We start from the raw sequence: 65,114 nt of genomic DNA, 5'->3' as shown, positions 1-65,114 counted from the left end.
CATGCTGCCAATACTCATGGACCATATCCTGTTTGTAACAAGTGGGAATGGAAATAGAGGAGAAAGGAGTAACAGGAGATACAGTGGAGGAGAAACCATACCAATGAGGAGGCTGAGAAGGGCGAGTAGACCGGCGAAGAGCGGGGGAAGCTGGAGCAGGAGGAGGATCAGGCGCCAGGACAAGATTGGGAGGGGGCACAGAGGAAGTAGAACCAAGCTCATGGCCCTCCTCCGATTGCCTTTTCACGCATTTTCCCGCGAGACAAAGAGGATGAACACATTGCCTTTGTGTTTGAGTGAGACCCTGTCTTTGAGCATTGTGAGTTTTGCACCAGTGGAACCAAACATGTTTCTGTCTGCTGCATCATCTTCATTACACCAGTCCTCTGCAAGTCAGCTTGCTACTGCAGCCTCCTCATTTGCTCTATCAGGTCATTGCAACATGGTATGTTGCACTTTGATTTTGTGCAAGCCTGTGCATGCAGTTGCAGGAGATATCACATCTTCCTGCAGAGAACACGACCCCTAGAAACACAGGTTCTGCAGTGGGTACCATGACAGAATAGCCCTTAAACTTGACAAAAATTTTAGGTACTGCAATACAGGAAACGACATTGAGTAGCATGTACCAATCTAAACTCTGAGAAGCCCATAGTAGCGAGAACTTAGGCAGTCAATCTTTCCGGTTAGAAAGAAAATCATAACTCTTTAACAAAGTCTCCTGGATTGGATGACAGGACTCATTGGTGGAGTAATGAGATTACCATTAAATCAATACAGGAAAAAAAAAAAAAACTAACGGTGAAATCTGGGAAAGAGAAAACCAACATAAAACACTAGAAATTGAATAGGAAAAAATTAAAACTAAGCTAACACGAAGAGACAAAATCAAAGAACAAAGAAAACATCTTCCCTATGGTTGACAAAGTCAACTCACAAACCCTGCTCCGATAGCATATTGAATTTCTAGAGAAAGAAAAGAAATTCATTGACTTTTTTTAAACTGAGTATTATGGTCTTATAAACACTTAGAATCAAAGTATAATTAAACTACCCATGTCCTAGTAACACCAAAGTCTAACTTCTAAAGATAAGTCCTAGAATAATTAAACAACTATAAGATAGTCAGAAGACTAATAACATTAAAAGACCTTTTAAGTGAGACTCCTTCCTATGAGACTCCTGTAGGACTCCACTATGTTGATTCTGTCTCTGTGAGAGTCATATAAGACCCTTCCTAAATGCTCTTCAAAAAATACAAGTCACAAAATTTATCAAGCGTTAAAATTTGGAACATGAAAATACCTCCTATTAAGAATTCCAAAAGAGTGGGACAATACAACATGCCTATGGATGGGGGAAGAGTAAAACATTTTTCTTGTGTACCTTATCATGATATGTTTGCATCATGAAAATAAGATAGACTTGAACGGGGATTTGTGTACTTTTGACTAAATTTCCAATTGCCTCACTAGGTCTTCAAGGTTGTTAATTATTGTGTTTTTTTTATTGATTTTGAGGACTTATTGCAAAACTTTAAGACATTACTAGGACCAAATCACTATATTGTCAGCCTACGTTCACAGTGCAAATCAACCAAAATACAAGAATTCATCTGCATTACAAGAACACCTCATTTAGTATCACCATATGCAATCAAAAAAGTATTACCATAAGGAACGTTATACTCCTCCCATTTTATGCTTTTAAATAATGTCCATGAAGGAATCCTGCGTTTAGTGACTGAGAGACATTTATCAATTTCCAAAGCCTGAGGTTCCAGGGACAGCAATGGTTTTGCTCGTTTGCCATAGTAGGTCACGCACCAACCCACTGGCCTACTCGCACTGCACACATGAATCATGGCTTCCCTGCTTGCAGGATATAGGATATATTCTAACTCATCCTGTAGTGGTATTAAAAACAGCAACCAACTGCCTCTCGCTATCATTGTGTATGGCTATAAACTCGGCAGGCAGAGCAGAATTATGTCGATTCAGACGAACGGTAGCACGTCAAGCCATTACACACGACTAGAAGAAGGACGAAGAATATCTCCAATTCCACAGTCCACACGACTGTGGAGCACACATGCAACAGCCTAACATCCCAGAATTGCGCCCGGTTTCTTCACAGAAGCAAAAGAGCGAACAAATGGTACGCAAGTGAGGAAGGAAGGACAAAGAAAGGAGTCTAAAGGAAGGTACCTGCAAAGTCGAAAGTAGTAGGATCCTGTCCAGTTACGAAAGGGAAGAGCGGGGAGATCGAGAGGACTTCCATCGTATTGAATGGGATTGGGCAAACGTAACAGTGGCTAAGGGAATAGTCCAACTGAAACTCCACAACAGAGATGTCTTATCCTCTTGCAGCTCCCACTGAGCGAGCATCACGTTGAATCAAGGCCTCCCGTTGCTGATATATGACAGATACGCGGGACCCACACGGGAAAGCAAGGATGGTGGAGAGAGGAAACCTCACGATACATCATCATGAATGAGTTTGCGAGGGGTGTGCTGTACGGACGAACAACACAGGTGGTAGGACTTTCTCTCGGGCCACTCGTTCTCCACTTGGTTTTTCGGTGACTCGAATCATTTTCATTGCAATATATCAAAGTTGGTCGCTGTAATCCTGTCTCGACAAGTGATTCAATTGACTTTCGACGGGTGTGAATGAATTTCGATGTCTGTGCACGCAGACATTCCAATGAGGACCGAATCAGGCGAATCCCAAAACCCAACTCTAACTGCAATTAATTGGGCTTCGAACCCGGAACCCAATGGCTCCTTCCAGAACATCTAAAAGTAAAAGAATGAATCTCCATTCTCCGCCACATGCCGAAGTTCATTTCGGATTCTCGAGTGGCTGAGAAGTAAGAAACGACGCTCGCGAGTTCCCACAATTTGTGAACAGTTTAATTTAAATCTGCAGCATAGAACGTACTTGGCCTCTGTTTTCGTTCCATTTCTGGTGCATTCATGGCACTCCAATGCAATTCTTTCCTCTATTGCAGCCAAATCACCTCTAAGACTAGAACCAATATTTCCTCCCCATTTCCTTCACTGCCGTCGAACCTCCCGACCCGTTTTTTTCCGAGAAAAGTCAAGTCGCTCCATCATCGCAGGTATCTGTTTTCCTTTTCCTTCTCTCGTCAAAGTTTGTTAGCATGAAGTTCTATGATCATTAATCAATTTTGTTTTTCTGCTGGATAGCTTTTGTCAGGGTCCTCCGATCTCTGCCCTTGTCTCTGAAACGAACGGGATTAGTTTAGAAGCATCTGCTCCTGCCCCTATGGCTTTAACTTACTTAGAGGTGTGCGCTATAGCTTCTCATCTAAATGTAATTTTGTTTTGAGTGTGTTAACCAGGTATCTGTGTCATAGGGAAATAGTTGGTTGTGGGATGTAGGTGGGATGAAGATTTTGGTCGACCCAATCTTGGTGGGCAATCTAGACTTCGGAATTCCTTGGCTTTATGATGCAGCTAAGAAGGTCTTGAAGGATTTCCAGGTATTCTTCCAACTGCTGCCATTCCCAATTGTTCCCCTTAGCTTTGATGCATTGTTTTTCTTATTATTGATTTCTCTGTCAGCTTAATGTTCTTCCTGAACTTGATTGTCTATTAATTACCCAAAGCCTCGATGATCACTGTCATGTGAGAACTTTGAAGCCGCTCTCTCGGAAATTCCCAGGATTGCGAGTGATCTCAACTCCCAATGCAGAGCCTATCTTGCGCACACTTTTTGACAGTGTAAGTTTCAAACTTCACCTTATCACATCTAAGTGAAACTGAGATGGATGGTAATAACTTGTACTAATGCCCAGTACGAAACTTACTGCACTTTATGAAAAGTCACTTTTTTCCCATTCCCTATTTTAATCCTTATATAATGTCCTCTTTGAGTTTTGATTTTGTGAATATTTATCTCCTCAACAAGAATATCATTGACTATTTATTGATCCAGCTCTGCAAAATTCAAGGAATGTATGAGTGTCCTTACCAAATTAAACAAGAGTTTCTCTTTCTTTTTCCTTCTATCAAAATTTTTTCTCACTTTCTTTGTTCATGTCAGCTTTCATCTCTTTTCTCATTTGGTTTCAGTCTCATCCTTATTATGGCTTCTCAATTTGGCAACACATGATCGGCTGGAACCAACTTGATCTGCAGCAAGTTTAATACTCTGTTTAACAGCCTCATTGGGGCTGGTGGATAAGTCTGTTGAGTTTCTCTAATTTCCTGATCTGAACTAAGTTATCTGTATTTCCAGGTCTCATATTTGGAACCTGGTCAAAGTTTTGAACTAGAGAAGGACAGTTCAAAGGTCACAATTACTGCTACTGCAGGACCAGTGCTTGGTCCTCCCTGGCAGCGCCCTGAGAATGGGTTGAGTTCTATTGTCTATGCTTTCTTGGTTCTTCATCTTCTCTCTCATTATTTATTTAATCTATTAAACCAATGTAAAATGTTTTATAGGTATCTCGTCAAGTGTCAGCTAAGTCAATTGACTCTTTACTATGAACCACACTGTGTGTACAACCAAACTTTTTTGGAGAAGGAGAGGGCTGATGTTGTAATCACACCGGTCATTAAGCAATTGTTGCCATCTTTTACTTTGGTTTCTGGACAGGAAGATGCTGTTAGGCTCGCAAAGCTATTGCAAGCAAAGTATAGTACTTAAACTGGAATTTGTTTCTATGAGATAATTTTATTCCAAGTGTTCCTGAATTTCAGAAATCTTTCTGCTTTCTTGTCAGGTTTGTTGTACCAATGAAAAATGGAGATCTTGATAGCAAAGGGCTTCTCTCCCGTATTATTTTGTCTGAGGGAACAGTGGAATCATTTAAGGTGAGATTGAATCACTAATATGGAACCATTTTATATTGTTTAAACACATGATTAAATGGATAACATGGATACCAAGTTGTTTCTTTCAATAGGAAACGGGATGATTAATATAAACGAGGGAAGTAATTATAAGAAGAACCACCGACACTGGTAGCTCTAGATCATGTAGACTGTTTTATGTAGACATTAGATAATATACCATCATACAATTTGTTTATATTTCAAAAAGTGTGCATTAGGGAATATTTGAGCCGAGCTTTAACCTGTTTGCATATTTTTCCTTCCTGCACAATCTGTATGTCCTCTTTTTAAACAAATGAGGACCAGAAAAGTATGACTGATTGCTTTGCCAGAGACTGAATACTTGTGTCTTTAGACGTGGCTAATGACTTAGTTCCCTTTTCTCTAGTTAGATTATATTTGGAGGTTCCATTCTTGATTTGCTGTGTTACTGGAGATGTAATGGACTTAAAAGGGCCTAATATGGGATGATTTATAAGCCGAGACATGGATTTTCAGAAACTTGACACCAGTTTGGTGAGCCTTTATTTAATCTGTGCTCTAATAGGAGTATTCCTAGCCATGAAAAATGTCTCATTCACTTATGTGTGCTGGGTGTTGTACGATGGGTCGAGTTTCAGCTCAAATCTTTGTATGTATCTTTAATTGTTGTTGGTCCTGTATCAAGCTGCCTTTTGCTTTCGCTATCTATGATGATATTGTGGCAATTGAACCTTTATGCTAAAGAGGAGACAGTTTATTTTGAATTGCTTGAGGAAATGAGTGATACTTGCTTAATGGACAGGTGCTTTTGTCCAGAGAACTTCCAGATGTGCAGGTTTTGGAACCACTGCCTGGCATACCGCTGGAAATACCATTATCTCCATGACTCGCATGGTTGTACAAACTACGAAGTATACCACTTTATCTCTTCTATTTTGTGTTGTTATTGTGGGAGTGGAAAATTTGCAAAGCTGACAGTTAACACAACTTCAATTAAATAGTCAGTCTGCCATTCTGAGGCAATTTTACTGCATAAGAAGGTTTACGATCTGCTCCAACACTGATGCAATTAGTGTTACAAAGGGTTTCATTGGTTGCATCTCAGCATGAGACAGAATCAGTATTATCCATTCATGTGGATCTCACATGAATGAATAACTTAATCAATCTATTGTTAAGAGACAGGTCAAGAAATCACTGGAGGCCAAGTTTGATTCTATCTATTGTTTAGATGAACTGAAGTCTATACTCCTTTTGCCCCTAATGCTCAAGTAACTCATCTACAAATTGAAAATAACACGAGTTGAAAAGCCAATCGGTTTCAGTTTTATCATTTCTTTCTAGGTATTAATGTCTGCTGAATGTATTGTTGGCCACTTAAGTGGGATATGATATTTGAATGAGATAGAGAACTAGTTCTTAATCTATCCATCAGTCTCTCTTTTCTCTCTCTCATTCAACTCAAATAAAATCACAATGATGAGCTTCAAATATTCTCTTCAATATTAATCTCTCTCTCTTTAAAAGATAGATCCACCCAAAGAGAGAAGTGCAAACATGGAAAACCTAAAAATGAAGGTTCGAGGAAGAGAAAAGTGGAAAGAAAGAGGGAGGAAGAAAAAAAGAAGGAAAAAGGGGTTTGGAGGTAAATACTTCTATATTGAGCTTTTTTTGTAAGCTATCTATTGACTCTTTTTATTTTTATTTTTTATTGGAGCTTGTATTGATATCTCTAATATGGAGAAATTGTTCTTTGCTCTCCCTGTACAATTGATTTACTTCACATATTTCCTTTTTAATTTCTCGTATATAGCATAACACTTATCATAATTGTGGCTATATGTGAACTTGGGTGGGTGTAATTCGTTAACAATTGGTATTAGAGCAGTGAGTTGTACTTAACTTTTTCGTGAAATTGTTTGTGTGAGAGACACATTTGTAGTGATTTGCATAAATATTGTAATTGATGAATGATGTTGAGTAATTTGATATAAAAAAATGAATTTTAGAATGTGAAAAAGTAGGGTGAAGTATATTTTTTAATTAAAAAATATTATAAAAATATTTTATTTTTCAAAAGTCTTATTTGTTGGTATATGTTTATTAATTGGTATTTATAATAAAAATATATTAAATTAGTATGATAATTAATTAAAAATATTAATTTTATATTTTATTATTGTAAATAGAAGGTAATAAAACGTGTATTGACAAATACGATATTTGAAAAAAAGATATAATATATTTTATAAATTATAAAATACCTTAAATTGATAATGAAAGGTATTAAATAGGTAAAAATATGATTTTTTAATTAATTAATATACAAATTTTATATTTTGTTATTATAAAAAGAAGGTAACAAAACATGTACCAATAATTTTTTTTCAAACCAAATATTTTTTTTAAATATTGTATTAAATTAAATATCTTAAATCGATAATATAAGGTATTAATTACATTAGATTTTTTAAAATAATTAATAAAATAATTTTATATTTTTATATAAAATAGAATGTAATGAAATATGTAAGATTTTTAAAATAAAAAATTGATGTTTTTAAAATATTTTTAAATTACAAAAGAACTTAAGGAAAATTGAAGAAAAAAGATATGATGACATGTCTATAATGACATGGTGATGTGAGGATGTGTCAAGTGACATGGCAATGTGATGACATGTTAAGTGACGTGCATTAATTTATTCATTTGTTAATATTTTTATATTAAGTTTAAAAATGAGATATTTTTTAATATTTATTTTTAAAAGGGTAATTTAGTAAAATTTCCTTATGAATTTGGTATAAGAGAACGCGAGAACAAATTATGGAAGGACAGAAGAGACAAATGGACAAGATGGCTACTTTGACAATATTATGATGCACTTCACTTTTGAATTGTAATTGGTAAACAGAGGCATGGGAGAATGGAGAAACAGGCTTCTCTACTTCCGTTGTTACGACCCATTACTTGAAATAGGCGAGCAACGCCATCAAAACCACTGAGCAGACTGCTGCAACCCATACGATTTCTGAACTACAGCCTCTGCTATTTCGTTTCTGAGTCCTCACCAACGGGGGTGCTTCCTTGTATCCGTGTTTGAACCCAATATTTTACTGCCAGATTTTACTTAGATCGCCTTCCAGAGGTAAAGCAGGCTTTCCATGCTATTTTGTTCGATGCAATGACGCCATTAATATTTCTGAGATTTACCTGAAAGCTTCTGAAACTTTACTCAGTAACTGTAAGGGGTGAAACCCCAAAAGTAGAGGGGCACTGTCATCCTGACAAAAGTTGGAGGAAGTATTAGTGGAAGTGGCAGTGGAGCTTCCATAGTCCAAACAATGCGTCCCCTACTCCCAGAAACGTAAATGCAGAAGGGAGAGAGTAGAGAGTACATGAAGGAGAGAAACGGACAGAGGGTGTCTGTACGAGTGAACGTAACCAATGCGTGCAGGTGACAACAGTATGTAGTCTCAGTCGACTCTCAGATTCTCCTGAAAACTTCCACCCCTTTGAATATCATATGATTCATATCTACCACCTAATCGAGTCCACTTTTCTCTCTCTCTCTCACAGAGTCACAGTCATAAAAATCTAAAGTGGTTCTTCGATCAGCTACTTGGAAGTCATTAAGTCGTTTACATTACTAAATCATATCAACAGTAATACAGGGAAGAGACGCATCCCCCGTTTCCTTGATGAGTGTAAACTTCATCGTCGTCATCCTCCTCCTCTTCGTCATCGCAGGATTCCACGCCGTGAGGAGCATGACCGACGCCGAACGCCCGGACGTGATCTTTGAGAGACCTCTTGTGCTTGAAGTCAGACCCGCAAATGCAGAACCAGAGTTTCCCGCAGTTCTTCTCATGGGTCCGCCAGTCCCCACGAACCGCAAATGCCTTCCCGCATTTCTTGCAGCTGAAGGGCTTTGCTCCATGCTTCCGCTTGTAGTGCGTCTGAAGAGTCCGAAAATCCTTCAATGGCTTCGACCGCGGGTGGTCGATGTTGTTCTTGCAGCCTTGGGCGCAGCAGTAACATGGTAACCGCAGGATGGCAGAAGACGGCTTTGCTCCCCGCAGGGACTCCGGTCCTTTCCTATATTGGGATCCATGCCCCCACAAATGCATCTGTACACACCAAAGGCGACAATCAATCAATCATCCCATGAATTTCTTTAGGAAATTAGGAACAGAAAAAGTGGGTTGCTCGTTTTCCGTTTACATGTCATGGACTCGTGAGAAGGAGGAGAATGTTCTGTTACCTGCAGATTATTATACCGATTGAAGGTCTTGTTACAGACGATGCATGAAAACTGCGCAGGGCCGACCATGATCTGGGCGGGAGAGGGAATCCAATACTTTCCCTCCGCTACACCGGCGCTCGAATTGGCAGAAGCGCTGCCGGGAGGGCCTATGTGAAGAGCCACTGTGACATTACTTTCGTCATCCAAAGACGTTCCGACTGTTTGGCGAGAATGAGAGTCTCGTTGTGACCCGATACGACAGGAGCGTGGAGAAGAAGACTGCCTCTGGCCAGGAGGGCGGAGAGAGAGTAAAACGGAGTCTTCATCAATAGAAGAAGAGAACATAGTGTCGGCAGGAATTTGGAGAAGGAGACAACCACTGTTGAAGAGAGAAAGAGACGAACAGGAAGGTTGGTATCTTGATGTGAGGCGCAAACTGTAGCAAAGATGGTAGCGACGAGTGGGTGCTTAGATGTATATTGCAGAGAGACAAAGTGAGATAACAAAAAAAAAAAAAAAAAAAAAAAAAGAGCCTGTTTCTTTTGGAGGGGATAGAAGACCTGTTCGGATAGAAAAGAGCCTTGAGACAAAAAGGGTTGAAGAGTGACGGATTTTAAATAGAAGGATTGGTTGGTCGGTTAGATTGTGTTTGGCAATCTGATTATCTTAAAGAAAAGGAAAGGAAAGAAAAGAAGAAGAGTTGCACGTGCAGCGAAGGAAATTGAACCGTGTTTTGGCGTTTATGGAAGAAGAGTAGACAAGGTAGCGGCAAAAGAGGGGAGGCTCATGCCATGCATGGGGGAATTCAGAGCGAAAGTTTTCCCTTTTAACCCTGAACCCTCTCTCTCTCTCTCTCTCCTGGGCTCGACACTCGAGGAGTTTCCCTTCACATTTGCTCATTGCTTCCCTCTGGATTTAGCCATGAGCTATGGCACTCCGATTTCGTTCTGAAAAAACTCCATTCCACTGCCTCCTCTCTTCCTGTCTCCCCTTCACTGATCTCTATGCGTTTCACATTTATTCGAAGCTTTGTCTTTTTATCCTGTGCCTGTATGATTTGTAAGTAACAACAAGTTTACGTTGGGATGCGGAGGAAACGGAATGCATTTTCCTGCTTAAACTTCACGAATTGAATAACCCATTCTCTACTATAATACCGAGGAACTCGTGTTTGCTCGAATTCATAACCTCGTGTTTCATCGGAGTTTCACATTCTTCAGGTCACTCATCTCTACCGTTAGATCATCCTTGGTTCTTCTTCAAACAAGGAATTTCAATTCTTTATTTACCTCTTCCACACGTTCGCTATGAATCACATTTGAACAAAGCCTCCCAATCTACCGGAAGAACAGAAAACCAAAACGTTCGAAGAACCAAGAGGGACTGGACCTTCTGTTCGATTTCTTTTTTCTTTGGCTTGAAGTGAATCGTGTACGTATGTGGGTGCAAAAACAACAAAAAAACAAAAATGAAAGTGAAAATTGACATTTAAAAAAAAAAAAGAATCGAAAGATCGGAGTAAATCTAACACAGAGGATGAACTCTTCTTAAGTTCTTACGCGAAGCTCGACAGTACAGATCAAAGTCTTCTGCCAGTTCGACCTTATTAACCTGCATTTTGACAAATGGGTCCTCACGATCCAATCAGGAGATGACGTGATGGGACCCCATCAAATGATAGTCGACTGCAGCCCTCTGATGTGACTGTATTGAATTGGTCTAATATCCCAGCAAAGAACTTAAGATACCATTGAACATATTAAATCTTTCTTCTTTTCAAAATGAAGTAATAATACTGGACTACTGCATCTCTTTGAAGGAAAAAAAAGTGACTTTGTGGCTTTCTGTAATCTGCATTTTGTATCGTAGTTTTAAAGAATGGGTTATGCCCGTTAGTCAAATGAGACAGCTCCTTACGAAGGACGGAGCAGACAGTCCTGGCTCCTGCAGGAAATGGAGCCTCCCATCTTCCCATCCTGGTAAAGGCGGGACCCCGAGAAAACTAGACGTGACTGCTTCCAGTAGTCCTGCCGGGCTCTACCCCTTTCTTCTACTATACCCATTAATTCATTTTGACACAGATAAAGTAGCTTCGACTCTTACTTCGTGTAGAAACGCTAATAATACAGCGTTCTTTTTGGTAGGTAAATGACAGAGGAGATAAGGAGGTACAGTGATGATAAGAACAAAAATACACGATAAATCCTCTCGGTTCAGACAGAAAGAGACAATCTATCTAGGCTCTGAACACATCTCGAACTTCTCATACAATAGATTGTATCTGCAGAACAACTACCCAATGTCTTTTGATAGTTAACGATAGGAAACGGGGTGTTCATTGATAATTGATATATAAAGGCAGCTCCCGTGCTTGCAAATATTTTTTATTTTTTAATCTTCTCACGTTACTGCGATCTCAATTGTTTTTTCCTCCATTATTATTGTCCACACGATTTTGGCGAGTCTGACCAGCTATATGACCTTAAGGTATTGTCGTTATGTGAAGAGCAGGAAGAGACTGTGAAAAGGTGATGATCTAGGAATGGGTTTTACGACCCAGCAGAAGCAGAAATTGCTGACCTCTTTCTCTTTTCTGTGTCTGTTCTCTTTTCTGGAGTCACAGGGAGACACCCCTGACATGATTTCTCGTGTCTAGCATTGCATGCTTCCTCCCGTGCGTGCGAGTGATTCTTATGACCATACTCTGTCTCCCTCCCTTGAAACGTTGGAAAGGCGACCCCCTTTTACCATTTTCTTTACAGCTACCGATGCCTCCTCTTATCGATATACCTTCTCTTCCACTCATAGGGATCGCAGATGTTCACTCCTTTCTCCGCGTGCTCATCTAAATTCTTTATGGATTCCCACGTCCTTGCTTGTTCAATGTGACGACTATACTCGACCATGGATGGGATTACTTAAATAAATTACAAAGTAATCCATCTCACTTCTCATCGTCAATTGGATACGAATAATTGAACGGTGGCTCCATATTCTCATTGGTTATTTATATGCTAATAAGGTTGATGTCGTTTCATTTTTGGTTTGCCATCTATCTCTTTCGAATTGTTTCTAGGAATGTCACATTTGAGCATTATAAACACTTTAGTTATTTGGATCCATTGTTACTTTAAATTTTTTCTTTTTTTTGCAGCAATCTTTGTTTCCACCAACAAATATCATACAAACCCCACATAAGATCACACCGTATAAGGTATACACACTCGAACTCGGTAAAAGAAAACTTCACACACTCAAACTCCTACACACCAAATACAAGAGACCTCATTTATTATATACATGAAACCACCTATAGCATTGTACATTATCTATAATAATTTTTCTTTTTGTGGAGATAACAACAAGCATCATGATCTTGTTTGAGTATTACTTGTCAGTTTATAAAATACCAGATTTTTTTTGCCTAAATTGTCACAAAACTTGCAACAAGAAGTCACTTTGCCACAATTTTGTCATCCTCCCAACACCTCAAATCTCAAGTTCGCCTGAATCTTTGTTGGATTTTTGCATGTTGAAGAAGTAATAATAGCATATCATATAATTAAGTGTTTTAATTTCTTTTTTCTTATTATCATGTATTAGGATTTCTATGGATCAATATAAATAAGAAGTGTTGGGAGGGTATGCTCATAGACCCGAGCTCGTCTGTATGAAACCCCAATCGTCTCTCTCTTCTCATACTCGTGCTCTCCTTCTCTAAGGTTCTTCTCTCCTTCTTTTCTTGTTCTCTTTCCTCCTCTTCTATTCTAAACCTTTTTAGGCATGAAGCCCTAGAATCTAATATGGTATCAGAGCATGGATTCTAGGATTTTATTAAGTTGCCCTAAACTTCAGCAAAGAATTATGGGAGGAGGCACCTACAATCAGCCATTGAAGGAAGCAAGTGCTGAAAAAAATTCTAGGAAGACTCTTGATTAGTTCTGGTTTTTAAGCCTCCTTGTTGGTTCTTCAATTTTAGTTTTGTTTCAACTCGTAAGAATTCGTTTTGGTGCATATATAAGGGCTGAAAGGTAGCAGTTTTGGTTGCATGCCTATTTGCTCTCAAAAATAAAGTTGTGGCAGTCATAAATCCCCCATTATGTTTTCAAATTTTTTTGTTGGTTGTTGGTCTCAAGTTAATGGTGTTTAGGGTTTTTTTTACTCAAAGTTCTTAAAACCCTAAGTTAGGGTTCGAAATTGTTAAAATGTCACCCATGTATAGGGATGTTATGACTAGTAAATAAGGAGAACTTACATAGAGATGATATATAATTGTAACTATACAAGTTGGTGTACATCATCTTATGTGTTTTTCATTTTAAATCATGTTACCCAAAGGCTCATTCTAAACACCTTCCCAAAATTATTAATACAACATTCAAACCTCTTTCTCTTGGCTCAAATTCTTTCCTTGCTTCTTTCTCTCCTTCAAATTTTTCTCCTGCTCTTTGCATGAGTTTGGGCTCTCTCTTTCCTTTGCTCTTCTCTTCTTCCCTCTTCCCTCTTCCCTCTTCTCTTAGACCTTTGTAATTACGTGAAGAGGGTCCTATAAATCAACATGGCATCAAAGCTAATAATCTAAAGCCTTATTTGAAAGTTGTTCACAATCATTCCTTTGGAGGAGATTGAACTTATTGAAGGAAAAACCATGGCTAATCAACCATGGCTGGTGTCTTCCTCCTAAAGATAAGTTCTTCTTCCATATGAACTTTGAATTTGTAGAATTTAGGACACAATGCTTGAAACCTCGAACAAGATAAGAGAGGGAGAAGAGAGGGGAGAGAGAAGAGAAGAAAAAAGCAAAGAGAGGGAGAGAGAGAGCTCAGGTAGAGAGGAGAGAAGAGAAAAGGGAGAAGAGAGACCTTAGGCTATGAGAGAGATTCTTCCACGAATTTGAGAAAAGGAGAGCTTGATTGAAGTCTTCAAACCAAGACCCCTATTTATATTATTTCCATTACATATTTAGAGAAACTTCTCAATCAATTAGGATTCAAAATTACATCAATCATGATTAACTAAATTACATCAATCAAAATAAGATCAATTAATTACATTAATCAAGGAAGATTGCCAAATCTTCCAACTCATTTGTTGAGGATTCCACCTCATGTGATGACTCATCATGTCACCTCATGTGGTGATTCATCCTGCCACCTCATGTGGGCATGGTGGGTTTGGTCCCACCTTCTAGCACTCCCCCTCAAGCTTGGAGTGTGAAAACATTGTAGATGCCCAACTTGCTGCAGATGGTGGACAAGATTTTATGAGTGACTGGTTTAGTGAGAATATTTGCAACTTGCCCTTATGAGGAGATATGTTTGAGAGATAATATGTTGACTTGGAATTTCTCTCGTATAAAGTAGGAGTCCACCTCAATGTGCTTTGTTCTCTCGTGGAAGACCGGATTTGAGGTAATATGAATCGTCGTTTGATTATCGTAATGCAGATCCATAGGAGCATCTTTATAGAATCCCAGTTCAGTGAGAAGGGCTCTGATCCATAGAAGCTCACTAACTGTGTGTGCCATGACCCTGTATTCTGCTTCTGCACTTGACCTTATAACTACATTTTGCTTGTTGCTTCTCCATATAACCAAGTTCCCTCTAACTATTGAACAATATCTTGAAGTAAATTTTCTGTCATCCAAGGATCCGGCCCAGTTTGCATTTGAGAACCCTTCTATGTTTAAGTGACCATGGTTGTTAAAGAGAAGCCCTCTTCTTGGAGCTCCTTTTTAACTATCACAATATTCTTTCTAGTGTTTGCCAATGATTATGTTGTGGTTTGTGCTTGCATTGACTCACCACACTTACTTTATATGATATATCCGACCTTGTTACACGGAGATAAATGAGTTTTCCCAGGAGTCTTTGATATTTTTCGATATCCACATCTTCTCCAGTGCATGTAGATAATTTTGTATTTGAATCCATAGGGGTTTCTACTAGTCTACACCCTATCATTTTTGAGTCCTCTAGTAGATCAAGCTTCATTTGAGATAATATAATCCCATGTTTGGACCGTAGGACTTCAATACCTAGACAATATTTAAGTAGTTCAAAGTCGCTTCCAAAAGGAAAAAAGGAACAACTCACAAAAAATGGGTTTTAATTTGTGAAATTTCCCTAAAAGAGTACAAGGAACTCAAAAGGAAATACCTTAATTCAAGAAGGAATTCTAGCCATAAAAAAAGAGACAAGTTTCCAAAAGGAAAAATTGAACTCCCCACAATTTGAGGGACTTTTTAGGGGCTGAAAAAATAATTTCATAATTGACAAAAGTGGTTGAGATAAAAGACTCAACAAAAGGAGGTTTACCCATCTAAATGCTGGAAGATATGATGTAATTAGGGTGGCATTGATGTAATTAATTTATGATTTATGTCTCTTATTCACTCTTACTAGGGTGAAAGGTATTCTTATAATATTAGTATTATATATATATAAATACAAGTTAAGGGGAAGGGTTTGGACTAAGTCCATAGCCCTATTATTCATCCTCTTTTCTCAAAATTCATCATTTTTCCTCTTCTCCTGCTAAAAAATTCTATCCACAACTCTTCTTCTCCTCATCACTCCTTAATCCTCTTATACTGTGATTATACATCATGGAATCCTAATTTTCAACATGGTATTAGAGTGGGGAAAGATCTGAGATAGAAAAGGAGAAGAAGATAGAGAATAAGGGGAGGAGGAAGAAGAAGAAGAAGAAGAGAGAAAAAAGAAAAAAGAAAAAGAAAAAGAAAAAATAAAATAAGAGAGGAGTTTCTCGTTTTTCCTTAAGTATTTCTTTCCCCATTCTTGTTTTTATTAGATGTTTTACTCTCTTAACACATGTTCCATATTGAAAATTATATACCGTTGGAAATATATTTGAATTTAGTTTCAAACTCCAAAACAATCTTTGAAATCAGATTTTTCTAGAATAAAAAATCAACATATGAAGCAACAAAGGTCAAACAACAGAAAAGTTTCTTACAACAGCAGAAAGCTTCAAATTTTGAGTTATTTTATGCCTTCAAGAACGAGACTTCATATGTAGAATTATATATTAAAATAATTTTTTAAGTCTATTTTATTGACTATACAACCAATTCTCAATCTAAGGTCTTCAGATGGAGATAATGATCTCGGAAGAGTCAATTTTCATGCTGACCAAAGAAGAAAGAGTATTCAGTTCGGATAGATTATAGAGTCTGAAGTCTATCAGATTATTTATCTCAAAATAAGTATATTTTCCCTTATCTTACTTTGTATCTACTCACCGCCTCTCACCATCTTGTTGTCAATATCTTGCTTCTATTTCCTCTACTTCTATTCCTTAGTCTTATTAGAAGGCCCTCCAGAATATAAGATGGAAAACGTTTATGGATGAAGAAATGACAGCTCTTTATGTAAAACACACCCAACAACTGGTTCCACTTCCCTCTAATAAACAACTGGTGGGTTTTAAGTGAACTTTTACTGTGAAGTATCATTCAGATGGTTCTATGGGGCACCTTAAAGCCTCACTAGTGGCTAAAGGCTACACTCAATGCTACAAGATTGACTATGAGGAGATGTTTACACCTGTCGCCAAGCTTAATTCAGTACAACTTTACTCTCTCTTGTCGAGAACTCTTGGTGGTCAGTTTTTCAGCTCGATGTAAAAAATTCCTTCCTCAATGGTGATATTATTAAGGAAATATATATGAAGCAACCACCTAGTTATGTGCTTTAGGAGTTGGTATGCCGTTTATAGAAATCTTTATATGACCTAAAGCAATCTCCACGAGTTTGGTTTGACAAGTTTAGTCAAGTTATGCTCCATTGTGGGTTCACGTGGTACTCTTTAGATCACTTTGTCTTTGTTAAGCATACTAACATCAGTGTGGGGTCTACTTGTAATATATGTTGATGATTTTAACTTGACAGGTAAGGATATGAACAACATTAATCAAATTAAGCACAAAATTTGCAGTGAATTCAAGACAAAAGACTTGAGATTCCTAAAATACTTTCTTGGCATTGAAGTTCTTTAATCAAGATATGACATTATTCTAACACAAATGAAATATGTACTTGACTTACTCAGAGACACATGAATGTTGGGATGTAGTCCTACAAACACCCCCATGGATACAAATACAAAATTATGTGTTGGTTCTAGAAAAGATGTTTCAGTGGGCAAGTATGAAAGGTTAGTTGGGAGGCTAATTTATTTTACTATTGTCTAATTCCAAACTAATGAGAGCAATAATAATGTAGAAGAAGAAAAAACAAACACGAATGTACAACAAGATTTATACGTCTTGTATTTCACCGCTACAGTAATCCCCTATAAAGATGAAATAGTTACAAGAGAAATTACATACACTTATAGGTGCTTTTCTCTAATCTATCTCGAGCCGCAACTCAAGTTGCTTCGTCAAATGATAAACCCTAATAGCAGTGCCCCAAATATAAAGAGAAAAACTAGGGCAACCGCAATACAAGAGTGAAATCCTCAAACTGATTTTAATAAAACAATAATCAATATATCGTGGACCTTTCAAAGCTCCGCCCCCCTTCCAACCCCCACGACGACCTTACCGCGAAGGTCGATCTGCGTACCGACTCAGCGTAAGGTGTTGATTAGGCTCCACAACTTAACAACTATGACTATGTCAGATATTTCCTTTGGGGTTAGTGTAGTTAGTCAACACATGCACAGATCCTAGATGTCTCATTGGTAAGCATTAGAAAAGATTCTTAGATATTTAAAAAAGTCTCCACGACAAGGACTTCTATACAAGTGCCATGGACACGTCAAAATTGAAGGCTTCACTGATGTAGTTTGGGTTGGATCTTCGGATGACAGAAAGTCCACTTTAGGAAATTGTACTCTAGTTGGAGGCAGCTTGGTGAACTGGAGGAGTAAAAAATAAAATGTAATTACAAGATCCAGTGTTGAAGCTTAATATAGAGCTATGAAACATGCAGTAAGTGAACTATTATGGGTTAAATCCCCCTTAGGAAAGTTGGATTTCAACAACGAAGGAGAGATGGAACTCCACTCTGATAGTCAAGTTGCTATCCACATTGCTTCCAACCCGATATTTTATGAGAGAACTAAACATATTGAGGTGGATTGTCACTTCATCAGAGAAAATGTAGGCAAGAATTATATCTCTTACACATGTGTCTTCTCTCAATCAACTTGCTAATATACTCACAAAATCAGTCAACTCAAAAGTTCTTTGGGCATATATGATGTCTTCTCACCACCAGTTTTGAAGGGGATTATTACAAGATATGGTCAAACTTCAATGACATTAATATTCTCTTATTGTTACTTTAAAGATAAGTATATTATATATAATAAGAGCTATGTTAGTAGTTTGTTAATATTCATGAAAGTGGGGCTATTTTAATATGCTAACGACAGTGTTATCAGACCCTGTGTGATTCAATCGTAATTGGTCTCTTTCCGGGACTGAAAGAAGTAAAGCTCGGATCACAGTGATGTACAGGCTGATCCAGCAAGCTTAAGTGGTTAAACCGCTGAGCCAGCCCCCTTCTTTCGAAAGGGCTCCATCTTCTCTAGTTATCAGCCCTTCTTGACTTGCTTTCTTCTACTATCTTCTTCCATTCCATGCCAACGAAGCCATTTTTTCGAAGTCCAAATCCTTGCACAGAACTACTGAAAATGACCACAGAATCAGTTCCCCAAAAGCCATTGTTTGCTGCTATCGTTGTGCTCCACGGACTTAAAAATAATTCTTTCTATTTCGTTAATCCCAACTCCACGGACTTGATCTGGGATCATCTTCAAAATCAGCCGCCAGCAAATACGATTAGTAATATCTTAAATTCTTCTCCTTTCTACATGTTTTCAAAATTAGCTGCATGCAAATACGAATACGATTAGCGATACCTTAAATTCTTCTCCTCTTAACATGTTTTTCAGCGGAAATCCCTAGGATTGTGCTGTATGTACTCCTTGTTATTACTCTGTACGCACTCAGGGGACAGGTCCCGGCTCTTCCCCGCGGAAGAACGAGTTGTGAGGAAGGGCTTCCGCTCTCCTTCCTGGCCAAAGGTAACGAAGTTGCATGGTAACCGATTCAACAGAGTATTAACCCTCGTGAAGCTGGGTTCGATCGGACTCGTCACTTGTTTGAGTTGTTTAGTCGCCAACAGAAACAGGACCGCAGCTGGGTCGGGTTTTAAAACTTTGATTTTACACTAATATGGTTCTAATGACTCTATTTAGGTTTTATTAGATTTTACCAAAACGGGAGGGAAGGAAAATAATTGAGAAAAAGGGAGTCGACAATCATGCGCTTTGGCTTCAACGAACAATTATAGTTCAGGAAGGAGGACACAATGCGATGTGACCTCATGCCTCGGATCTGATTACTTTCTTCTCCGCGCGGCATTTTCACCTCCTCGGACTCGGATCTCTGTGTTCGTTTCCTTCCTTAACTTGGCTCGTCAAAAATCCTCTCCAGATACCTTATCTATCTTTCTTGACGTTTCGGATCCGATGCTTTCTTTGGCCTCTCTTCCTACTCGACATTGGATTCTCTTCTGGTACTATTAAAGGTCATAGTATCGAGTTTCTCTTCTGTGGAATTAATCCTTTAGTCAATCTTTCTTCTTGTGCTCTGATTCCTTGTTAAATCTTCGGATCTCCTGTTTTTACTTCTCTCCAGGTCGGATCGTTTGAAGTACTTAACTTTATTATACTCTGGGTTTCTTTCAATTCTAGTATTTTGCTAATTTGGTTGTTTGTGAGAGATCTCTCTTCGTAGAGCTGAGCATGGCACAGATTCTGCTACACGGAACTCTTCATGTCACGATCTTCGAGGCCCAGTCGCTTGAACATGGCCAAGGTGGCGGACCCAAGTTCTTTCGGAAGGTAAGGTGGACAGATAGGGAATGCGGAAATTCAAGTGACCTTCGATCACCATTTCGGATGTCATTTTTATTTTCTATGTTGTACCTATTTGTTAAAATGCGTCGTAATCTACTTTTATCTTTAACGTAATAGAGTTTCACTGTAAGTGGGTGATTGCTTATTTGAGGAAATTGGACTGGAAGAAGGATTTTTAAATGGAAATGTCTTATTCTGCGTCGTTTTGGACCTGATACTTTCGTTTAGACTCATTTTCTCGGTTTTTTAAATAGCGCATTTACTTTTAGGATGAAGCGTCAAGAGTCTATTATTTTGCTCTTAAACTATTTATTTTTTTGGGAGAAAGGTTCCATATTTTTCTTATTTTTAAAATGAATTATTTTTACTTATTTCATCTCTAATGGAAGATTTCGATTGGATTCAGCAAGCTGGTGTTCTTTTCTTTACTACCTTTGACTTAAGCTTTTTCAATTTCAAACAAATCCAAGATCTTAAGTTCAAAACTTGCACATTCGAGTAGAACCTGGTTTCAATCAGCTCAATTTGGCTGAGCTCCAAGCTTCATGCTTTAACTCCAGATATTACTCTTTGTAATACACTTAGAAAGTGTCTGGAATCTGGAGCTGACGATTGACTTTTCTTGTTCTTCTGGAAATTAATTTGGTAATTCTCTTGACATTTATGGTTGTTTTTGGGATATTGAAGACTGAGATGAGAGCCAATTTGTTTTAAGTTTCTTGTCGTAACTGTGATGGAAAATTGTTTCACTGACATTTCACCATCCGACAGTTATGTCCTTCACTTGGTGTTATTTTACGTAATTCTATCACACTTGTGGCTACGTATATTTTGCTTGTGTGGGTAGTTAAAGATATTGGATAGACATAAGGGTGCATTTTATTATGGCTGATTTTTATTTCTTCAACATTTAAGCAGATTATAGTGGGGAAGAGAAGAGTAGACATATATCATCAAACTTTTATATGTTAATCTAAAGTAAAAGTATAGTAGACACTTTTGGAAAGGAAATTCACTCTGTTTATTATCACTTGAGTAGATCATATATCACTCTAATTTTCTAGTGGAATTTTTGCAAGCCAGAAAGCCTTTGACCGAAAGTCTACTGTTTTATGTAATTTTGTTTTGTTGGAATTTTTCTGTCTTAAGGAATAAAAGATGTTTCTTTTCTGTTCTCTTTAATTTTACTGGAAACTTATGGACCTGGGTCCCTTTTTTCTGTATATCTCCAATGACCCTCTACAACATCTGATTTTCCGACTGAGTTATTAGCATTCAAATACCTTCCACCTACTTTCAATGAGGGAATGCATGTATCACGTTATATTATAAATAAAATTTACCAAGCAACCATTGAGAGTTTTCATAGTTCTCATACACCTGTCTGTTTTTCCTTTTCTTCCTTGCTCAAGTTTCTTGTAAGGAAACCTTTTGGAATTTCTTTTGATGCTTTTATCTCAGATGCTCTTTGTTTGCCGTGTGATCATGATTGAACTGATGTCAACCACCACTACACTTTATTAGTTGGAATTTATCTCATGAAACCTGTTTACCTGTTTCCTTTTGTTAACCCTTTTTCTATTCAAACTTTAATTATTCATTTTTTATTATTTTTTTGTAAATTTTATTGAAGTTTCCTCTTGTTTGGCATGTTGGTTCTGCCAGTTATAAATTCCTGACTTGTGTTTTGGATAATTAGAACTTTTTTGCATTACCATGTAGCATAATTAATTTTCCCGTTTTCCTTCAAAATATATTTCTAAAAATGTAAACAGATTATGTAACACAAGCATTGAACCAACTTCAATATAGTGGGACAAGGCTCTGATGATGATGATGATGAGCCTCGAACATGAATCAAATTGTTCATTTGCTGTTATGTTCAACCTGTTTTACTCTGTTTCTTTATTTTGTTTCTCAATTGAAATTTGGACAACCAAACGGTACCAAAGGGATGGTTTAAGAGAGGATTTTACAGAACCAAGAGGGTCGTATGTTGCCAACCAAAGGTTTCTTAATCTTGATTATTACAGATTTCCTTTCTTACTAGTTAATGTTCTCTTTCTCACATTCTCTTATCTCTCTATTCTATATTTTCGTTCTGAAATTCTTTATCCACAGCTCATGGAGAACATCGAAGAGACTGTGGGTATTGGCAAGGGAACTAGCAGAGTGTATGCGACCATTGACCTAGAAAAAGCTCGTGTTGGTCGGACCCGCATCATTGAAAATGAACCTCTCAATCCCCGTTGGTATGAATCTTTTCACATTTATTGTGCACACATGGCTGCTGATGCTATATTTACAGTTAAAGATGATAACCCAATTGGAGCAACACTAATTGGAAGAGCCTACATACCGATACGAGAAATTTTGAATGGGGAGGAAGTGGACCGATGGTTGGATATCTGTGATGAGGATCGTCGGCCTGTGGATACTGGTGCTAAGATTCATGTGAAACTGCAGTACTTTGATATTTCACAGGATCGAAACTGGAACCGTGGCCTCAGGAGTCCCAAGTTCCCTGGTGTTCCATACACTTTTTTCTCCCAAAGACAAGGATGCAAGGTGTCGCTTTACCAAGATGCCCATCTGCCCGACAATTTCATCCCAAAAATCCCTCTTGCAGATGGGAAGTACTATGAACCTCACAGATGCTGGGAGGATGTTTTTGATGCAATTACAAATGCAAAGCACTTGATCTACATAACCGGATGGTCTGTTTATACAGAGATATCCTTGATAAGGGATTCACGGAGGCAGAAACCAGGAGGAGATGTGACTCTAGGCGAACTCCTCAAGAGGAAAGCCAGTGAGGGTGTTAGAGTTCTCATGCTTGTGTGGGATGATAGGACTTCCGTGGGGTTATTGAAGAAGGATGGACTGATGGCTACCCATGATGAAGAAACTGCTATCTACTTTCAAGGAACAGATGTGCAGTGTGTCCTATGCCCACGAAATCCTGATGATGGAGGAAGCATAGTTCAAGATTTGCAGATTTCTACCATGTTCACCCACCATCAGAAGATTATAGTGGTGGACCATGAGATGCCTGGTAGGGGATCCCAGCAGAGAAGAATTGTCAGTTTTGTTGGGGGTATTGATCTTTGTGATGGGAGATATGATACCCAGTTCCACTCTCTTTTCAGAACCTTAGACACTGTTCATCATGATGATTTCCATCAGCCCAACTTTGGGGGTGCCTCAATTACCAAAGGTGGGCCCCGGGAGCCTTGGCATGATATTCATTGTCGGTTAGAAGGACCGATTGCTTGGGACGTTCTATTCAACTTTGAGCAGAGATGGAAAAAGCAGGGAGGAAAAGATGTTCTTGTTCAGCTCAGGGATCTGTCTGATGTTCTCATCCCTCCTTCCCCTGTTACCTTCCCAGATGATAGAGAAACGTGGCATGTCCAGTTATTTCGGTCTATTGATGGAGGAGCCGTTTTTGGCTTTCCTGAGACACCCGAAGATGCTGCTAGAGCTGGACTTGTTAGTGGCAAAGACAATATCATAGATAGGAGCATTCAAGATGCTTATATCAATGCTATTCGTCGAGCTAAAGATTTTATCTACATTGAAAACCAGTACTTCCTAGGAAGTTCATTTGGGTGGAAAGCTGATGGAATCAAAGTTGAGGAGATTGGTGCCTTGCATGTTGTTCCAAAGGAACTATCTTTGAAGATTGTCAGTAAGATTGAAGCAGGAGAAAGGTTTACTGTTTATGTTGTTGTGCCAATGTGGCCTGAGGGTGTTCCAGAATCTGGGTCTGTCCAAGCAATATTGGATTGGCAGAGGAGGACAATGGATATGATGTACACTGACATTATTCAGGCTCTTCATGCAAAGGGGATCGAGGCAGATCCCAAGGAGTATTTGACATTTTTCTGCCTTGGAAATCGGGAGGTAAAGAAGAGTGGGGAATACGAGCCTCAGGAAAAACCAGAACCTGACTCTGATTACATAAGAGCTCAGCAGGCGAGGCGGTTCATGATTTATGTTCATTCAAAAATGATGATAGGTAAGCTAAAAATTTTGGCTGTAACTTTTGAACTTAAAAACTTTAGAATGGCTAATGAATTATATGGATAAGACCGCACATTTATGTCCTTATTTCTTTATTTCTTTTTCATGTATGCAGTTGACGATGAATATATAATTATTGGATCTGCCAACATCAATCAGAGGTCAATGGATGGGGCTAGGGATTCTGAGATAGCCATGGGTGCCTACCAACCTTATCAACTAGCAACAAGACAGCCACCTCAGGGACAGATTCATGGCTTCCGCATGGCCTTGTGGTATGAGCACCTTGGCATGCTTGATAACACTTTTGTCCAACCTTCTAGTGTTGAATGCGTCCGAAAGGTAAACAAAATTGCTCAGAAGTACTGGGACCTTTATGCAAGTGAAACATTAGAGCGAGATCTTCCTGGCCACCTTCTGAGTTACCCTGTTGGAGTGACAAGTGAAGGAGAGGTGGTGCAGCTTCCAGGAGTGGAGTTTTTCCCTGATACAAAGGCGCGTGTACTGGGAACCAAATCGGATTACATGCCTCCAATCCTCACCACATAGAGGAGTTCTTGGTATTAACTATATAATCGTTACTTCCTCTCTTGTTCCTTTGTCTGCTTTTTGCTATTAGCAGTAGAACTGATAATTGTAGAGAATAAAAGCATGTCTGTTGACGTTTCTGTTCCATGAGCTTTCCCTAATTTGAAGCGAGCATGTACCAGATAGACGTCGATTGAACTGTGAAACTGGTGTTACAGAAGTAACCTGATGTTTATAGTTTTTACAGACACTATCCTTTCAAATTCTGTCTGGATTGTTCTGGACTAGTGGATGCTACACCATTTATCTTGATCAGATGGTAATTATGTGGAGGGTTTCGATGAATGTAAAACATTGAAGAACATGTAGACATTGAGCAGGGCAGGGTGTCAGTTGTTAATGGATGAAGGCAATTCCGAAGGTATTTGTCAGGTCTGATTTGTTAGTACATATCTGTTAGTATTGAATTAGTTCTCTCTGATCACATGCAGATGACAAATGAGTCTCATTTTGTCATATAAATAGGTTTAATTATCCTTGATTTGTAGCGAGTAACCGTCTTACTAGTACACATTCTAGTAAATCTAATTTCGTATGTCTATTCTAGAGAGGAGAGAATGGGTGTACGTAGGTAAGTGTTAGTTCAGTCCAAAAGGTGAGAATAATTAGCGTTGTATTAGAAGAAGGAGAGTTGCTAGTTTGAGTAAGATCCTAGACAGGAGATTCATGAATTAGTAGGATTCGACTTATATTAGATTTCTTAGAGTTGCAATCAGTATTAAAGAGAATGAATCGATGAGTAAGAACTTTTGAAACCCCAAAACCCATTTTTATGTCTTGTATCTCCTCTCCAAGCTCCAAACCACTTCTGCTCTTTTTTTTTTTTTTTTTTTTTCTTTCTTATTCGACTTGGAACGATTGTAATTAGTGATACCAAAACTGATTTTCCTCGGATCTCTCACCATTAGGAAGATGTCGTTTTATATCGATAAATATACCTTAAATAAAAACTCTTCAAGTCTAATTTCAAATATAAAAATCCTCTTATCAAATCGATATTACTATAGGGAGTAACTATCTTTGGACTCAATAAAGGACTAGTTGCACAAAGAAAGAAATCTCTTACCTTGGAAAGATCAAATACTACCATATCTAATATTGCAAATATACTTCCAAAGAAAGTCTTGGTGTCTAATTTCTAGAACAATAATTTGCTTGTGCATTTGAGTGTTCTTCAAAGAGATATCAGAGACTAAAAGAGAAAAGATCAATTATGATAAGAAACTACCATACAGAGAAGAAGGCTAATGTGATATTTTTTAGTTAGATTTTTTGGAAGATATGAATAAGTTGGAGTATCATTGATGTAATTAGTTTATGTTTTTTATCTCTTTTTTACTCTTACTAGGGTGAAGGGTATAATTATAATATTGGTACTTTTAGCATCTATAAATAAAACTTAAGGGAGAGGGTTTGGACTATGTTCATTACCCTATTATTTCTCCTCTTTTCTCTCCAACGTGTGTACTCTTTTCTCTTCTTCTTCCTTTTCTTCTTTACTCGATATGTAATCTACAGACTACAGAAAATCAACATGGTATTAAAGCAATGATTGATTTTCAGGACTCGAAGCTATGATTTCTTAGGATCCCATTTACCGTGCTCAACATTGTTTGGACGTCTTCTTTACCAAACCAAGCCTTCGTCTAAGATTGCCAAGCAATTGTGTTCTGCTACTGGACAAAAACAAAGACTCCAGAGTTTTTAGTTACTGCTTGTTTAATGAGTATTGTTGGGCACAAGGAAACTTGGATCATGTATGAAGAAACAACAAACTACCGAGGTTCTATAAGTATTTGATTCTCCTTTAATCTTGCAAGATTCATTGATCGTGCTTGCTGAAAATCATCTCAGAATTTCAATCACAAACTATGTTTCACGTTGTTGCTACTCCTCATCCATTGGTTGTGTTTTCTGCCTTGCACGTTTGCTGCATTTTTTTAATTTTTTTGGCTCTGGCTTAGCTTCCTGTTACAAAGACCTTTCAGCAGTAGCATCTCAGGCCTCTCTGACGTGTTCAGAGATTGTTGTATAGAACTCGGAAACAAGTAGTACACAAGGACAAGAATAACACAGATTTGTTTATTTCAAAAATTTCTTCTCCTTGGTTTTCTTCTTCTCCATTTGTCTTTGTCTTCTTCATTGTTGGGTAGAAGCAGAGTACGAGAAAGTTGGAATGATTAGCGAAGTGTGGGAAGACCTCATCAATGATAGTAATGCTTAAAAAATGCTAGATTGCTAAAGCTTATACTCTTCCCGTCGAGATGAAGACCGAGATTACAACAATAGAAATGCAAATATCTTCATCTACATTGTTCTTTCAAATGTCTCCATTCGAGATTAAAATTGTTATCTTGGAAGTTTCCATCATCTCATCGAGTAAATTGCCATCAATCTTGTCCAACAAATTGTCGTGAAACTCATACAACAAGTTTCTCTCTAGATGTTGTTGCTCGACTCGAAGAATATTGCTAAAAAAATCTTGGCTCTATCTGCTCTCATCCAACCTGGTATCGCTCTCTATATGCTCTCATCTAGCCTGGTATCTCTCTTTGCTCTCATCTAGTCTTGTATTGCTGTCAACTTGTTCTCTGCTGGCCATCGGAAGTCGTATCTTTGCTATCATCTTGCTGCTTCTATGTGATCTTGTGTGATATCTTCCCTGCTAGCATAATACTCGCATCTTGCTCATCATCCTTGAGCTGGATTCAATCTTTTTTGGACGTCTCGAGCCCGCAATAGTTGGCTTTTCCTGCTTCTTGGAAAGTTGCCTTCGTTAGCTCTTCTTCCTTCTAGCAACATCAATCACATTTCGTTGGCATCTATCTTATTTGTGGTAGCTCATTCCGCAAAAAGAGTACACTTATCATTGTAATTGACAACTTCATCAAGTGTATCTATCGAAGATTGCTATACTACTATAGATTGTCTTGACAACATGTCATATCTGCTATGTGATTCATTTTTGGAAGTCGTATCCTGAGTTGGCGTAGATTTTATCATTGTTGCTGATTTTATCCTGAGTTGACTCAAATGGAATTTCCTAAGCCTAATATTGGAAATTCATGCGATCCTATGGAATTACATTGTTACTGCTGTTAATCCGAGTTTACTTTTGTCATGTTGTCAAATCCAAGTTAATCTTAGATTAATCCTTGCTTGATATTGGTACATTTTTGTGAGTCCATTATTTCGAATATGAGCCCATTATTTTGAGTCTGAACCCATTATTCCGAGTCTCAATTTCTTGTAGAGCCATATTGGTCTCTTGACTTAGAATCTTGACCCAGTCACTTGACTATGCGTAACTCATTTTTTTGTGACTCGGATTAACTTAGGATCCTAACTCGATTTGACTCACTCACTCATTGACAAAACTACTATCTGCTATCGGCTTGACTTCGGCTTGATTATTACCTTGGATTATCTTTTGCTTATTACTTGGTGCACAATTTCCTTATTCAAGGATGGACTCCCTGCAGATTATTTCATGTGTCTTTATTACTCTTAAGGACTTTCATTATTTATCAGTGATACGCTGCTATATAACTGCATATTTGGTATGTACCATAGTTGTCATTGTGTTTCTTTGATTTAGACATTATTATTGAAGATGAACTCCTCGATTGCTTGCCTTGGGTTCATTATTTACTAACTATTGTTGGCATTGGTTCATACGATGAAGAATTTGAATTACTTTGAAAAATAAAGCACATGATGACCCTAACTTCTTCCCATTACCCTTTTATTATTTGGTTGTCTTTCTCCTACCATCCTTTATTTAACTCTCATTAACCTCCTTTGACCAACTCTTTTGGTGCATTACTTTCGTTGGTCCTTCTTATATATATGGGTGTTTTTAAGTCCAGTGAGATTTTTTATTGGTACCCTTGGGTTTTTTTATGGTCGTCTTGTGAATGACAGACATTATCCACTTTAATGATTATTATCATTATATTTGTTTGAAATCATTTGAGGTTAGTTTCGACTAATGTTTTATCACCAATTTCTACCCTTTGAGAGTCTGTACCCGATTTCGTACTGATCCTTGGGACACCGCGATGGAGATGATTATTACTATATTTGTGTTATTTGTTTCAAGTTGTGATCATTGCCATTACCTCCTAGCTTGAGGGGGAGTGTTGGAAGATATGAATTAAGTTGGAGTGTCATTGATGTAATTAATTTATATATATATTTTTTTATCTTTTCTTCACTCTTACTAGGGTGAATGGTATAATTATTGTAGAATTTAGACTCCTTCATATTGATCTTGAGCCAAAGAGGGAGAGGAGAAGGAGAAGAAGGAAAAGAAGAATAGAAAAATCTAGAAAGAAAAGAGAGTTTAGAGATCAACTTTCAAGATAAGGGAGATGAGAGAGAAGAGAGGAGAGAACTTAATGCTCTATCTCTTAGCCAAGGGCTTCTATTTATAGTTTTTAGTGCATGTTACAATGATTACAATGCCCTTAGAGCTACAACCTTACAAGAGAATAGACATAAATAGACAAACAATTACATCTCCATGCCATCTTTATGAGAAATCTTTTTATTTACCAAGATGCCACCTCTTGGACATGTGGGTTTTAGCCCATCTTCTAACGCTCCCCCTCAACCTAGAGGAGAGAAAACATCATAAATACCCAACTTGCTACATATAAAAATATAGGATCTTAGATATAACCGATTTAGTAAGAATATCTATTACATCCTCTTGTGATGAAACATGTTTGAGGGAAATTATACCCGCTTGAAATTTTTCTCATATAAAGTGGCAGTCCATTTTAATGTGTTGGGTCCTTTCATGGAAGATCGAATTCAAAGTGATATGAATAGTTGCTTGGTTATCACAATATAGACCCATAGAACCTCCTTTATAAAATCTCAATTTGGTAAGAAGGGACTTGATCCATAGGAATTCACTGACTGTGTGAGCCATAGCCCTGTATTCTCCTTCTGCACTAGATCTAGCAACCACATTTTGCTTCTTGCTTCTCCATGTAACTAAGTTCCCTCCAACAAGAGTGCAATATCTAGAAGTGGACTTCCTGCCATCAGGTGATCCATGCCAATATGCATCTGAGAAACTTTCTATATTGAAGTGTCCATTTTTCTTATAAAGTAATCCTTTTCCTTTCAAGTATCGTAATATCCTTTCAAAGGCTTTCCAATGGGTAAGTTGTAGTTTATGTATGTACTGACTCACCACACTTACTGCATATGATATGTCTAATCTAGTTACCATGGGGTAGACAAGTTTGCCCATAAGTCTTTGATATCTGCCATTATCAATATCTTCTCCAAAATTGGCACATAATTTAATATTTGCATCCATAGGTGTATCAGTTGGGTGATACCCCATCATTCCCATTTCTTCGAGGAGGTCCAAGACATACTTCCTCTGAGATAATATTATCCCATACTTGGACTGAAGAACTTCTATGCCCAGAAAATAATTTAGAAGTCCAAGATCTTTAGTTTTAAATTCATGACATATCATGTTTTTGACTTTTTATATGCTATTTTCATAATTCCCAGTTAAGACAATATCATCAACATACACAACCAATAATATCTTTTCTTTTGAGGTATCTTTAATAAATACTGAATGTTCTACTAAGCTCGAAATCCAAACAGTAGTAGTGTTGGCTAAATTTATCAAACCAAGCCCAAGGGAACTATTTAAACCCATATAAGGACTTCTTTAAGAGGCATACGGACTCTCCCTCAACCAGATAACCATGTGATTGAATCATATAAATTTTCTCACATATATCACCATTTAATAAATAATTTTTGACATCGAGATGATAGACGGACCATGAAGAGTTAGCGGCTAACGATAACATGATACGTATCAAATTTAATTTGGCAATAGGAAAGAAGGTCTCCTCATAATCAACTCCATAACATTAAGTGTACCCTTTAGCTATGAGGCGGCCCTTAAGGTGAGCAATGAACTCATTCAGATTATGTTTGACGGTAAAGACCCATTTACAACCTACCAGTTTCTTACCTGTCAGAAGAGATGCTAAGTTCTGTGTCTGATTTTCATATAAAGCTTGCATTTCTTCATCCATAGCTACCTTCCATCCTGGATGTTTCAGGGCCTCCTGATAGGACTGCGGAATAAAGATGGAAGAAGGAGATGCAAAGAACTAATAACATGCAGAAGACAATCGATAGTGTGATATAAAGTTGGAGATAGTGGAATTTTCCTAAGCAAGGGTTCTTGGACGATGACTACCACTAGGAGAACATTGATAAGAAAAAAATATCTTTGTCCATGTGGTGTGTGCATGTTTCTTTTTATCTTGAATTGCTTTTATGCATGATTTTTAGTTACATGCACAACTTGTTTTTAATTTGATAATATCTTTGGCCAAAAAATCAGTATTAAAGCAGGGCAAACACTTAATTGAAATCAAAATTCACATGATTTTGAAACAATTAAATAATATATCAAGCAAAAATTATGTTCCAAGAGGGTCATGATCCCTTTTTGGCTCCCTTGCTCATTACTTCACAATACCAATGAGGGAAACTAAGAATAGAGTACTTCTTCCAATCTATTGGATTTGAATTATTGAAAGCTATCATGAGTGGACCTTCATCCCATTCCAAAATGTAAAGGGAAGATTCATTCCAAAACCTATTTGTGATTGGGATAACCTTGGCATTGCAAGAGTAGATGGAAATGCTAAGGGTATGGAACTCATTCTCAGTTCCTTGAGTGATGAAATGTCTAACTCTTACTTATCTTGTAAATCTGCCAAGGGTTTATGGGATAAATTAGAATCTGACTTTTCTAGGAACAAAGAATGTTGCTCTTCAAACTGTTAGTGCAATACATCTAGTGATAACATTGAAACTATGATTGTATGTACTTATGTTTATATGGAAACACCTTCTCATATCAATATGAAACTTCAGAGAGTGATAATTGTGAGGAATTGGACAAAGAAGAATTGATGAGAAAACTTGGTGAATCCATATCCTCCCTTAGAAGAAGAGAGAGAAAACAAGAAACAAAGGAGACAACTTTCCAAAGTAGAAAAGGAAATTAATGTATTGAAAGTTGATTTTTCCTTAAAACTGGAAAATCTTAAAAAAGAGAACATAAAACTCATTTTAGAATGTGAGAAACTAGATGACTATTCTTCAAACATTCTTGAATTGAGTACAAAAAATGATATGTATTTCTCTAGGATTTTAGAATTACAAGATGAAAATAAATTTCTAAAATCCAACAACTTTATAGCTGAAAGAAGAACCCATGACTCATCTCATGCTTTATAGATTCTACCCTTGGGAAACATTATTCCTATGATTAGATAAGAAAATCAAGTGAGAAAGCTGGGATTTAGGGTTAAGGTCCATGAGACTAGAATAGAAAGGAGATCAAAAAATTCTCATAGGAAAAATGTGACAAAGGTCACAACCTCACCAATGCATAATGATGGATGTTATGTTTGTGGAATCATTGAACATTATGCGATTGAGTGTTCAACTAGAAGATCAAAACTTAATGTAGTGAAGCAAATTTGGATTCCCAAGGGAAACCTAAATTTTCCTTCCAAAGTTGGCACGTTGGGACCAAGCAAATTTGGGTACCCAAAGTCACCTGATCTTCTAGCAAAGAGTGAACTCTCCGAGCCAAGCTATACACCACATGAGAATCACCTAAATATTTTGTGGGACATGAATTATGTAATTGAGACTTCATAATTTGATGTGCATTCAGAGTTTCATCTTATGAGATTTTGTTTTGAGGATTGACACATTGATAATTTTATCATATACCTCATTAACCAATCTTGAAACCTGTTCATGTGGAACTAAGCTATCATAGTAAATTAAGCTTTCCACAACAACAAAATTTTGCTTAGCACTTGGTTTAAGGATAGTTGAAGATTGAGAAATTAAATATATTGAAACCTCAAGCTTAGATTGTTAAATCTATTATCTTTAGTGCTACTTGTGTGAATTTATGACATAGAGCATATTTGAAAATTGAACCTACAACCATAAGTTCAAACTGAGTGTATAGTTATACTAACAATGTAAACTTCAATGACTATATCAAAGTTTGGAAATTTGACCACCTTGTTGATATGAGCTACAGTGACAATCATTGATTTGCTAATTGTGCAAGTCATGATATTTGACACACTCAGGTAAACTATAAGCTTACGTTAGGTATCTCCCTAAAATAAGAATTGGTTTTAGATTAAGGAAAATATATTTTTTTTTTGGAGAAATGAAAGTAAAAAAATGTTCCTCCATACAAATTAATCAAACCTAATGTAATAGGAATGGATTAGGACCCAAATTAGAAAGTAATTAGAAAATCTTTAGGTCCCACTATCATTAGAGCCTATGTAGCACAAAATAGAATTAAACATAACTTCTTAGATATTTGGCTACATTGGATGCCTTTTGCCTATCAAGCGTATTGAAAATCTCTTGGTTTAGGCAAAACAGGCTCATATTGCCATTAGCCTTACTCATACCATATGAGCTAATGAGCTGGGTGAGTTAAAAAGAACAATATTTGAGTAAATGGATATTAGGCACTATTACTTAGGTAACCTCACTATGGAATAAATGTACTCATGTTCTTGGATCTCTATCAAGATTTGAGAATCTCATCTCATGTCTATGAATCATATTTCACTTGAGAAGGTGATTCTATGCATTATTCATATATTTGATTATTATGCTTGTATAGAAACCTAGTCATAAGTATCTCTCATTTAGTTGGTTGTAATAGCTTAAAGGTTGTTTTGAATTTGCTCGGTGCAATTCAAATTTGCTTGCTTATGCTGAATTAGATTTTGATATTCACCCCTTCTAGAGTTATAAAGATCTCAATGGTAAATGAAATTGATCTTCACAAAGCACGTAGGTCTATGAGTTAATGATAAATCTTGTCATCTCAATTAGACCAAGTTAAAAATTGTAAATCATATTAATGTGCTTAGAGTAGTGAGACTCTCCACTGAGTGTCAACCAATCTCATTCCTTGAGTATAGCCTAGATTCCTTAATCTTTTACTACTCAAAGACATGTTGAGACTTCCAAACCATATATACAAATTGCATAAAATTTTATATGGTTTGAAGTGAGCTTTTAGAGCTCACGATTATGCGAATTCTTAGAAAAAATAGCTATAAGAGAGGAAGTAAGAATAATACTCTATTTACTAAGAACCGTGATCAAGATTTGATTATCATTCAAATTTATGTTGATGCTATTGTATTTGGTTCTACAAACCCTTCTCAATGTCAAGAATTTGCTACTATAATGAAGAATGAGTTTGAAATGAGTTTAATGGGTGAAATCACATTCTTTCTTGGACTTCAAGTAACACAAACTGAAAATGACACATTTATAAATTAGTACAAAAACACTAAGAGATTGCTTGAGAGATTCAACATCGAAAATCTTAAGTCAATTAGCATACCCATGACTACGACTTAGAGTAAAAAAAAATTAGTCAATTGTGACAACATGAGCACCATAAGTCAAAGTAAGAACCCGGTTCACCATTCTCAATAAAAAACACAGAAATTAGATATCACTTTATCAAAGATATGGTTCAAACCAAGGTTATTAAGATTGCATTTGTTTCCACCGAAAATCAATTAGCAGATATCTTTACAAAGCCGTTAGGATTTGACCATTTTTCATGAGTAACATACCTTGATTAACTTAGGTTTAAAAATTTTGAGCTTAATGAACACATCCTATCATTGTAGTGCCAAAAGAGTGAAGTGGATAACAAAAGATTACATTTTTGTCACTCTGCGCAGGTCATTGATCGATCAATGCCTAATGATTGATCGATCAACTTAAGTGATTGATTGATCAATGCCTACTGATTGATCGATCAACTTAAGCGATTGATCAATCAATTGAAGTAGAATGATCGATCATTCACATAGCAAACTGAGAAGATGAAGAGCCAAAATCAATTTTTTAACTTATCTCTTTATTTCAAATCATTACAAAACCCTTTCCAACAAATTTTCAGAGCTCTTGTGACCTTAATCCTTCTTTCCCTTTCGGTTTTTGAATAATCTCTCACCAAATCCGAGGCTTAAAAACCTCATTTTCACACCTTTTCTCTCAAAACCAAACCAAACACCAATGGTAAGGACCAAGGTCATAGCCAAGAAGAAGAATTCAATGAAGGAGAGCGAGATTAGTGAGGAAATGCCTAATTGGAGGGAGCATTTCCAAACACAGCTTCAAAGAGATAAGTACTTTCAACATTTCACTTTCAAGAGCATTGTTGAGCCTAGTAGGATTGATCTCTCTTTTTGCAAATGGGAGATTCTTGATTTTGAAAGAATATTTAGGTCTTACATGGGCATATTGGAAAGTGAAGCAGAAATTTATCCCCTTTTGGTAAAAGTCTTTTACACCAACCTTGAAGTGGAGGAGCTCTCCGTGTGTAACATAAGGCTCACAAGCTATGTTAAGAAGACAAACATCTCAATCAAGACCTTTGATCTTAATACATGGCTTGGGACAATGTCTATGGGATTTGAAAAATCCATAAGGAGAGTTGGCCTATGGACCTCCATAGAGACTGCCCTCAGAACATCCAACATGCCATCCAATTGATATTTAGTCCAACTTGTGAAGCTCCTACAAAGTAAAGATTAAAGACATAAGCATGGAGCATCGAGTCTTCATGGAGATTGTGACACACTTCCTCAATCCAAGGAAAGGCACGTTCTCTCACCTCACCACCACATATATTTTCTGGCTTTTGGCACATAAAAAAGGGTGGCATTGATTATGGCTACTTTATGGCAAGCCATATGATGGACAGAGCCACCAGTTTTAAAGTCAATGTCCTTCCATTTTCCAGAGAATTTACTACTATCCTCCACTGGAGTGGAGTGGAGCTCTCGAACGAGGCATTAGTAGATATCACGAAGAAGATGTCCATAGGAGAGACTGAAGTGGGCAGATTTGGATTTGCCAAATGGAGAGGACAATGGATTCAGAAGGAGAAGATCTCAAAGGAATCAACACCACAACTAGCAGCCTTAGGAGATGAGCTTAGCCATGAGCCTCTCCTGGACCAATTTGTATTCACAAAGAGGTGCCGCATAGAAGAAGGAAGTTCAACCTCCACCGATCGTCTTATAGCCTTAGAGGCAGTTGTTGTTGATGATGTAGTGGCAACTCTCAAGTAGCTATTCTTGCCACACAGGACTAGTTGAAGGGTGGACAGTAGAGGATCAAACACCTCCTTGAGTTCATCCTCAACCATCTCCCCCCTCCAGGTAAGTCATTTTAGGATCCACCCACCTCTTTTTTGACTCACAATATACATTTTTTATACTATACTCCTATGTACTTATTATAACTTTGTACACACTTTTTGTAAAGAATTGAAAATCTTATCTATGATACAGCCTTTGAGCCACTTTTTGTTATACCTTGTGTGCTTCACTTATTTCCTTTTTGAGTATGACAAAAAGGTGGATCAAAAGAAGTAGACACTCAAAATTTTACAAATCTTATGCTTAAAAGGATCAAATCACACAATGCAAAGATTAAAGGGTAGTTTAAACCAAATTTGGACAAATTACTTTAACTCCAACCTTAGGGAAGTGTATCTTTTTATTTTTCCAAGTTAGGTTTTGTCATCATAAAAAAGGGGGAGATTGTTGGCCGTAAGTTGACTCCCATGTTGCTTTTGATGATAACAAAACTTAATTGATCTAACAACTTGGAAATCTAAGTCTCATTGATACTTGTCCTTCAAGAGTAAATGCACCTAAAGGTCTAAAGCTTCAAGCCAAACTCAAGACCTCAAACACCATTGAAGAATGTCTCTTGAAGATGCTCCCACAAGGAAGAAGATAATGAGAAGATTAGAGTTCAAGTGTAAAAGTCAAAATATCCAACTTAGTCACTTACCCTTCTTTTAAATACGAATGTGAAATTGGAGTTTTAGGTCATAATTTGCACTTAGAGAAAAATATTTCCATGCTTTAAAAGTCAACACTATTGAACCGACATTGGAATGATCAATCATCCAATACTATGCAGGCCAAAAATATAAAGTATGATCAATCCGCCATAGTCGATTGATCGATCATCCAGAACATTGTCATTTCATGCTATAAAGCACGATCGATCATCCCATCTGGATTGATTGATCATTTCTGCCCAAGCAAGAAAATTTCATATAAAATGATCGATTATCCCACATGATCGATTGATCAGACAAAACTTTGCCAGAAGGCAAAGAAAATAAATATAATCTTGAGAGAAAATTTTAATCTCAACATTTAAAATATTATTAATTTTCTTTCCTTTTTCATTTTTCACGTGTATCCAAACAAGAGAAACTACATTCCTCTTCCATTTTTTTTTCTCATTTTCCATGGACATCCAAACAAAAGAAAATAAACATCTTTCCTTTTTTCATTCTCTTTCTCTTTCTCTTCTCTTCCTTTTCTTTTCTCCCCACTTTCTGTGTTCCAAACATAGCCTAGGTGCATATTGTATTATTCCTACATCTGGGTGCCACCTAGGAGAAGATATTGAAAGAGATTAAAATTAGCCAAGGATGTTGATTAGAACATATGATCACAAAGTCATGACTTGTTGATTAACTAAAAGAGAAAACATTGATCATCACCTAAAAAACACTGCATAATCATAAGCCATTAGCCTAAATCGAAGAGTAAACTGAAAGAGAATGAAACCAATATACTTATGCTTTAATATACATGAGGATCCTTTTGGATGTCCTTGAGATCTTTCAATTTTTTTTTCAGTTTAATCAGGTTTAACCACCGATTGAACCAGTGTTGATACTATAATGAAATTAATTTTAAAAATATATCATATGAAATTTTACATAATCGAGATGCTAAGGCCATGGGCCGGCGCCGGAAAGTAGAGCACTTTGGGCTTGGAGAGGCGAAGTACTACTTAAGAGTCTACGACCCAACTACCAGTTTAACCTGCAAACCTCGTCGGGGTTTTTTGTTTCCTTGGGACTTCACAGACCCATAATCCGATTGAATCCGGTTCAGTCGGCCGGTTCGGGTTTAATAACATTGAGAATAACCGTTCTTGCTGGTGCTCAATCGTCTTTCCGATTAGTCTTTAAATCCCTAGCCCTTCAACGGAGTCGGCATATCAGTGACCGAGGTGACACCCACAACAGCCACGGTCTCGAGTGATCGCATTGTCTCTGGTGATTGTCTCTGGTAATTGTTTCATATTCCGCTTTGGGTGCATTTGCTCTTCGAGTGATCAGAACTGGGAGGGGGGAAAATCTTTGTTACAATTTGAGAAAACATAGGGCATTCAAGCTTTTCTTATGTAGCAAAAACCCAACTGTTATTTATTAGGTTTTGTGCACGTATCTTTCGGCGTTTCTGCCAGCATGTCTTTCTGCGCAGAGATCAATTATCGCTTCATAGCAAAGAATGAATAGTGTCAGGGATAGATCTTAACCTGTTCATGTTTTCTCCTGATATTTACATTGAAATACTCGCTTGTATCTATTTTTGGAATAAGAAATAGGAATTGAAGAAGGCCAACTATATGTAAAAGCACATCCTCTTTTGGTAGTTGGTTCCGCACTATCTGGCTCATTGAATTTAGTTTTCTAGTTGTTGCTGCAGAGCTTCAGTTTGGGATGATTTGGGAGGTACCAATACCTACTTGTCACTTCACTCCTGAAAGATTTGCATTCGGTCACAATCCAACCTACCAGCAATGACAGGAAACTCTACAAGCTCTCCGCACCAGCATGAGGCAGCTTTATTTTGGAAGCTCTCTGTGCCACCAAAATCAAGTTCTTTTTTTGGTGTGCCGTGCTGAACAAAATATTAACAGCGGACAACCTTAGGAAGCGTGGAAACTCACCCCCTTGCAGCCTATGCCCTTTCTGCAATCAGAATGAAGAAACGGTCTGCCATTTATTGCTGCATTGTCATTTTTCTTGGACTCTGGACCAACAACATCCAAGGGATCAGTATACAATGCTGCTTGCCCCAAAACTTGCTCAGCGCCGGTGCTACCTTGCCCATGTTCCATGAACCTTATGGAAGGAACATAACAATTGGCGCTTCAACCAGGCTTACCACACCTGTTGAGGAGGTCACCACTCTCGCTACTGGTCTCATTTCCTCTTGGCTTCACTCCAGGAAGGAATTTGCTAACTTTGCCAGTATCTCCCTCCACTCAAATTGGCACTGTTATGCAATTATGGTTGCACCTCCACACCCACCTGCCAGCACCCCTTGGAAACCACCATGGCCAGGTTCTATGAAGTTGAATTTTGACAGAAATGCTTGGGGATGCCTAGGGTCGTTGGTTACGGGGGTACATTCCGAGACTCAGATGGAAACACCATTATCTCCTATGTTGGGCCAATGGGAATCTCCAACTCCACCTCGACTGAACACTTTGCTCTTCTCCAGGGGTTTACCATTATTTTGGGATCATCTCTCCAACCCCCTCATCATTGAGGGAGACTCCCAAGTTGTCATCTGCTAGTGCTTATCCTTTGTTTCTCCACCATGGCTCCATTGGCCAATCTTCCATCGCATCTTAGACATAGTGTCACATTTTCTTTGTACTTGGATCCATGTTCCGTTAGCTGACTCTTTGGCTAAAAGAGGAGCCTCCTTCCAATCCCTTGTTGTAAAGGGAGGTCTCTCTAAATGCTATGTATTTTCTGTTTTGTTTTAGAAAATTCTCATTTCTCTAAAAAAAAAGGGTTCAGAATAAGTACTTGAAAGATTCTCCGAGGTGCAATCTTTTGTCTATTGGACCACATCCGAGAGAATACATTTTAAGTTAGCTATTAGGCTTATTTATTCTATTTAATTTTTTTGCTGTGTAAACCCTCAAATACATAAAATAAAATAAAATTGATGAATCAATGCACCAAATAACATGTAAAGGAGGCTAGCTAAACTTCCATTGATTTGTACAGTAGGTGAGCAACTTCTTTAAAGGCCCATTACACTTGTGAGATGTTATGGCTTTTCTTTTTCCTCTTTTAGTTTTTTTTTTTTTTTATTGAATGTGTTGTTATAATCTTTTGGGTGGTTCATTCAATGAGGTTGGAGATACCTAAAAATCATACCACATGCTCCATTTAAAAGTTTTGCATCAGCAAACAAATGTGTAGATGTCTTCTTTTATGCTCTACCCAAAAGACCTTTTGTACTGTTTGCTTGGTTTTGTAGTTAGTGGACACCTTCAAAATTTTGTTGTGTTGAAAAAGAAAGAAAAGTAGGCTGTAAAAAGTTAAATATGAATATAGGATCACCTATCATCTAAATTCTTCTATATTGTGTCAATCCAAGCTGGGTCACTTTGTGTCATTGTTTCCCGGGTTGAGGGGGAGAGGTACAAAGTACTCTGGTGGTATTGGTAAAAGCTTACTGTTAAGTGTTTGATCAGAATTGTTGACATCCCAGTAAGGGAGAAAAAGTGAAGATCATGACTGTTGATGAAGTTAAGTTCAAGAACCATTCCTACAAGTGCCTGTTCAAGTTGAAGCTACAAAGCAATGAGAAGCTACAATTTTTGAAGAACATGCTTGTGTGTTCTTTTTTCTTAAGCTTAAAATGAAAATTGTGAGGCATTTTATAACAAGCTAAAGCTATATGCTTCAGTTAGAAGGAGGAATGTTAGAAGTTATTATTTTTTGTTGATTAGGTTTTCTTTATTTTCTAAGAAAGTATTTTGCCGTAGAAAGGAGATTTCTAGGGTTTACGGGTTGCAGGGATATAGATGTAAGTTTAAATGTTTGTTTAAGTTATAAATAGTGGAGAAGGGTTCACACTTTTGCTCTTGAAAAATTCAACATTATTGTACTTGAAGACAATAAAACTTGTTGAAAGATATGTGATTCCTAGTGAAAATGTTTTTTCTTATTTTATTGTTTTTCTGTCTAAAAACTAGTTGCTCAAGGGGTGTAAGTGTGCAAGGATGTTTTTTTTTTTTTTTTTTTAAATGATATTTGACATTGTATCATTATTTCTTAAAGATATAAAAGGAGTGGAGCTCAAGGGGGAGAATAGTCCTTTGTTCTACTACTTTTAGTCAAATTCCTTTATGAGTTATACTCCAAGTATTTTACCATGCAAAGAGTTGATAACCCAATTATTCAGTTTGGTGGTCAACTTGATGGTGTTGGAAATAAATTTGTGACTACCATCCACTTATGATGGATGAACAAGAATTGAAAAAGCAAAGAAGAGTTATTAGTAACATGACTTCTCTATGCTCTAGGACCTTAGTACGAAATTGTTAGAGCTCAGAACCCTCCTCCGAGAGTCTGTCTGAAGAGTATTTAGAGTTGACATGGCCATCCCAAGCTTAGATAATGAAAGTGATGCCTTTGCTATAAATATGAATTCAGCATCAATGCCTCAAAGCAAAGGTAGTGGCTCAAAGGGCAAGAGTTAAGGGGGAGTTTTTTTTTTTTTTTTTTTTTTGAAAAAGATGTATATATATAAATAAATAACAAGAAAATTCAGAAATTACAAAGAGGGTAGCATCTACCTGACAACCAACGATTGTAGTGTAGCTTCATGTTTAGCAAGCGCATCGGCTGCCAAATTTGTGGATCTCGGAATGTGAGACCAAATACAAGATAAAAATGAACTAATTTCAATAATCTCCCAAAAAATGTCCCAATGGCGCCACGGGGGAGGGGATGCACGCTCGCACCATCTAATGACCACCTTCGAGTCCCCTTCAATATGGAAGGGACATGTGCACTTATCTCTGAAAACGCAGAGTCCATTGAGGAGACCATGAAGCTCCGCAGACGTAGAGTCGGTGATTCCTAAAGGGCCGGCATATGAGTAAAGTTGATTGCCTAGGTGATCCGAGATAACCCCGCCGAATCCAGAGAGCCCGGGATTACCAAGAGAAGAACCATCAAAGTTCAACTTAAGGTAGCCAGGATCAGGAGGAATCCATTCTTGCATAGTTCGGACATTTGTCCTCGAGTGCATCCTAGCCAAATTAAACCAGTTCTCACAGATAGGTGTCCCCACAAATGAGGAGAAAGACTTCTTCGTCAGGAGCCTAGAAGAAATATGCCCTACCACTCGATCCGCCACCCGGTCCGTTGATTCGATTTTACCTTCAAACCTTCTACGATTGCGTTCATTCCATAGACCCTACGGTATGAAACTAGCACAGGCCGAGAGTATCACCTGTCCGAGACGAGGAAGGGACATACCAAGTAGCAACTTACTGAATGTGGCTGCCTTCAATTTCTCCATTGTGAATGGACTGACCAAGGCTTAGAAATGTGTTGTGATAAATTTGGCAAGTTGTTATGGGTAAATTGAATTATATGGGAAGGTATTGGCACTCCGAGTATGGGTGGGCCCCAATTAATGACAATGAATAAAGATGTTTTAATTGGCACAAACTGGGCAAAAAAAAGGTAGATGTGTTGCTTTGATGTCATGTTAAATTTGCAGAGCACAAGTGTAGGAGAGATATAGGGTTTAGAAACCTTTTTTATTTATTTTATTTTATTTAAAGAAAGGGTGGGTCGGGTTTTTTGGATTTTTTGAGTTGGTTCGAGTTTGCCATTTAACATGAATTGATGCCCACCCATATATTCGAACCATGCCTTCTTAGGTTGTTTTGAGTTAAAATGCCAACATGGAGAGCACTCCAATGAAGAACTTCAGCTTGTGTGGCCCTGAGCTTCCATGCTGCTGATGCTGAATGGGGAGAATCTCTAACGAACGGAAGCTCATCATAACAGGTGGAAACTGAAAACCTTCCAACTTTCTATCAACTGAGGGACCCCATATTGAGTTCATCAAGATGAGAATTTTTAAAGTGGAGAGGGTCACGCGCTTGCATCATGTTGCATACATCAATAGCTTCCTCATCATTAACTCCCTTTTGAAGTGCAGACTCCAATTAATACTTTGAATTTTCCCAGCTTCAAGAATCTTAGAGATTAGGATGCTTGGTTTTCTGGTTAGCCCGTGCAGTCTTGGAAATTAGTTTTCCAAGATTCATCTAGAACCCAACAATTATTCCAGAACTGAACCTTCTCTCCTTTTCCCATGTAATTTGAATCTTCTACATAAATTTTGGAAAAGCTTGATGAATATATCTCCAGTTGCTTGAGCCTTTGCCAGCCATAATGTTCTAGCCAAGGTTCCCAATTTCCTAAAGACAGAATTTTGCCAAGGAAGATCGCTTTCATTATTTACTCTCTGCACCACTAAGAAAGAAGAGCAGAATTTGTCTCTTGTAATCTTCAGATGTTTGACTGACCCATCTTAGGTTTACAAACATCAATCCACTTAATGAGACGATGCTTAAATCCTTCTGAAGAGCCCCTCTATAGAAATCTTCTCATCATCTTCTCATTATGATTGGCCATGCTAATTGGGTGGTGAAGCAATGATAGGTGATATGCTAGAATTCCAACAATGCATGATTGTATGAGAGTCAGTCTACCTACTTTAGAAATAACTTTCCTTCCAAGATAATTGGTGGGTTTGAATTTTTTTTTTTTTGTTTTTTTTTTTTTTTTGTAAAATGTGATTTTATTCAGAGAAAAAAGGAGCTAACTCATGACAACAAGAGATTGCAAGGAAGCTCCTTGCTTGGCTAAAGCATCAGCCACAGAATTTGCTGATCTCGGAATGAGAGACCAAAAACAATAAAAAAGATTGACAATGTCCAATTTTTCAAAAAAGGCATCCCAATGGCGCCATGGAGGTGAGGAGGCATTCTGGCACCAGATCACCACCTTAGAGTTTCCCTCGATCAGAATCGGCTCGGAGCAATGATCACGAAAAACATGAAGCCCATTAAGAAGACTTTGAAGCTCAGCCATCGTGGAGTCTGCAATACCGAGAGGCCTAGAGAAGGAGACGGTCTGGTTCCCAAGAGAATCACAAATCACACCACTAAAACCGGCTAAGCCAGGGTTACCGAGAAGGATCTGTCAAAATTCAACTTAAGGACTCCAGCAGGAGGTGGGGTCCACTCGCAGATGACGGGGGGCTTCGAAGAAATGTGGAGTTGGGCAAGCCACCTCTAATTATTTCTATTGGATGATCCCGAGAAGGGGGAGAAGGTTTTTCAAGAGTGAAGCCAAGTAACAATATTGTTTGAGATGGTTTCAATGACTCTATCTTGAGTGCTGAATTTGGCATTGAATCTTCTTTGATTGCGCTCAAACCAGAGCCCCAGGGGATGAATGCAGATAAAGCAGAGATCATCAATTTCCAAAGATCGGGGATAGGGTTTGAATCTTCTCAATCAATAGGTTTTGAAGAATTTTATCTAGACTACTAGCAAAGAGAGAGATGCAAGGAATGCAACATAAATATCGCATCCCAGCTTTGATGCCATTTCATCTAAGTTCCATTGTTGAATATTGAAATGAAAGATTGTTGTCTTTCCCCATTTAATTTATTTATTGTTAGTTTTTTGAAGACCCAATTAATGTTTTGTCTTAAAGCCATCTCAAAATATACTTAACAAAGCTTTTATACAAGGAACTTGACCCATACTACCTTCCACAAATATTACTGTATCATTGGCAAATCCAATAATAGGAGTATCAAGCCTCTCATTTGGAAAAATTGGTCTAATCCACCCTATCCCCATGGTGACTTCAGTATCAAGCCTCTCTTTGCAGGAGAATAAAGGTGGGAGAGATTAGGGTTTACATACCTCTCTCCCCTATTTATAAATTAAACAATGTTCAAAATTACATTTATTTCTCTGCTCTTCCTTAAACCCTATAACTTAAACAATGTTTGAAATTATATCCATTTTCTTGCTCCCTTAAGCCCTAGAAAACTACTTTCTACAGTAAACAACTTTCATCACAATAAGCAAAAACTACATAATCTCTTTTTTGAAAAAGATGTCTTTATATATCAGCAGAGAAAATTACAGAAGCTATAGGAGCAAATCCCTAACAACAAGAGATTGTAGATTTGCTCCAGTCCTGGCAAGCACATCTATTGCCGAATTGGCAGATCTCGGAATGTGAGACCAAATACAAGAAAATTGAGAAGCAATTTTGAGAATCTCCCTAAAAGAGTTCCAATGGCGCCACAGGGGAGAGGAAGCATACTCGCACCAATTAATTACCACCTTTGAGTCTCCTTAAATATGTAGAGGGTTACTGCAATTGTCTCTGAAAACGTGAAGCCCATCATGAAGACCTTGAAGCTCAGCCAACATGGAATCAGCAATGCCTAACAAAAACTACATAATCTCTAAATTAGAAATTTTAACACTCCCCTTCAAACTAGAGCATATAACTTTAACTTGTTAAAAAATATGTATTGCACCATCTCCATTCTAAGCATAAGAAAACAAATCCTAAAAAAATTAATTCAAAATTTGTGATTGAATGTATGGCTTGACACTGCTTCGGGACTTTAATGTGGTCTTATGCTTTTGAGCTTGCACATGTAGGATGATTCTTTGACTTAACTTCATCAACACTCATGCTCTTCTCTTTCTCCCCCTCAAGTTGGAGAAACATTTGTCTTCTTCCATCTCCCCTTGAATGATAGACCACCTCGAAATGTTCCATTGGACAAAAATAGACAAAATAAAAAATAGTGAAGACAATGACTCTAACATCCCTGATGGGAGGGTAGAACCCAAGGGAAAAAAAGGTAGGAGAAATACGGTTGACACACATAATAAAAAATTTAAAATCAACACATTGTATGATTTGAACACAAGAAAACAAGAAAACATAGCAAAGAGTAGAACAAAACTAGGACTGATGAAGCTGAGTAAGATGACAAAGACGCAAATCCTAAAAGCTAGTGGTAGAGCATATGAAAGCATTGGAGTGTGGATTCTTCTAGGAGCAAGAACTACTAGAAAGTCTTTGCAAAAAAGACAACGTCTCTATTCTGATATCTAAAAACAAGGAGTAGAGTGACACTAGAAGACGCTAGTGATAAAAAACAAAAACACAACTAAACAACGAGACCAAACGGCAAGAAAACATCATTTTACGAAGAAAGACATCATCTTTGTGAGTTGATCAGGTCAATTGCTAGACTCTAGAGAGTAGCCAACTCTGATACCGTTAATTTTGTAGGGAAAAAAAGGTGGTAGAGATTATAGTTTACAAACCATTCTCCTTTATTTATAACTTAAATAATATTGAAACTTACAATCATGTCCTTACCACCCTTTAAACTCTTAAACATTAGGAAACTACTTTCTACAAGTTAACACTTTCTTAGAGAACATAGAAAGCTAAATTAACTCAAATAAAAACTTCTAGCATTTATCTTCTTCTAGTTGCTTTGCATCCTTTTCAAGTCTCGCTCCATTGCTATTTCCTCGATTTTCTCCTCCTATGTGTCTTCCTTTATCTTCCTCATCTCTCACCGTTCCTCATACTTCCGTTCATGATATCTTTTATCTTCATTTAGATCTCTTCCATTTTGTCCATTTTTGCATTTTTTTGTCAGCTTGCTTTGTTTGCCACGCCTCCCTCATCACTTGTCACTCTTGAATTCCTCTCTTTCCACACCACCTTTAAATCTACTTATGGGACTTATCTAAAGAGGTGCATGTAGAGTAACTTTCAGGTTTGTTGCTCAAGGAGAGTTAGGTAAGGTTTGCCAGCTAAATAAAGCATTATATGGTTCCAAATGGAGCTCTAAGCATAGTTTGACAAGTTTAGTAAAGTGGTAATGTGGTTGTGACTTATAATGAGTAGTTCGGATCATTCTATATTTTTCTTCGGAAAGGTATGGAGTTGTTATACATAGAATATGGACCAAAATTAATCTATCTTGGAACATACATCCATTTACTAGAAAATTCAGCAGAAATATCAAGGATTTCATGGAAAGTTTGCCAATGGTGCCAGGGAGGATGCTTAGTCTTAGAGCAACACTTAGTCCCCTTCAATGCAAAGTTAGCCCCGGTTGGATGTTTTAAAGATGATTAAACCTTGGCAAAGGCTCAAGAAATCAGCTGTTGTGAAATCAGAATGACCTATGGGGCCAAAATAGGAGGCAATTGTGATGCCCTCATGGGTGCGGTATGCACCACTGTCAAAATTTATCTGCTAGTGAGGCTTAGAGTGGCTAGACACAATTTTCCAATTGTGTTTGATTAAGCCGCTGGTCACTGATTGAACTCCTTTCCCGTACTAACCCAGGCTAGAATGGAACTATTGGCGATCTCCAACACATGGTCTTTGGAATTATAGTGGCCTTTGTAATGCCGTCTGTTTCTTTCAAGCCAAACCTTTAGGGAACGTGTGCCAGGCAAGCTAAAGCAGCAACATGCCGATTTTGGGGAGGTTGATTCCTTTAACAGCCCCAAGAAGGTCCCCTAGTCTATTGAAGAAGTGCATCCAGATAGCCCTAGTGTAGGGGCAATGGAGAAGGAAGAAGTTATTAACGTTTTCCTCCTCAAGCCCACAATGAGTACAACGGTTGTTAATGTGTGTTTGTTGCCCCTTCTCAGGTGGTTATCGAAAGTTAGGATACTGTTGAATTTATGGAAAAGTGAAATACTTCATTGACATCAATAACTTGTTGTAATAAGAGTACATGAACCTCTATTTATAATAGAGAAAGGTAGTAGAGTCCAATTACAATAAAACTACCCTTGTCCCAATTACACCCAAACTCTAACACTTAAAGATAAGTCCTAACATAATTAAATAACTCAATATAGATAAAAGACAAACATAACTCAAACTAAAACTCTTTTTGGTCGTGACCCTAAGATAAAGATACTTTTATGAGTCCTTGATATTCCAACTGATGTGATAATGATGCCAGCTCATGGTAATCATTGTGGGTCCTACTTCTTATGGGTTTGGGCCCATCTTGTGGGCCTTCCTTGGTCGTGTGACCTATCTTATAATAATCTTACATATGTGGGCCTTCTTTGGTCGTTTGGGCAGCTTGTGCATCCCCCTTTCTTGAATATTTTGGTCACTTAAACTTATCCACAACATAAGGAGTAAAATACCTCTTTCTTGTACTTCTTGTACTTCTTGTACTTTTTTTTAATTTTTTTAATTTGTTATGGGAGATAAGATCAAACCCAAACGACCAAGGAAGACCCACATATGTATGATTATTATAAGACGGGTCACATGACCAAGGAAGGCCCACAAGATGGGCCCAAACCCATAAGAAGTAGGACCCACAATGATTACCAAGAGCTGGCATCCTTATCACATCAGTTGGAATATCAAGAAGTATTCACAAAAGTATCTTTATCTTAGAGTCACGACCAAGAAGAGTTTTAGTTTAAGTTATATTTGTCTTTTATCAATATTGAGTTACCTAATTATGTTAGGACTTACCTTAAGTGTTAGAGTTTGGGTGTAATTGGGACAATGGTAGTTTTATTGTAATTGGACTCTACTACCTTCCTCTATTATAAATAGAGGTTCATGTACTCTGATTACAACAAATTATTGAAGTCAATTAAGTATTTCACTTTTCCATAAATTCAACAGATACTATTCTTGATAGCACTTCAAAAAAAGAATTGAACAGGGGGGAAGGGGGAGGGGGAACTTCGTGTTGTGTATAACCTTCCCAACCCACGAGCTTGGAGTAGGCAGAGGTGACAGCGAAGGAGCCAGTGTCAGACAGGGTCCATATGATTGTCTTCATGGTCCCTCTGAAACCTCATGCCATTCAACTAAGTGGACAGCCTGCCAAAATCACCTTTCTCGTTGTCATTCATCCCATGCCAATGCAAAAATCCCTGCCAACAGCATAACTGTCCAATCTCCAAGAGCCAGCCACTTTAAGATCAAAATTTGTCTTTAGATAGAAGATGCTTGGATAGTTCGTTCATCCAAGCACCAGTTATACTAGAACTTGGCTGTTCTTCCATTGCTCGCATTGAATTTGGTTTCTTTTAAGAACTTTTGGTGCAGGGAAAATAATGCCCGCCTGAGAGGGGAAAGTTTGTGGTGAGTTCCTCCTAGCCACCAACTGGCAGCTTGGAATCCCATCTTAAGGGCCAACACCTTGTTAAGCACCTAGCCAATTCTACCCAAAAGATCGGCCTGTTAGAAGCGGAAGACATAGGTACTTAACCCAGGACCATAACATCACACCCCACCTTCGCGAGCCGACGACCACGACGGCCTACTCTAGCGACGGCCCACTCTAGCGACACTGGCCGGACCCGGGTTAAGTTCCTACGGCCTACCAGTAATTTTAATCTGGCCTCTAGGTCACCCCCTCCGCTTAGGTTGCCCCTTCCGAAATTCGAACTCGTGACGTGGGAGCCCGCTCTGATACCGAATGTTAAGCACTTAGCCAATACTACCCAAAAGACCGGCCTGTTAGGAGCGGAAGACATAGATACTTAACCCAGGACCATAACACACCCCTCCAACAATCATCCTTGTGAACTTTGAATCTCCTGAACCACTTGAGAAGAAGAGTATGACCGTCTCCTTTGAGGATTTGACCCCCTGTATTATGCGGGCAGACACAACATGGGTGGTACAGTTGTAGACGGAAATGGCACAACTGACACAGCCGTTTTTGGCAAGTTTGTATGTTGCAAGGCGATGGCATCAAAATGGTGTTTTCAAAGAATTATGGCGGCCCCAAGTCACCAAAAAGCCCACCCGGGGGCAGCAGTAGCTTCAGATGGCTCAGAAATGTGAAACACCCAAAGCACAGCCCCTGGGGGCATGGGCGTGTTGGCTGCAGTAGCCAGCAGCTGGTTGGCTGACTGCTTGGTTCAAAATTTGTGTTTGGGGCCTATCCAAATGGATTTGGATGGGGTTTTTGAGGGATTATAAGCATGTGGGATAATGTCTTGTTTGAATTTGAATAATCTTGAGATTTGTCTTACTTAGGTGGCAATTTCTCATTAGCTAGAGTTTGAATAAGGGATAAAGGGACTTATCTCTCTTTTGCAAAGAATATCCCATTTCTGGCAAAGCTCATTTCTCTTCATTTTGGCTTAGATTCCTCTCCAAACACAGGCTTACTAGCCTATTTTTCACCCAAAGTAAGCTAGGCCGCACGCTGTAGCTTTAGGATTGAATCCTAGCCTGATATAACTGCGTGACACCCTGACTCCTAAGCTTCTCTGGCTTGCAAACTTCAGTCCATCTCACTAGATGATGCTTAAACCAGCCAGAAGCACCTTGCCAGAGAAAGCATCTTTAATCTGACTGATTTTGGTAGCAGTGCTGGCTGGACAGGGCAGGAGTGAAAGGAAGTTGGCATCCTCACAATGCCAAGCCTCCCTTCCAAGTAGATAGCCTCCTTTTGATTCTCTCAACCATGAGGCTCACAGGTTCTTATCCAGTCTTGAGGAGAATCCAGGTTGGTTGCAGGCTATATGTGTGATGGAATTTGTGATGACTGCATGGAGAAGACCATCTCTGATGACTTTATGTGTGATGGAATTCGTGAGAGAACGTGTTCATAGTGACTCCAATAAAATATATTTCAAACTATGATTGCTTTTCTTTGGAGGAAAACTCTACTATTGGGGCACTTGATAGTGTTCATCTTTTTATATGTCCATGTAATACAAATGAGAACGAAAACTATTCAAAAATAATGTTTTGGCAGCAGACACTTAGTTTCACTTTCATGTTATCAATCCCCTGTCCCTTGATAGATTCTTCTATCAATCAATGTCAGAGGATGTCTTTGGGAGTGATCAAATCTTCAACCATTTCCCACTAACAAATTTGGTGTATATGTGACTTTCACTTTTATTACATAAGCAATTTTATATGCTCCCTTTTTAGAAAATTTTTTTATCTCATGGATCATTACCCAGGGAGATATTACCTGTATTTGGTCCTATGTTCCCTGATCTGAAAATTCTGTTGCAGAGGGGGAGGCCTGCCTAATCTTGTTTTTTTTTTCTGGTTTAATGAATTTGTCACTTTCTCAAAAAAAAAAAAAAAAAAAAAAAAAAAAAAAAAAATCCCAAGGGGATATTAGGTATATTTTCTGGGATTATTTTATATCAGAATGGAATTGGTAAATTATTTTCAAACTGGACCTCTGTTATTATTGTCTTCCTGTAAAGTATCAATAGGTAAAGACTAGTTTTCCTTAAAAAGAAAGGTATGTGAGTTTGTCTTTTTCTTGCCAATTTTGCTGCATGAAATTTTCATCAAGTATGAAATGCACTTTTAAAACTGGAAACAAGGGTTTCCCACTGATTGTTGGGTGTATTTATTTTTTCTATTTCTTGAACAGAAAAATAGTAACATACTTGAGTGTTGATTCTTGCTTATGGTGTTTCACATGTTTGGTCAGTTCAAAATGTTATTATGCACATGTTTTGTCATTTCAAAATGTTACCATCTTTGCTGAGTTTGGTTTACCTGAAATCTAGTGTTAGACTCATCATGAAGGTAAGGTCTTCAGTGAAGCAACTATGCGAGTTCTGTAGAACAATTAAACGTCGAAGAAAAGTTTACATCACATGCAGCTCCAATCCCAAACATAAACAACGGCAGGGCTTCTCAACGTTTGCTTACGACGGTCCGGTGGCACCTGCGTATGTACCTCTTTGCTTCGCTTGCTTCAGATGATCTCTGTATAGGCATTGTTTTTGTGTTTCTATTTGATAATTTTAGTCTCGAGTACTTGGTGTTAATATGCTGTGGATAATGTTAAATGCAGGTCCAAAGAGGTGGGTGCCCAACAGGAGCAACCGCAGGGCATCAGTTGGCGTGTAGGTCTGGCTACTCTTCTGGCTAGCCAGGATTAGTTCATGTAGCAAATTATTATTGAGCCTACCAAAATCCTACTGTTCCTTAGGGTAAGATACCTTTTTGCCTGTTTCTTCTGGAGCTGACTTGTTTTATTTTTTATTTTAGCAACGGCAGATAATGTATAATTAGTTCATCAGCTCAGAGGTTATCTTAGATGGTCAACGCTCCGTTTGCTGGTACTTTTTGTTTTTTGTTCTTTTTCTGGTAAGATGCTGATTACTTTTCTTCTTACTTGCCATCGATTGTTTTCAGATCCATTAAATTAATCTGTTACCTGTGACCCACTTACTTTTGAATAGGTAATGGGGCCAACAATAATAGAAACTTAAATGAGAAGAATTAGTAGAGTAGGATTAGTGTTTTTAAAACTGAATCGGCCATCAAACTGGAGGCTTGCATACCTGGTTTCGGTTTAATCTGGTTGTAACGTGTTTTGTTAGTGGCTAAACCAATTGGGATGCAACCTATAAATTTATTTTATGTATATGTTTATTAGATTTATGCACAAATTAATGATCTGATAGATTGGTTAGCATGCAATGTGAGTATGAGAGGCACCTTAAAAGTTCCAATGGGTGGGTTCATTTGGTTCTCAACTAAAACAGGTCGAGTAATATGCGAGAACATCGACTTTAACTTGAACCAAAAGCTCAAAAAATCAATGATTAAAGAATTTTAGATTGCTTAGATTACCAAAAGTTGCTCATCCATGCAATGAATTTGAAATACAAACCCAATTGATCTGTGGTGGAGTATAAATTGATTTAAAAATCAGAGAGAAATACATTGGCACGAGATTAGGCTAAGCTAATCAAGGATTTAAATTTAACAGCTTTGGGATTATTTAGCTCTTTTGGAAACAGTGATAAATTGAGCTTTTAGCATGATTTGATGACATCCACTGGTGACAAGAGCTCCTTAGAGAAGTCCCCTTTGTTGTGGGCAAGCATCTATCATGAAATGAGGCAGAAAACCACATTAGAAATGAAGTTTTAATGTTCTAAAATAGAGTTGTTAGGTTTTGAAAGAAAACTTTTAGTCATCTTGTAAAATCTGTGAAAATCCTTGATAAAAAAAACATAAGAAAATACTTGAAAATTCTTGTTTCAGGTTACTAATCATATGTGTTCTATCTAGGCAAAGTAGAATTTCATATGAGTTCCATGTAATGTTTCAGATAAAGCATTATGTTAACAATATCCATGTCGACAATAATCAACCACTTAACCAATGATCACACATTAAGGGTAGTCACATTTAATTCTAAGCACATGGTCCAAAAAGGAAAAAAACACATTTAATTCTATTGTTTTGTGGTGTTACTTTCTATTTTTCTCTTTTGTTCTTCTCTTCTACTTCTCTTTTCCCTTTAGGATAATTTTGGGTCTCTATCTTTCCACAATCTTGAGAATCAACCTTGTCTTCAAGGATGAAAGTCGGGCAATCATAAAAGAAATTCGCTCTTATGTATCCAAAGTGGTGCCTCTAGATTTTCTAGAAAATCAAATTAAATTGCTACTTTTAACCTTAAGGTGGTGTTCCTTAGACTTTTTAAAATTAAATAACCCCTAAAGATGTAATGTGTTGCGTCGTTTATGGAAGGAATGTTGGCCCAAGTTACTTCTCAAGAGGGGGGTGAATTGAGATATTTCAAAATAAAACTTAGTGTTCAAATTAAAAAGTTAATGCAAGTCTAGTAAATAGATGTTCGGACCACAAAATTGAACATAAAGATGTTTTATTATTGATGTTCCCTTATTGGTATTCACCGCCCACGAACCCTTGTTTGGGAAATTCTACTAATAAGCTTGATTACCTGGAAATTACATAAAAGATATTTTGACTCTCTTTTAAGCCATATGTATGCTTAATACATGACTTCACAAATCTCTGCAGAGATTAATTAGCAAGACTTTCTAGAATTCAAGGTCCTAGATCAACCTACGGAATACGAAAGTGAAAATGCAAAGAAAGAAAAACTTACCCCCTTTGAATTGATGGAGAGACAACCTTCTCCTTTGAGATATCTAAGCCTCCAACTTTTGATGTACACTTGAGATTAATTATGGAGCCTTAATTATTATGACGTAAAACTATGAGAGATGGAATTTTGCAAATTCCTAACTCTTTTCTCTCAAAAATGGGTTTGAAAAGAATTTCAAGTGTGAATTGCTTTGAATACAGCTAGTTAGGCACGTTTGAGTTTTGGAGCTATCCTCTTACATGATTAGTGTTCTTGAGACTTTTATATACAACTAAGATTTTAATCTTTAAGTCTTCATTTCTTCACTTATGGGTGCTTCTTCAAGATGACTTAACACATGAATCAAACTTGAGGTCTTGCGATGCATTTGTCGGTTCATTTGCAAAGACTTTGATTTTTTGTCTCTTGAAGGAAAGAACAACTAAAATGCTTAATTTATAATTGCTAGCACTATTAACTTTTGTTATCATCAAAATATGGATGGGAGTCAACTCTAGATCAACATTCTCCCCCTTTTTTTTATGATAACAAAACCTAATATAAAAAATCTAAAAATATCATTACCAGGAGTTTCAAAATGTTCAAGTACTTGAATTCAGTTCATAATTAGCTTCCCCTGAATTTATGCAGACAAGATTTTTAAATTTTAATTTTTGGGCATGAGTGAGCGTTCTTTGTTCCCCCTTTATGCCTTAATCTAAGAAAAACATGCAAGTGGAGTTTAGGATGTCATAAACGAAGAGGCTGTAGGCCTTTCATTCATAAATGAGCATACATCATAAAAAAATTGAGTTTGACTAAAAAATAAAAATACAAGTAGAGTTGGTCGACTCCTAAAACTGAGGTGGAGGAGGAAGTGATATCACGTTGAGGAGAAGGGATCAAAGCTTGAGTTGTCAGTCTCGGAGTTCTTTTTGGCCAGCCATGAGCTCTGCCATGTCTTCCTCAAGCCACTGAAGTCGGATTGATGCAGAAGAGGAGGCATCGATTCTTGTCCTCTTGACAAACTGAAATTGGTTTTCCTGAGACTGATCTGGGTGGACTCATCTTTGGAGTCATCTTTAGCAGAAGTCTTCCCAATTTTATCCTTGGGGACACATCTTCCTCTCCACTTGGCAAAATCAAAATTTCCAACCTTGGTTTCACTAATGCTCATTTCCTTGGTGAGGTCCATGCTTTCTTCATTGGAGACGGAGGATAGAAGTTATCTACAGACTTAATGGTAGTCTGTCGACCCGTGCACTCATTTCAATATCCATCATCTGATAGCCCATGAAATATCTGAAGTTGATTTCTTTGTGCTGGGTAATCACCAGCAACTGGAATATGTGCATCATGTTCAAACACGAGAATGTGCCATTCCTCGGGTTGAATAAAGAACCAAAGTTTCATACTCAAATCCTTTATCTTCTAGGAACTTTCCACTGTCTGCTCGAATAACAAGGAGATGTTGTCTTGTATGTTATGTGCGTAATTGTCAGGTAGGTCATGTGGCCAGCTTTCTTTTATGTATTTCAGGTAGGTCTTGTCCTAACCATGATGAATTTGTTGATTTGGAGGCTAAAATTGAAGTGGGGGTAGTTGTTTGAGTGAAAACTAAGATCTCCACAAAGGTATTGTGATTTTAGGGGTTTGGGACAAATGAGAGTCAGTCAAATTGAGGGAAGTGGGTAGAGAAGGATGAGAAGGGGGATGTAGACCTGTAGGTGACCTTGGAGTAGGGTTTGCAATGGCTTGAAATGGTCTAAAGTGACGTTTAAACTGTTCATATTCATGGTTCCTGACATGGTTGATCGATCCGTCAATTTTGAATGATCGATCAATCCTTTTAAGTTGAATGATCATGCCAGTGCATTGATCAATCATGCCATTTAAGTCGATTGATCATACCTCTATGTTGATCGATCATGCCTGTGCAAGAGTGAAAAAAAGGTAATCTTTGGAACTCCATTTCACCCTCATAGCATGAATTATATGGGATGTCATTTTTAGTTAGCTATTTAGACAAAGGAGGGTCTCACATGCTTAGTTTTCCTTGAAGCTTAGAGAATTGATCAAGTCCTATCGGTTTCATGAAAATGTTAGTTAATTGGTTTTTGGTTGGAACAAATTCCACTCTAATTACCTGGTTTCAACTAGCTCTTGGATAAAGTGATGTTTGATTTCAATGTGTTTTTATCAAGAGTGGGAACCGAGTTCTTACTTAGATTTATGACATCCATGTTGTCACAATGGGCAAGAATTTCATTTTGCTCTAAACCATAGTCCTATAGTTGCTATCTCATCTACAAAAGTTGTACACAACAACTTCTAGTAGTTATGTACTCGACCTCGGTGGTAAATAATGCAACTAAATGTTGCTTCTTGGAAAACCAAGAAACAAATACGTTTCCAAGCGATTAGCAACTATCACTTGTACTCTTTCTATCAATTTTGTATCTTAAAAAATCAACATCAGAGTAACCCACTAGATCTATGGTAGAGGAGTTGGAGTACCAAATTTCCAAGGTTGGTGTTCCTAGTAGATATCAAAATTTTATTTTCATGGCCACTAAGTGAGATTCTCTACGTTGGATTAAAATCAAGCACATTGACATACCAAAAACATGATATCTGGTCTACTAGCTGATAAATAAAGCAGGGAGCCTATCATACTTCTATATAGTTTTTGATCTATGGCCCTACCTGTGTTTTCAGAATCAAGTTTTAAGGACGAACTCATGGGTGTGCCAATTGCCTTAAGATTTTCATTTGGTATACTTGGACTGATTTATAAAAGTTCCATTCACGATTTGCATAACTTAAATTCCAAGGAAGAATGTGAGTTCAACCACTAAATTCATTTCAAGTTCATTTTTTCGGCCTAGGTGGCTTCTCAAGAGGGAGCAGGGGGTTGAGTTTTTTAAATTTAAATTAAGTGTGCTCAATTGATAATTAAAGAAAATAAAATAAAAATTATGCACACGAGATGTTTTGTTATCAATGTTCCCCTATTGGTATTCACTGCCCAAAAACCTTTGCTTGGGAAATTCTACTAATTTTTGCTCTATTAGCTGGAATTTACTTAAAAGATATTCTGACTCTCTTTTAAACAACTTGTATGCTCAAATACATGATTAAAAAAATCTCCCAGAGTTTGTTTTGAACTTCTCTTTATCTTCCCTAATTAGCTCAATGAACTCCTTTATGACAAGACGACCATCCTCTAATTTTTGTGGCTTAAATGGGTCATTCTTTGTCACATGCCAAATGTCTGAATCCATAGATTGGAGGAAGAATTCCATTATTACCTTCCTAAAGCTGTAATTCACACCATTGAATAATGGGGGACAGTTGGCTATTTATCCATTGGATAGGAGTACTTTATGTTGAAATACCATGATATCGATTATCTAAAATCAAGAAAAAATAATTTTAATTACACTAAGGCCTACTCTGATACCAATCGATGAGCTAGTTGGCTTCTCAAGGCGGGTGGGTGGTGGTTGAATTGATTTTTTGAAACTTAAAGTTAAGTGTACTCAATTGAAACTAAAGCAAGTAAAATAAAAATTTATGCATATACCACAAATAACACAAGATGTTTTATTATCAGTGTTCTCCAATTGGTATTCACTGATCAAGAACCCTTGCTTGGGAAATACCATTTATTTTAGTTTTAATAGTTGGAATTTACATAAAAGAGATTTTAACTCTCTTTTTAAGCCATGTGCATGCTCAAATACATGATTATAAAAATCTTCTCAAAGATTTGGCTAGATTCTAGCTCTAACAAGCTCTTCTAATTAGAATTCAAGGCCGTAGATGAACCTATAAATTGAAATGTAAAAATACAAGAATAAGAAAAGTTATACCTTTTGTTTGATGGAGAGACAACCTTCTCCTTTAAATTCTCCAAGCCTCCAACTTTGATGCACGGATTGAAAAGGATTTGGAGCTTGTATAAATGAGTACATGGAGATAATAGAGAGGAGTTGAAAGATTTGCAATGAAAATGCATTTTTTTCTCTCAAAATGGACTTTAGAGGGAATTTTCAAGAATGGATGCTTTAATCAGTATGGGTATGCCAATAAATTATCATTAACTTCTCAAAGGCACATTTGGAAGGGGTATTTATAAGTTTCCCAAGCCAAACTAGTTGTTATTTGGCCATTTGTAAAAAGTTGACAACACAATGATTGATCAATGTAAATGTATGATCGATCAATCATGTGTAACAACTATATCTTTGTTAGACTTTTGGCTGATTGATTGATGAAATGATCAATCAATATTTGTCTTTTGGGTTTAACAAGTTAAGTTGACTGATTAGTGCATTTAAACCGATCGATCATGCAATGATCCTATTGGTTGTATAATACATATATGATAGATTAATGTCAAGGATATGATCGATCGTACATTGTGTCCCTCATTGGCATACTTCTGTACGATCGACCAATTAGATGGTATGATCGATTTGCTTCATAATTTTTCAAAATTATGGACACAATTGTTTAAGAGATGCATACTCAATCAATCAACTAGTTCTGAGATCTTCAAATTGTTTAAATTGTAGTGGTGCATAAAATGCCATTTTTAAGTAGGAAACGTAGCATTTCTCAAAAGTGCTCTAGACAACAAATGAATTCGATGCATCCTCCTCCACAGTATGACCGCGTCGAAGATGAAAATTGAGAGCAGATGTATGTTTCCAGGCTTCAAATTACTGGTTATTTTAGTCAGATTTCTATACCTGGCCTGCACTAACCCGCTCTCGTCTGCCATTGAAAGAAATAATTCCTTCTCTTCTATTCTTTATTCATCTTTGAAAACAAAATCTGATTACAATCTCTCCCTGAAGACTGGTGGAATCGAACCCCTTAAATGTCTCAAAATTAATTTTATTATGAAAAATTGTGTTCACAGTTAATGGTAAAAAGAAAATGAAGTCTCTTCTGTACTAAACTCCTTTCTTTATCTACTCTTTTTGTTTTTTCATCAATTGATACTAGTTAATGTGAAGCATGCTGCTGCACTCTTGAGTTCATTCTCTGCAACGTGCTTAGCCGATTGGGTGGTATCCTTCAACGATGAGTCCGAGCTGAGAATCAATTAAAACAATTATCAGCAATACAGAAAGAAGAAAAAAAAAAATATAAATATATTGGATGATGAGCTGCTTCATATTTATCATGCTCAATCTCTCAATTTGTATTTAGTAATGGCCGATTATCATAGAGTGAATAGATAGGTAAAACTCAAAGAGAGTCCAGTACTATAAATGCTTCCTTCGTTTATGAGGTAGTAGATAATCCGTTGAGCTTCCTGAGAGGAAATTCAGGAAACCCAGTAACTAATTTTGTAATCTTTTCATTGTGTATTCGCATGGTAATATGATCAATGAGATAAATGAACAAGGGAAGTTTAGTTGTTGGTCAGGAATGGAAATCACTAGGAAGTGCAGAAATATTGCGATGTTTGGATTGTAAGGATGGCGTGGATGAAGTATGTAGAAAATTCACCTGGAATCGTATGCTTCTTTGGAGTCGATGTAAGACTGTCGATCATCAATGGTGTCAAAGAAAGGTGAAATCTCGTCGTATTCTTGGGGAACTCCTGATGCCTGCGAATGACACTCTAAAGATTGAGAACCCAAGAAGTGTTGCGAATGAATCCCGACTGCGTTGTTGTAAATGTGGCCGTGGGGTTGCTGCACCCACAAACCTCCCATGCTGTTATTATTTCCATTGCTGGTACTGCTCTCTGGAAATTCATGGTGTAAGATTCCAGTGGAAATTGTGGGAGCGAAAGACTGGTGGTGGTGGTGGAAGATGGAAAGACCAGTATTATTGTTCATAGGCAGAGCTGGTATGGCCGTGCCCAGCTGCAACTGGGAGGAAGCGCGAGCCATTTTGATTTGTTGATGGTGCTGCCTGAGCATGGCTAGCTGGGTATTGAGGATTTCGAGCTCCTGCTCAGCCTGTTGAACTTGATTATGGAGGTTGTGGATGATACCGTAACAACCATGCACAGGGAACTTGTCACGGATGTTGGCCTGGAAGACGATGGATCTCATGGCTTCCACCTTCTGGTCTGGGTCCAAATTCTTCAATATCTTCAAAATGTTACTGACACCGAAGAGTTTGTGGGAATTCTGGAACTGTTTCGGCTGGTCCGGCGGGAAGTAAGGCGCCAGTAGACAGTCACCGGAGCACTTTCGCCGCTGGTATTTGCACGCCGCACACGCCTGACTCGTGCCACCTTTAACAGTCATTTTACGGCCAATGATGAAAGGGGTCTCAGTTACCTACCGGTGTTCGTCTGGTCAGACGACGACAATAATATTTATCTAGCGACAACCACCAACACCAGGAGTTCGATCTTATGCGGACGAGAGATGACGGACTTAAAAGTAACTGTTCAGTAAATCAGATTTAATCAATCAATGAGTTAATCCATTGATGAGATCCAATTTCACAGTAGGTAAAATGCTGACAATCGTTCAAGGCATAAGGGTTGGACGAGGAAGAAGAAAATCGTTGCAAATCGAAACGGAATTCAGAGTGAGTTGGTTTGGGCGAGAATAGGTAAAAGAAAAACTGCGATGTTTACGGGGGAATCCGAAATTTATGGTTAAAATCAGTGTGACGACTCGTTGCGAGCCACCGGCAAAGAAATCCAGAAACGAAAACCAGTTTTAGACTTTCTTTTTGTAATTTTTTTTCTTTTTGTACGTTATGTGTCCAGAGAAGGTCGACTCACACCTGGAATTTTCTGCGGTGTAGAATTCGGCTCTGACCTTGCCGACTTCCTTCGATCCTCTCTCTTCATGCGACAACCGGAGTGGAGCAGATAGATATCTTATCCCATTTCGAATTTAGAATTTGCATGAATGAGGGACCATGGACACGCTCTCTTATATGTTCTCAATTATCTTAATATCCTGTCTTCATTTCTTTTGAATTTGGAGTCTCACTCTCTTCTCATCAACACTTAATTGTGACTCATCATGTTATTAATTATAGGGAACTTTAGTATACTATCCATTTTTTTTAATAATAACACAAATAACCAACTTTTGAACTTAATTACACAAATACCTAACTTTGACGGGTCAATTATACACGTGTACAATCAAAGGCAACACGTAAGCTTTGACTGCTTATATGGTGCCACATCAAAACTCAAAGAGTCTAACGCCATGTCACTTGCCATGTCATCGATAAACTGCATCATCCTCCATGTAGAATGATATGTCATCTACCAAGTCATTGAATGCTTTGTCACCATTCATGTTTGATGACACATCATCACACACCACGTAAGCCCTCTCTCAACCATCTTATTTTTTTCCTTGGCTCCCTCTCGCTGCTCACTCTCTCTTGCAATCTCTCGTCGCACTCTCTCGATGTTGCTTTTGCCATCTTGACGTGCATGTTGCCCTATGCCCTATGCCCTCTCGCCCTAAACCCTAAACATTCAACCCTATGCCCTCCACCGGTTTCATAATTATGAAATTACAATTTACCCTATTGAGATAAGATTTGCAGGATTTTTCAGCTGCTAGTTGCTATTAAATAAATTTGAAGTGTCATGGAATGATCATGCCATGTGGTGAGGAGATTTTGGTGTTATAAATATCCACTACATGGTTTTTTTTTTATGTTTTCTTGCGTTTTCCATAGTTACTAGGATGGGTACAAAGTTTGATTAAGAATAGGCTGGGTAACCAAGGGTGGGTTGAGTCCGATTAAGAGTAGGCGGGGTAATGGAGGGTGGGTTGAGTCCAGTTCAAACTAGGTTGAGTTGCCTGCACAGGCGTCCATTAGCCAATGAAACCCTCCCTCATCACTGACGAGTTCGTAATGACCACAAAATCATATGGGGCTCTACTAGGGGTGTTTGGTGAATTTAGACAGATGTGTTTTTGCATTGTTAGAACTAGTCATTTGCTATAGAATTTTTTTGATTAATTTTAAATGTTATAGAATGTTGTTGAATAATTTTGAAGTACATATGGTGAGGAAATTCAAGTGTTATAAATACCCACCACAAGTTCTTTTTTGTCTATGTTTTATTGTGTTTCCATGTGTCCCTAGTTACTAGTCAGGTAGAGAGTCTGATTAAGATTAGGTTGACTAATGGAGAGTCGATTGAGCTCAATTCAAACTAGGCTAAGTCGCCTGCATGAGCGTCCATTTACCAACGAAACCCGACCCCCATCACTAACGATGTACAGTTTGTAGTGACTACAAAGTCATATGGGGCTCTACCAAGGGTGTTCGGTGAATTTGTACTTAGGTGTTTTTTTGTATTGTTAGGACTTAGGTAGTTTTTTGCATAAAGAGACTCTTACTAATGTATGTAGATTTGTTGATAATATGGCACCGATTATCGGGTTCTTTAGTCGATACAATGGAAAATTGATGGAGAAGTCTAGATATTTTGATAGTTATGACGGAGGTCAATCACGAATCAAAAGTATTACAGTTTTGACTAATTTTAGTGAGTTCATAGTAATGATGTACGGAGTCACAGGGTGGTATAGTAATACTCACCCAATGATTATTAAGGCCAAAGTTTCATTTTGTCATTAAGTTTTTATTATCTTTAATAGGGAAGATGATTATGATTTGACTGAATTATTTGAGCTTGTTTCAAGTAATCAATCTATGATTGAATTTTACTTTAAAAAAAAAGGTCTTAAGACAAAGAACTCGTGGAAGGGAAGGTACAAGGAATCAATACTTAATTGGTGAAACATCCTATTCCCAAGAATTACCACGTGGATATGATGATACAGAGGAGTAAATATTTATATTTGTATATTCATGATATGAATTGTAATAAGTTTACAGTACTTTTTTTCAAGTACTAACTATTATCTATATAAGTTGTTAAATGTGTGATGTTTTTGCTATCCCTACCCAGATTTTTATGTTTATTGTTGTGTGTATTCAAGCTTGTTAGTGATGATGATAGTGATAGTTTTAGTTATAATGTTATTGATTTAAAAGATATTGAGCGTGATGTTAATAGAAGTATATCAATTGCTATTGATATCGTTTTTGCATCATATGATTGAAGGATTCATCAATTTAAGATAAGAAAGTATGGTGGAGATCACACGTGTTAATACTTCTTCAACAGAGTATATCATCTTTCATTTGTAAAGTCATTATGTTAACTATGAGGACAAAATTTACTTCGACTCCTGATGATATTCAAAAGATCATGAAAGATAAATATCACATCTATGTCACATAAGAGAAAGCATGGAGAACAAAATGCAAAGCTTTGAAAACAATTTATGGTAATTGGGCTGAATCATACAATTTATTGCCATAATTTTTAAATGCAATAAAAAAGTCGAATCCAAGTAATGAACATATGTTGTGTTGTCATGAATTTGGCCATGAAATAATGTTTAAATATGTATCTTGGACATTTGGGTAATCCATTGAAGGGTTCCAATACCGTAGACCCCTTATTAGTGTTGATAGAACACATTTATATGGGAATGATCATGCATGTCTGTTGATTACTACTACTCTTGATGGGGACAACAGACTTTTCCCTCTAGCTTTTGCTATTGTTGAATCAGAAAATCAAAATAGATGGGAATAATTTTTAACATGTCTAGATCTTTTTTTAAAATATTTTTACGTGTTAAAAATATATTAAATCGATAATGAAAGGTATTAAATTGATTAGAATATAATTTTTTAATATATATATTATAAATTATTAAAATAAATAGAAGGTAATAAAACACGTACAAAAAATAATATTTTCAAAAACATAAATAATTTTTTATTAGTTAATATGTGTGTGTGTATATATATATATATATATATATATATATATATATATATATTATTAAAATAAATAGAAGGTAATAAAATATGTACTGACAAATAAGATTTTTAAAAACAGAAAAAAAAATTTTAAAATATTTTTAAAATTTTAAAATATCTTAAATCGATAATAAAATGTGTTAAACATATTAGAAGTAGATTTTTTGATGAATTAATATATTTATTTTATATTTTATTATTGTAAATATAAGGTAATGAAATGTGTTCCAACAAAAAAGATTTTTGAAAAGTTTAAAAATTTTACTAATTATTTTTTAAATTATAAAATTTCTTAAATCGATAATAAAATGTGTTAAACATATTAGAAGTAGATTTTTTGATGAATTAATATACTTATTTTATATTTTATTATTTTAAATATAAGGTAATAAAATGTATAACGATAAATTAGATTTTTAAACTCTAAAATAAAATTTTAAATATATTTCAATTAGTAAATATTTAAATATATAATAAAAGGTGTTAAATAGGTAAAGATAAGATTTTTTAATTAATTAGTAGAAGAATTTTATATTTTTTACTATACAAAAGTAGGTAAAAAATTTGTAGCAACAAATAAGAATTTTAAAAACTAAATTATTTTTAAAAAAATATTAAATTAAATTAAATAATATCTTAATGTAATATAATTACGTTAAGGTATTAAGTAATTAATAATTTATTAAGTAAATAAGGTATTAAATATTTTAAAAAATATTTTTTAATAATTAATAATCAATTCTTTATTATTATATTAAATTGAAGGTATTGAAATGAAATGTGTAAGAATTTTTAAAACCAGAAATGAAAATTTTAAAATATTTTTTAATTATAAAATAACCTAAATCAAGCATGAAAAGAAAATGGAAGAAAAAATAGCTTACGTGGCATTCGATGACATGGCAGATGACGTGTCGTGCTACATGGAGGATGACATAGTTTATTGATGATATAGTATAAGACACTTTTAAGTATGTGACATGATGTTGTGGCACTAAATAAGCGATTAAAGCTTATGTTTCACCTTGACTATACATATGTGCAATTGATCGGTCAAAAGTTGGTTATTTATGTTATTATTTAAAAAAATTCGGTAGTATACTAAAACTCCCATAATTATATTGTTTTTATGCTAATATGATGTTAAATAAAGGATTTAAGTTGATAAAGACTTTTTTCTTTTTTTAGTATGCACACTTATAAAACCCAACCTTGCAAGGTGAACTTTTGATGGTGCAAAAAGTTCTCCCCTAATTAATTGAATTTTTTGCCTTTTTTTTAAATGATGGTTTTGATGGGAGGGTGAGGGCTAGGGGTTCCCCCTTGGTGGGAGAGACCAAGGGGGGGTGTGTGTTGCCCCTTGCCTTAATTAAAAAATTAAAAAATTAAGGCATTAAGAAATAGCGAACTAAAATAAACTTAATCAGAAAAATTAATGATTATGGACATGCATTATATAAATAAGGAATTAAAATAAAAATTAATCAGAAACTTTAATAATTAATAAAAGTGAAAAATAAAATATTTTTATGAAATAATCAATAAAAATTAAATTAGCAATAATAAATAAACTAAATAAACTTCAAAGGATATTTATGAAATAAACATTAATAGCCAAACGAAACATAAACATTAATAGACATAAACGAATGGAATAAATAAATAAACATTAATAAAACAAGAATTTAGAATTAAATTAAATAAACATTGATTTAATACACTAATATGAAATTAAATGAAATAACTCAGTGTGCCTCGCGTTTGAGGCACACTGGGTCGTCTTCCCGAAGACGTCGAGCTCTCCGGGCGGAAACAAAAATACGCACTAGAGAGTGAATAGAGGATACCAGACGCCAACATAAAAAACAAATGCAGAGAAGTCAGAAGGAAGAAATGTCAGAG

The 65,114-nt window shown here is 37.0% G+C and overlaps 4 protein-coding genes and 1 long non-coding RNA gene across 9 annotated transcripts; 3 read left to right on the top strand and 2 right to left on the bottom strand.

Moving 5' to 3' along the window:
* The first annotated feature begins 2,848 nt into the window (after positions 1 to 2,848).
* On the top strand, positions 2,849 to 6,538 carry LOC137937565 (uncharacterized). Of its 4 annotated transcripts, XM_068782645.1 has the most exons (9): positions 2,849 to 3,124; positions 3,213 to 3,312; positions 3,383 to 3,508; positions 3,591 to 3,749; positions 4,267 to 4,382; positions 4,473 to 4,664; positions 4,754 to 4,844; positions 5,650 to 5,758; positions 6,375 to 6,538. In XM_068782645.1, the coding sequence occupies exons 1-8, from the start codon at positions 2,979 to 2,981 to the stop codon at positions 5,731 to 5,733; spliced, it is 1,014 nt and encodes a 337-aa protein (XP_068638746.1). In that variant the 5' UTR covers positions 2,849 to 2,978; the 3' UTR covers positions 5,734 to 5,758; positions 6,375 to 6,538. The 4 variants fall into 4 exon arrangements, with proteins under 4 accessions (XP_068638746.1, XP_068638744.1, XP_068638748.1 ...); XM_068782643.1 differs by lacking the exon at positions 6,375 to 6,538 and having other exon boundaries at positions 5,650 to 6,232; XM_068782647.1 differs by lacking the exons at positions 2,849 to 3,124; positions 6,375 to 6,538 and having other exon boundaries at positions 3,236 to 3,312; positions 3,408 to 3,508; positions 5,650 to 6,232.
* A 1,908-nt stretch (positions 6,539 to 8,446) lies between these two features.
* Positions 8,447 to 9,475, bottom strand: LOC137937728 (zinc finger protein WIP6-like). Its single transcript, XM_068782858.1, has 2 exons — positions 9,112 to 9,475; positions 8,447 to 8,977 (listed from the first exon to the last, which is right to left on the bottom strand). Exons 1-2 carry the CDS (start codon positions 9,436 to 9,438, stop codon positions 8,507 to 8,509), a joined length of 798 nt encoding a protein of 265 aa, XP_068638959.1. The 5' UTR covers positions 9,439 to 9,475; the 3' UTR covers positions 8,447 to 8,506.
* Positions 9,476 to 19,400: 9,925 nt separating this feature from the next.
* Positions 19,401 to 24,736, top strand: LOC137935912 (phospholipase D alpha 1-like). 2 transcript variants are annotated; one of them, XM_068780325.1, is made up of 4 exons: positions 19,401 to 19,768; positions 19,868 to 19,974; positions 22,111 to 24,010; positions 24,131 to 24,736. In XM_068780325.1, exons 2-4 carry the CDS (start codon positions 19,876 to 19,878, stop codon positions 24,562 to 24,564), a joined length of 2,433 nt encoding a protein of 810 aa, XP_068636426.1. In that variant the 5' UTR covers positions 19,401 to 19,768; positions 19,868 to 19,875; the 3' UTR covers positions 24,565 to 24,736. The 2 variants fall into 2 exon arrangements, with proteins under 2 accessions (XP_068636426.1, XP_068636425.1); XM_068780324.1 differs by having other exon boundaries at positions 19,401 to 19,974.
* A 13,014-nt stretch (positions 24,737 to 37,750) lies between these two features.
* Positions 37,751 to 51,668, top strand: LOC137937805 (uncharacterized). The gene is made up of 3 exons (XR_011109658.1): positions 37,751 to 37,850; positions 51,007 to 51,171; positions 51,297 to 51,668. It is a non-coding gene; the product is annotated as an uncharacterized lncRNA (long non-coding RNA).
* A 6,685-nt stretch (positions 51,669 to 58,353) lies between these two features.
* On the bottom strand, positions 58,354 to 59,629 carry LOC137935926 (LOB domain-containing protein 12-like). Its single transcript, XM_068780342.1, has 2 exons — positions 58,878 to 59,629; positions 58,354 to 58,456 (listed from the first exon to the last, which is right to left on the bottom strand). The coding sequence occupies exons 1-2, from the start codon at positions 59,627 to 59,629 to the stop codon at positions 58,354 to 58,356; spliced, it is 855 nt and encodes a 284-aa protein (XP_068636443.1).
* Positions 59,630 to 65,114: the final 5,485 nt, after the last annotated feature.

Source organism: Aristolochia californica, unplaced genomic scaffold (assembly GCF_029961685.1).
Source record: "Aristolochia californica isolate CCGP_79_NKW_82.1479 unplaced genomic scaffold, dmAriCali1.0.hap1 SCAF_7, whole genome shotgun sequence".
NCBI lineage: Eukaryota > Viridiplantae > Streptophyta > Magnoliopsida > Piperales > Aristolochiaceae > Aristolochia > Aristolochia californica.
The sequence above is the reverse complement of the archived record's forward strand: the minus strand, read 5'-3'. Positions and strand labels throughout refer to the sequence as shown.

Coding starts and splice junctions, on each gene's coding strand:
- LOC137937565 (XM_068782645.1), top strand. CDS start 2,979: ATGGCACTCCAATGCAATTCTTTCCTCTATTGCAGCCAAATCACCTCT. Junction 3,125..3,212: donor AAGTCGCTCCATCATCGCAG/GTATCTGTTTTC, acceptor TCTGCTGGATAG/CTTTTGTCAGGGTCCTCCGA. Junction 4,665..4,753: donor GCAAAGCTATTGCAAGCAAA/GTATAGTACTTA, acceptor CTTTCTTGTCAG/GTTTGTTGTACCAATGAAAA.
- LOC137937728 (XM_068782858.1), bottom strand. CDS start 9,438: ATGTTCTCTTCTTCTATTGATGAAGACTCCGTTTTACTCTCTCTCCGC. Junction 8,978..9,111: donor ATCGGTATAATAATCTGCAG/GTAACAGAACAT, acceptor TGGTGTGTACAG/ATGCATTTGTGGGGGCATGG.
- LOC137935912 (XM_068780325.1), top strand. CDS start 19,876: ATGGCACAGATTCTGCTACACGGAACTCTTCATGTCACGATCTTCGAG. Junction 19,975..22,110: donor GACCCAAGTTCTTTCGGAAG/GTAAGGTGGACA, acceptor CTTTATCCACAG/CTCATGGAGAACATCGAAGA. Junction 24,011..24,130: donor TCATTCAAAAATGATGATAG/GTAAGCTAAAAA, acceptor TCATGTATGCAG/TTGACGATGAATATATAATT.
- LOC137935926 (XM_068780342.1), bottom strand. CDS start 59,629: ATGACTGTTAAAGGTGGCACGAGTCAGGCGTGTGCGGCGTGCAAATAC. Junction 58,457..58,877: donor AAAGAAGCATACGATTCCAG/GTGAATTTTCTA, acceptor ATTGATTCTCAG/CTCGGACTCATCGTTGAAGG.